This window comes from Gossypium hirsutum, chromosome A06 (genome assembly GCF_007990345.1).
Source record: "Gossypium hirsutum isolate 1008001.06 chromosome A06, Gossypium_hirsutum_v2.1, whole genome shotgun sequence".
NCBI lineage: Eukaryota > Viridiplantae > Streptophyta > Magnoliopsida > Malvales > Malvaceae > Gossypium > Gossypium hirsutum.
In genome coordinates this window covers 44,503,813-44,575,901 of record NC_053429.1, presented here as the reverse complement: position 1 = coordinate 44,575,901, position 72,089 = coordinate 44,503,813, and the positions used below count along the sequence as shown (strand labels likewise).

General features: G+C 34.1%; 1 protein-coding gene and 1 non-coding gene across 2 annotated transcripts; both read right to left on the bottom strand.

Moving 5' to 3' along the window:
- Positions 1 to 45,237: 45,237 nt before the first annotated feature.
- On the bottom strand, positions 45,238 to 46,081 carry LOC107963376 (VQ motif-containing protein 33). The gene has a single exon (XM_016899919.2). The coding sequence runs from the start codon at positions 45,948 to 45,950 to the stop codon at positions 45,372 to 45,374; it is 579 nt and encodes a 192-aa protein (XP_016755408.2). The 5' UTR covers positions 45,951 to 46,081; the 3' UTR covers positions 45,238 to 45,371.
- Positions 46,082 to 49,537: 3,456 nt separating this feature from the next.
- LOC121231197 (small nucleolar RNA R71) lies at positions 49,538 to 49,644 on the bottom strand. The gene has a single exon (XR_005929264.1). It is a non-coding gene; the product is annotated as a small nucleolar RNA R71 (small nucleolar RNA).
- Positions 49,645 to 72,089: the final 22,445 nt, after the last annotated feature.

Sequence of the window (72,089 nt, the reverse complement as noted above, 5' to 3'; positions counted from 1 at the left end):
CGGATTATACGAATGCTTGTTTCTTGAAATCCTGGGCAGAATCGTGCCCAAGAAAACCTGCGTGACAGAGGGAAAATAAAAATAACAGAATTAAAGATTTGATTTGGAAAAAATGAAAAAACGGAATCTAAAGTTGATTGAAATTGTGATTATGAAATTAATAAAAATAATAAAGAGAGTTAAAGGAAAAGAAATTCTTATTGGTAGATTCCAGCCTCCAATTGTCTCATTTCGCCTTGGGTTCAATCCTCAGCTTTTAAATAACCCTTCTCAACTCAAGTAAGCCAATTATAGTGGAAGAGGACGCCTACGACCACCAGCTCCAAAGATTAGACTTACAATTTTTAGGGAACCTGACTCTAGCTAATAATCTATGCTAGATCAACGCTTCTCAATGGCGAATCCCACACCATTTCGTCTCTTTGGCTCGCCAACCTCTAACGCAGTAAGATTACGAACTGACTATGCAATCCTTCCAAAACATACAAAGCGGCCGCCTTTGCATATGCTGAAAAGCTTACTTCTTAAGGGCCATGGACGGAAGCGTCAGCCCGTAGTGCGAAGAAACGATAAATACTTGGCGAGAAGGCTAAGTACGGATTCTAAGCCTCAAGAACCCTTTTTGGGGAATATTGACAACTTTCGGCTAGATAGGTTTTAGTGGCTCATGATAATGGTGGAAAAGAAAATAAATATAAAAATGAAAAAGGGAATTTTATTGAAAGAAAATATGAAGAAACAAAAGCCTAGACTTTCAGGGGGAAAGTGTTTACAGAAAAAGATAAACACCAATAGAGTCACTTCACCCACTATTTATAGTGCTAGGGAGATAGTCTAATTTAACTTAAATTCTAAAAAGATAAATACAATTAATTAAATATAAATAAAGATAATTAAAATAAAATCCTAAAATTAAATAATCCTAATAATTATCTTAATATTAATTATCCTAATAAAATGGAATCTTATAAAATAAAATCTCTTCGTTTTGCGTTTTTATTCCTTATGTCTTCCATGCTTGCACTTTTGGCATAATCTTTTTCCTGCATCGCATATCAGCTCATTGTGTCTCCAAATTCGCACTTTTGTCTCTTAATTTTGCTTTTGCCTCCAAATCAGTCCCTAATCGATAAAAAGACATAAATAGCTCAAATTAGTAGGATCAAGCCCAGAATAAACACATGATTAATACATAAAAATACGTTATTCTAGAGCATTATCAAGCTTGATAATATCTCGAGTCTAGTTCTAGCTTAAAAAATAGATGTCCAAATTTTGAGTTGAGCTCAAGCTTTCCAGTAATTGGGCACGGCTCATTTAGACCCCATTAGTCGTATAAAATTTTAAAGACAACAAAACTTAATAAATTTAATAGCTTTGAAAAAGTAGAATGATTAAAAATACAAGAGTATTAATAGAAATTAAGCAATATAATAATAGAAATGTGAAGTGTATTGTGAGGAGTTTGTATACGCAATGGCATTTGCATAAATTGAAGTCAAAACAAAAAGTAGAAAGGAGGGATGCAAATGCAAATCATTCTGATACGGAAATATGGAAAATTACGAAACCAAACAAACTTGCCTTTAGGTCTAATCAACTTCAACACCAACAACCTCAAATCCCAATTGGAAATTTGGAAACCGCGTCTCTCGCAACTCCATCATTATTGCCATCTATCTCACTCCACTTGATTTTGACTTCCAATCATTTATGTTTAGGAATCGGAATCTGTATTCTTTTAAATTAATATGTAAATTTATTTATTATTCAAGTAATAGGATATTTAAATCCGTAAAAAATTGAATTCAATTTCGCTAAAATCTTTTTTATTTATATATAAAATAAAAGTTATAAGGTGGATTCAAATATCTATGTCTAATACAAATCTAGATAATAATATCTGGAGTATTTATTTGTATCTCTTTTCAAATATGTAATAAATAATTATTTTAAATAATTTAAATCCGACTATTATCTAAATCCATAAAAATTAATTGAATATCTACATATTTTTAAATCCATAATTCAAATTACCATCCTTTAAAATTAACTTGGATTTGATTTTTTTTTTATCTTTTGTTTGAGTCTAATTAAAGTTTTTCTAATAAATCAATAATTATATCATTTCAGATTCTTAGCAGTTATAAGTTTGAGATAGAAGTTGATTATAGGAAATTATTTTCTACACTATTAATGGAGACGAGGTTAAGATTGACAAATTTTCTATAGAAGTATAATCAAATATTAAGAAAATTAAAAATTTTTAAAAAAAAATACTCTCAATATACTAAATACTAACTAATTATTTATTAGAATAGAAAAATGAACAAAATTTTAATTTGGATGAAAAGTGCAAGCTATTAGATATACGCATCAAAAGTGCAAGTTATGAACTAATTAATGAATTTTTAAACTTGGTTTTATCATCCGAATGAGAATTTTAAAAAGAAAAAGAATAAAAAATAGTTGCAATAAATGTTTAACAAAGTGTTTCTTAAACAATTTCTTTATTATTTTATATATAAGGATGATTTCAACCTAAATTATTCATGAGACAAATAAATACTCAATTAAGGTATAAAGTGTTGTTTTTAAGCTTGAATGCTAAAAATGTTCTTTTAAAATTATTAAAAAATCAATTAAATTTTAATTAAAAATTGTAATCAATTAATTTTTTAAATTATTTTATAGGGATATTTTAACACATAAGCTTATTTAAAAAAAATAAAAATAAGGGAACAAATTGTTTTAGATTTGATTATGAGATTCACTATCAATAAAAATTCAAGACCAATCAACTAAAAAGACGTGAATTTAATATATTTAATATGTTAAAAACTATTTACTTTCTTAACATTGTAACTTTCTTTCAATGATAGGAATATGATTCCTTTATATATTGGTGTGAAAGTAAGTTTTTTCATGTGATCAAAAAGTTTAAATTTATCTTTCATATAAATTACATTTTTTTCTTATTTGTTTATTTTCATTATTTTCTTGCAATACTTTTAACCACAAAATCATAAAACTTATTTAATTTAAAATTATTTTAAAAAATATTGAATTCAAATTTGAATTATATTCTAATTTAATACAAATGAAATATTTACATTTTATTTTAAATCTAATCATATATTACTGAGACAAAGATATTAGTTTATTTTTATTTAAAACAAATTAATATCATTAAAAATAAATAGATTAAATTACTTGTTTGTTAATAATAAATATTGCTAAAAAATGTTAGAAGTAATCAAATTTGTATTTTTTATGAGGTCATTTTTAAAATTTATGATCACCTTCCTAGTGTCACGGGGATACACCTTTCGTCTCACAATCCGTGCAGTCTTAGACAATCTCTTCGCTTCAAATCTACCTAAGTCAACATTCCCCTCGAAAAGTGAGAATTCTTGCAGAATTTCTCTAAGGCACCGAAGCAAATCTGATGCAAACTCTGAAAGTAAAAAAAGCTACGAATGAACTAAAGAAAGACACAGAAAGAGAGTGTACACTAGACATAGAAAGAGAGTGTACACCAAGTGTTTGAGTAATACTCTCAATATATTAACTTAGAAAGAATGAAGTGATTACAAATGAAGGGGGACCTCTATCTATAGTTGAGCTCCCTCAAATCCAACAGTACAAATCGATTTATATCAACGGTTAAGATTAATGTGTATCTACAAGATGAGAGTACTAAGAGATTTGAACTCTATACATCTTTATCCCTTAGGATTTACATTAATTACCCTGGTAACTATTGAAAATTTGTAGATTGCAAATTCACTATTCTTGAGCACTTACTGAAATTAGAAAGTGATGATTTATTCAATAGATACATTTAATTTTCATGGGACATGTTTCTTCTAAGAACTATGTCTAATACGAAGGGTTGTGGCTCTTCAATATATCCATTGAGTGCATATAAATAGAAGGACTATGGTGCTTAAAAGATGATCATTACAATCAATCCAGTTTTAGGAATTAGAGTAAGAGTTAGGGAATTCCTCAATTTTTCTAACCAAAGGAAATAAAAAAGCTTCGTTGTATCTTAGGAGGACCTTTGTCTTAACCTTCTAGCAACTTTGTGTGGAGGAAAATTATTCTCTTTAGAATGCATCATCTGTACCCCGAAATCTATTGTTTAATTCAGCATCGTCTCTGGATCTATCTTCCCCACTCAAATACCTAAACAATAAAAGAGAACAATTTTGAAGATGGTGACGGAGGCTACCACCGCATTCAAAGTGATCAACCAAGAGTTTGTGAAACCTGATCGATTTAATGGCTCAAACTTCAATCGTTGAAAGGATAAGATGTTGTTCCTTCTTACCATCTTGAATGTGGTATACGTTCTGGATCCAAACCTATAACTAGTGGAGGATCCCACGCCCAATACAAACCCTGAAGAAATTACGAAAGTGGCCGAACTCAAGAAAAAGCATGAGGAAGAGAATTTCACATTTTATGGACACATCCTCAACACCTTATCTAACTGATTATATGATCTTTACATGTTGATGCAATCCTTGGTGGAAATATGGAAAGCTCTTGAAGAGCAAGACAACACCAAGCGATAATGTACTGATAAATTTTTAATGATGAAGTATTTCGAATTCAAAATGCTCGATAGTATCCTGATCATGAACTACAAGTCCTTGTAAGCAGGTTTCGTGACTTGAAAGTTGTTATTCCAGAATTGTTACAAGTCGGGGTTATCATATTGAAGTTTCCTTTGTCTTGGAACAATTATTGGAAGAAACTTCTGCATATGACAGAGGACTTCAATGTGGAGTATGTAACACCCCGAACCCGAGACCGTCGCCGGAGTCGAACACGAGGTGTTAACAGACTTCAAACCACTTATTAAAATTTTTCCAGACAAGCTGTCAATCTGCGTACTAGTCGCTTTAAAAATCATATCTTTAGCTCTGGAACTCGAAATCCAGTTCCGTGAATTTTCCCTGAAACTAGACTCATATTCCCATCTACATATTTTTTTCTAGAATTTTTTGTGGGGCCAATTAGTACAGTTTATTAGTCAAAGTCTCCCATGTTACTGGGGTCGACTACACTGACCTTTGCGCATTACGACCTGGATATCTCCCTGTACAGAGCTTCAATACTGATGCCGTTTGTTTCTATAGAAACTAGACTCAAAGAGGAATCTATACATATATGGTATGACTCCTAATTATCTCTGGTTAATTTATAATGAATTTCTAAAGTCGGAGAAGGGAATCCAGAAACCGTTCTGGCCCTGTCCCACGAGAACCTGATTATCTCTTAACATACTGTCCATATGATCTTTTCGTTACTTCTATATGAAAATAGACTCATCGAACTTCGATTACATAATTTATTCATCAATTAATTCCACTCCTACTATTTTTAGTGATTTTTCAATCTCATGTCACTGCTGCTGCCAGCATCTGTTACGAAAGCAACTATGCCCACTTCGTGTTTACTCCTTGATCTAACTAATAATTCATCATGCATATCACAAATTATGATCATGACTAACCATGCCAAAGGCTAATCATTGTCAAACTTCCCCCTACTACACTATTGCCATATCATGAATTTTAACACCAAAATAATCAACCATGACGTATGGCATAAAAAGGTCGAATTATCAAGATTTGCGACCTAACGTATGAATCCAAACCCAACCGAACATTTATGCCATTTTCGCATGGCTAAAAGATTACATACCAAAGTTCAAACACAACATAATAGCCTATACATGCCGAAATGTTCTCCTAAGCCAACTAAGAAGAAAGTACCAAAACTTGCTATCCGGTGTGATGACTTCGATGACGGCCCGACCACGCAAAAAGAGACGAGTCCAAGAAACCTAGTATGGGTGACAAGGAAACACCGAGTGAGTTTATAACTCAGTAAGTCATAAGCAATACACTACCATCCATTAATAACATTACCACAAGAGGAAACAAAATGGAACGAGGCTAGTTACTCCATCCATACCGAACCATACCATAGTTCCTCCGACCTATCGGTTCAATCTCATACCAAATCATGCATTCACATTCCATATACTCATCAATAGGATATTCGAGGCATTTTCATAAATCATTTTATTTTCGTTACAATCATACAACTAAACGGCCTTTCACCCATTCCACGATAAATCTTATGTACGTGACTTCAAGTATATTTGTCACATAGGTTCAACTTACCAAGCTCAACTCCAAATATAAACATAGCACCTATTAGCCATGAACTCAAGATACTTACCCGATCCGCTATCCGTGATCGACTCAATAGTGTCGCACACTTAGTGTCCATAATGATTCAAGAATATTTATTAAGTCCGCACACTCAGTGCTATATAATCAACTCGCACACTTAGTGCTACATAATCATACTCGCACACTTAGTGCTACATAGTCAACTCGCACACTTAGTGCTACATAGTCAAACTCGCACACTTAGTGCTACATAGTCAAACTCGCACACTTAGTGCTACATAGTCAATTCGCACACTTAGTGCTGCACAATTTAAACCCGCACTCTTAGCGCCAATCTCATGGTCATACTTGTTTATACCCGCACATTTAGTGCCGAGATCAACAACTCAATACATCTCACCTCTTTTCTTTTCATTCAACACTTTCATCATCACATACGTACATGCATATATATATTTATTCATTCCATTCAGCATCATTACATAGACGTTATGACCATTTGAATTAATACCAACTATATGCTTAATGACTTACTTTATGTTGGGTAAAATAATTCCGAGTCGGCTACTCGATGACCTTCGATTTCCCCTTGTTGGACGCCTCTCCTTTAGGTTCTTGAGCTTAAATAATACAAATAAGAGCATTCAATATTTAACCCAATAACATGAATTTATTTATCACATTCGGCAATCACATATCATTAAATTTTCAAACCAAAATGTCATTATATGACCACATATACACATATCCATATACTTAAGCTCAATAATTATAATGTAATATCATGTACCCACTTTAAGTATATTGCCGAATATACTTAATCATACATACACCTAACCAAAACAATTTCCTAAAATCTTTATATCATTTATACACTAAGCCGAATACTCTCACCAAGTTCACCTATATTCTTCAACAATTCCTTCATTGATCAAACACATATTCGGCTAAAGAAATGGCAATTTTAGCAACCTTCGATTTAGTACTTAACTTTTACCACATATCAAATAACTCATTTCCTTACTCATGTGACCACGTATATTCGGTCATGCATACACACATAAAATCAATTTGGAGACTCTATCAATCCAACATACATTCGGCACCTTCATCCACCATTCTACCAAGCATGTAATATTCAAACACAACCAAACTCACATTCGGCCCTAGCTCATAACAAGGTAGCCGATTCTTTTTATAGTTCAAACACTCCTCTATCATCATTCACCTAACTTTAACATGAAACAACAAAACTCAACATTTCTCATCCAAATAACATGAACAACAACCATTTCTTGAACACTTTCTCATGACCGATTGCTCATGTTACCAACAAGATTCAAGATTTGAACATGGGCTATTTAGAACTCAAGTCAATTACTAAAACATGCATGCATCTCAAGGACAACATCAAACATACCTTAGTCTAGCAAACCACCATAGCCGATTTTCTCAAGCTTTTCCCCTTCCTTTCTTTCCTCTATTCGGCCAAAGATGTTCAAGAATGAACACTTTTTTTTTGTTTTCTTTCTTCAATTCACGGCAACAAGGGGGTATGGATGAGACCATATTATTTTTTTTTCATCACCATGCTCATTATTTTATTCTTCTTAACATACATCACTAGCATAACATGTTGGAGACATGTTTCCACCCATAGCATGGCCGGCCACTATGCTTTAGTTTGGCTAATTTGACATGCAAGGACAACACTTTCCCACTTTAATACTATTTGGTCCTTACTTATTTACCTATCATAATTTTCCAAGTCTTTCAATTAGATCCTTTCAAGCAAAATTCACATTCCTAATATAAAATTAAAACATCAAATTTTTGTACAAGTACTATCACACATATAAGATATGCAAATAAAATTTTAACTAAATTTTATGACTCGGTTTTGTGGTCCCGAAACCACATTCCGACTAGGGTCGAATTAGGGCTGTCACAGAGTAAATACTTAGGCATTGGCATATTGAAAAGGAAACTCGAAAGTGTGACACGGTGAATCTTCTTTAAAGTTCTAAAGTGAACCATGTGAGCGAGTCTAAGAACTCTCGAAACACATGCAAGACAAGAAGAAAAATCTCGCAATTGCTATAATTGCAATAAAAAATGACATTACATTAAGGATTGTAAACTTCTCAAAAAGAAGCAAGATGCCACAACTTCTAAAGCCAATATAGTGGAGGACATAGACTTAGTGGCCATGGTTATGGAAGAGATCGAGAGTTTGAAGATTGGTATGATTACCAAATTGAATATAGCCATGACCGATAAGTCCTATAATTGGTGGCTCGACTCGGAGCTACTATCCATGTGTGTAATGACTGACAAAAATTCAAGAGTTATGAACTAGTGGCAAACCGTGAAGTGCTTATGGGTAACTATTAATCGGTTAAGGTGCTCGATCAAGGAACAATAGAACTGAACATCACATCCGAGAAGAAATTGACTTTGATCAATTCCCGATGTGAGAAAGAATTTAGTGTCTGCGAGTCTTTTATGTAACAAGAGGTTCAAGGTTATCTTGGAATCCAATAAGTTAGTCTTGCTTAAGGGTGATATATATGTAGAAAAAGGATATTGTAATGAGGGCATGTCCAAGTTGAGCATTGATATGAAGAAAGCCAATTCTTCTGCTTATATTGTTGAATCTTATCCTTTATGGCATGCGCGTCAAGCTCATTTTAATTTTAAAACTTTACTACAGCAAAAGAATGGTTATATTATCTAAGTAATGGTGAGTTTGTGGATAAATTTGAAGTTTGTATTCAATAAAAAATTACCAAGAAACTATTTCCTAATAAGTGTGAAAGAAATTCACAAGTGTTAGATTTAATCCATTCGGATGTTTGTGAATTAAATAGAATTCTAACAAGATGTGAAAAACGATATTTTATCACTTTTATAGACGGCTTCTCTAGATTTACTTATATGTATCTCATGAGAAGTAAAGATGAGATTTTTGATATGTTGTCTAAACGTTTTAAAAATGAGGTTGAGAATTTGTATAGTAAGAAAATCAAAGTGCTTCATAGTGATAGAGGTGGTGAATATTTTTGAAATGAATTTAATATATTTTTTGAGGAACAAAGTGTGGTACATGAGTGTTCCACACCTTATACTCCGCAACAAAATGGATTGGCGGAAAGATAGAACCATACTTTCATGGATATGGTTAACTCGATATTGTTAAATACTAAACTTCCAAATAATCTATGGGGTGAAGTATTATTGACTGCGTGTTATATCCTTAACAGAATACCATCGAGAAAATTCAAAGTATCTCCATATAAGTTATGAAAGGGTCAGATGCCAAACTTATATTATTTCAAAATGTGGGGGTGTTTGGCTTACTATAGAGTTTCCAACCAAAGGAGAATGAAGTTGGGACCAAGAGCCGTTAAGGGTGTATTTGTTGGATATGCCCAACACTTTAAGGCTTACCCTATTCTTAACTTAGTGTCAAACACGATAATTGAAACAAAAGATGTTGTATTCATTGAAAATAAATTTTTCGATGATTCAACAGAATCGAAAAAAGAATATCAACCAATGATTTCAAGTGATCAAACTAAGAGAAGTCCTTAAGACAATAAGGATACGGTGTAACACCCTTAACTCGTATCCGTCATCGGAATAGGGTTACGAAGCATTACCTGATAATACACATCATTTATATACATTTATGCAATCATAATAAAAAAACATACCAATTCAATATACCAAAATCATCAAAAACTTACATAACTTATAATTGCATTTACTCACCAACTTATCCTCTAATTCAAGACACATAACACACCATATCATCAACTCAATCAATCCAAATATGCAAACTTCCAAGCAATAATACCACAACTTATAACTATCCAAAAGAGCAACCATATAACCATTCCAAACAAGCCAACACATAAAGCATTATATTCATCACATATAACATTTATCAAACACATAATTCAAGCCAACTTAAATAGCCATACACACCAACATTTACAAGCCAAATCTCATGGCTAAAATCATAACTCAAAACATACTAAGATGACACTAGCTTATACATGCCATATACCATATATACAAAGCTTCAAAAGTACCAACAAAATGATAGATAGTATAATGACGCTTCCCAATAATCCCCGAGCCCAGGTTAGCTTTGATTCTCTATAAAACATAAACAAATAACACATAGTAAGCTTCATAGCTTAGCAAGTTCATACTAAATTTACTCAACACTTCATAATATACAAATCATTAATTCGTACTAATTAATATCTAAATCATAGTGACCAACAAAATTTCCTCATACTCACTCAAGTGTTTATGAACAAGTTCAGAACTTCTTCTATTTGGATTTCATGCTTTATATGTACATACCTGTATAAATTCATATTGAACTCATACCTTTTTGTGATAATGTCGAATATTCAATATCTCGCACACTAAGTGCCAAAGCATAGCTGAAGCTATTATAATCTCGTACACTAAGTGCCTTTCATAGCCGAAACTATTTTAGTCTTGCACACTAAGTGCCATATATAGCTGAAGCTATTCCGATTCACACACTAAGTGCCATATATAGCCAAAGCTATTTCGATTCGCACACTAAGTGCCATATATAATCGATTCATTGACGTACACAACCATCGTCTCATATATATAATTTATGCAATATTAAAGCATTAAAAACATAATTGTAACAATGTTTATCACGTACGAACTTACCTCAGACGTAAAAACGACAAAACTAGTCAATTAACGAGTACTTTGTTCTTGCCTCGATCTAAGTTTGGGTTCCTCTTTTCTTGATTTATATTATAAAAATTCAACTCATTTAATCACATAATCTTTCAATTTCATCCAAAAACACATATTTAAGCCAATTTACACTTTGGCCCTAAAGTTTTGCATTTCTTACAATTTAGTCCTTATTTCATAAATACACCAAATTCACAAAAATTCAATAAGATTCATGCTTAGATGAATTCTCTATAGCTTCATAACAGCCCATATTTTCATTTATTTCACACTTTTAACCACAACATTTCACATTTTCTCAATTTAATCCCTAATTGACATTTTCATCAAAAATCACTTTACAAAACTTAGATATTTATCACTAAGCTTTCATAATTCATCATCAAACATCCAAAAACACATGAATTCATCAATGGTAGCTTTCAAAATCAACAACACTTTCAAAAATTGAGACATGGGCTAGCTAGAACACGAAGCAATGATCACAAAAATGTAGAAATCATCAAAAACTGAGCTCAAAACATACCTCAATTAAGCCACACAAGTGCCGACCCCTAGATGAGCTTCCATCTTTTATTTTATTTTGATTTTAGGTGGAAGATGATGATAATTTAGGCTTTAAAATTGTTTTTCTTTTATTTTTTCTAACTTAATACATATTTTACCATTTTACCCTTGGTTATTAAACCATTTAATCATCAAATATAAGGTTATTAATGTCCATTTCCACTATCAATGGTCTAATTACAACATAAGTACCTTTCATTTAATAAGCCATAGCAATTAAGCACTTTTAACTTATAGCATGCTACTTTTGCATTTTACGCGATTAAGTCCTTTTCTCAAATTAAACTATTAAACGAAAGAATTAGTCACGAAATTTTTACACATATATATTATCATGCTATAAACACCAAAAATAATATTAAAATAATTTTATGACCTCAGATTTGTGGTCCTGATACCACTGTTCTGATTTAGCTAAAACCGGGCTGTTACAACTCTCCCCCCTTAGGGATTTTCGTCCCCGAAAATCTTACAGTGAATAGGTTTAGATATTGCTTTCTCATAGCATCCTTGGGTTCCCACGTAGCTTCTTCAACCCCGTATCGATGCCACAATACTTTCACTAATGCAATTTTCTTATTTGTGAGCTCTTTGATCTCACGAGCTAGAATTCGGATCGGTTCTTCACTATACGACAAATCTGATTGAATTTAAAATTTTGTCAGAGAAATAATATGTGAAAGATCGGATCAGTATCGTCGGAGAATCGATACATGAAATACATTATGAATCTTTTCTAACTCAGACTATAACATCCTAAATTAGGGTCTAGTCAGAACAGTGGTTTTGAGACCACAAATTTGAAATAGAAATAATTATTTTATGATTCTTTTGATGTTTATGATATGATTGCATTCTTGTGTGAAAGTTTCATGAAGAAATTCTATTGATAAAGTGTCCAATTTGATATCTAGGACTAAATTACAAAAGTTGCAAAATGTGAGTTCTAGAAGCTTTAAGCTTGAAATTTCCATGGATTGTTAATTAGAGGTCCATAATTAGCAATTTGCCTAATTTCTATTTTTATAGACAAAAATGGGCATGGATAGGAAAAATTTGAAAGAAAGGCCTTAGGGGCATTTTTGTCATTTGGTTAATAAAAGAATAAAAAGGGAAAAATAAGTCCAAATTGTGTCCATCTTCCTCCCTTAGCCGAAATTCTCAAAGAGCCATAGCTAGGGTTTTTTTCATCCTTTCAAGCTCGATTGGAAGTACACCCTAGCCCCGTTTTTAATATTCTTTATGTTTTTGAGATCTTTGAAGCATGATCTAGCTATTTCTACCATTATTTTGAGCTAGGGTTTATGTTCAAAAACTTACCCATGTGTGACATGCATATATTTTGGTGTTTAATGGATAGAGCATGTTACGAGGATTTCAAAAATGTAAAGAACGTTAAAAACGGGGCTAGGAGTCACTTACTATCAAGCTTGCAAATGTCAAAACCCTAGCTTATGAAACCCTTGCAAATTTTGGCAGCCACAAGAAAAAAGATGAGTGAATTTTGCTTTGATTTTCCCTTTTTATTTCATTTATTACTAAATGACCAAAATACCCTTCCTTACTATACTTTCAAAATTTTCCATCCATGCCCATTTTTGTCCAAAAACTTAGAATTTGGGAAAATTTATATTTAAAACCTCCTAATTAATAATCTAAAGCAATTTCATACAAATTGTTTCTAGAACACAAGTTTTGCAATTTATTCGATTGGTCCCCAATTTTTAAATTGGACACCTTACACCTATATATTTTTTTATGAAACTTCCACAAATGCATGCTTTTATGTCCTAGACCTCAAAACAATCATAAAAAAAATATTTTTATGTTGGGTTTGTGGACCAAAAACCACTATTCTGACTAGGCCCTAATTTGGGATGTTACAATTCTCCCCCCTTAGGGACTTTCATCCTCAAAAGTCTTTCCGAAAAATAAGTTTGGATATAGGATTCTCATAGCCTCCTCGGGCTCCCATGTAGCTTCTTCAACTCCATGCCTATGCCACAACACTTTTACCAGTATTCTTATTCCTCAACTGTTTAACTTCTCGAGCCAAAATCCTAATCGATTCTTCACCATAAGTCATGTCCGATCTAATATCAACTTTCACCAGTGAAATCACATGGGAGGGGTCTGACCTATATCTTCACAGCATGGATACATGGAATACGTCATAAATCTTTTCCAGTTTGGATGGTAAGGCTAATCGGTAGGCTAATTGTCCAACTGTCATGGTAATCTCATATAGTCCAATAAACCGAGGACTCAATTTGCCTTTCCGGCCAAATATAAAAACCTTTTTCCATGGAGACATTTTCAAGAATACTTTATCTCCAACTTGAAATTCAATCTCTTTTCCTTTCAAATCGGCATATGACTTTTCCTATCCAATGCCACTTTCAAGGAATCACGTATCACCTTATCCTTTTCTTTAGTTTCCTTTATTAAGTCAACTCCATGAATCTGGTGTTCTTTGAGTTCTGTCCAAAACAATGGAGTTCGACACTTTTTGCCATAAATTGCCTCATAAGATGCCATTTTCAAACTCATCTAGAAACTATTGTTGTAGGTGAACTCCACCAATGGTAAGTATTTTTCCCAACTACTCTGAAACTCAAGAACACAACACTGTAACATGTCCTCAAGAATCTGAATCGTCCGCTCAAACTGACCATCAGTCTGCAGGTGGAAAGCCGTGCTAAAGGTCAAACTTGTACCCAAAGCTTCTTGTAGTTTCTTCCAAAATCTCGAAGTAAATCTTGGGTCCCTATCTGAGATGATCGACAATGGTACCCCGTGTAATCTCACAATCTCAGAAATATACATGTCAACCAATTTATCAAGTGAGTAGTTAGTTCGTACTGGAATAAAGTGACTTGACTTTGTCAGCCTATCAACCACAACCCAAATAGTGTCTTTATTTTTCGGTCTCAAAGGCAACCTTGTCACGAAATCCATAGTAATCCTGCCCCACTTCCATTCAGGGACCATCATAGGTTGTAACAAGCCCGAAGGTACTTGGTGTTCAGCCTTGACCTGTTGACATATCAAGCAGTTTGATACAAATTTAGAGATATCTCTTTTCATGCCATTCCACTAGTACATTGTCTTTAAGTCATTGTAAATCTTGGTACTACCCGGATTAATAAAAAACGACTATCATGTGCCTCTTGAAAAATTTTCTGAATAAGTTCACTATCTTTGCGTATACAGACCCTATCTTGAAACATCAAGCAACCATTGAAACCAATTCGAAAATTTGATTCAACACCCGTCTCACGTTGTGCTCTCCTGACTTGCAAGTCACTATCATTGATCTGAGCTGCGCAAATTTCTTGGAGAAATGTCGGTATGGCTCTTAACTCTGCCAAAATCGAACCATCATCAGACAACGCCAATCGTGTGCTTATAACCCTCAAAGTAAACAAGAACTTCCTACTCAAGGCATCGGCGGCCACGTTCACCTTTCCTGGGTGATAGTCAATTATCAGCTCATAATCTTTAATCAATTCTAACCTTCTCCGTTGTATCAAATTCAATTCTTTTTAAGTCATCAAGTACTTCAAAATTTTGTGATCGGTGAATACACGGCAAGTTTCACCATACAAATGGTGTCTCCAAATCTTCAAGGAAAAAACAATGGCAGCTAGCTCCAAGTCATGTGTTGGATAATTTTTCTCGTGCGACTTTAATTGTCTCGAAGCATAGGCTATCACTTTTCCTTCTTGCATAAGCACGCAACCCAGTCCATTCAAGGACGCATCACTATAGACCACGAATTCTTTTCCTGGCTTGGGTTTCACTAAAACTGGAGCTTCTGTCAGCAATGTCTTTAATTTCTCAAAACTTTGCTGACATTTTTCTGACCACTCAAATTTAACATCTTTTTGCAGCAACCTCGTTAAGGGAGTTGCAATCATAGAAATTCCCTTTACAAAGCGTCGGTAGTAAACTACTAAACCTAAGAAGCTTTTAACCTCAGTTACATTCTTTGGCGGCTTCCACTTGACAATAGCAGAAATCTTATTTGGATCAACTCGGATGCCATTACTCGACACAATGTGACCCAAGAATCCTACCTCTCGAAGCCAAAATTCACTTTTGCTAAAATTAGCATATAATTGCTTGTCTCGTAAAGTCTGCAAAATGGTACTTAAATGTTCGGTATGTTTGGACTCATTACGAGAATAAATCAAAATATCGTCGATGAATACCACAACAAACTTGTCCAAGTATGGTAAAAAAACATGATTTATTAAATCCATAAACACAGCTATGGCATTTGCTAGGCAAAAAGGCATGACAAGGAACTCGTAGTGACCATACCTTGTCTTGAAGGCAGTCTTAGGCACGTCCGACTCTTTAACTCACAACTGGTAGTAGCCGGATCTCAGATTTATCTTTGAAAACATGGTGGCTCCCCTCAATTGATCGAACATGTCATCAATCCTTGGCATAGGATACTTGTTCTTGACAGTTACCTTGTTGAGTTGTCGGTAGCCTATACATAACCTTATCGAACCATTTTTCTTTTTCACGAATAATACAGGAACACCCCAAGGTGAAAAGCTCGGTCTTGTGAAACCTTTGTCAGTCAATTCTTGCAACTGTGATTTTAACTCCTTCAACTTAGTTGGGACCATCCTGTATGGGGCAATAGAAATAGGCATCGTTCCTGGAACTAACTCAATACCAAACTCCACTTCTCTAACAGGAGGTAATTCGGGTAGCTCTTCTGGGAACACGTCTAGATATTCATAGACTATCGATACCGACTCAATCTTCAACTCAGATTCTTTAGTATTCAATACAAAAGCAAGGTAAGCTTCGTACCCTTTTCTCATATACCTTTGAGCGAACATTGAGGTAATCACAACCGGCGGTGCATTCAACTCATTTGAATCAACCCGAAGAATCTCACCATCTGAGCATTTCAATTAATATCCTTGCTACCACAATTTACAATCACCTCATGAACAGTCAACCAATCCATATCAAGTATTACATCGAACTCGTCGAATGGCAAAAGCATAAGGTTAGCCGGAAAACAATGACCTTGAATCATCAAAGGACAATTCTTATAAACTTTATCTACTAACATTAACTTGCCTAGAGGGTCCTATACATTAATCATAAATTCCGTAGGCTCCACATACATATTCATGCTAGACACCAATTTCATGCAAATATATGAATGGGTTAATCTCGGGCCAATCAAGGGAATAACATGGACATTATGAAGAGAAAATGTACCCGTAATGACATCAGGAGATAAGGCTTCCACTCTAGTGCGTTTAGCATAAGTTCTCGCTGGGGCTCAAGCCTCTGATTTTGTAGTAGAATCCTTTCCAACAATTCACTACTGCTAGTACTTTCGGGGATGTCGTGGAGGTCTACCTTGGGAGATTGGAGCACTCAATTTTAGGGCTGTCGAAACCTCTCTATCAGCACGTTTCGGGCAGTCTCTAAAAAAGTGGTTAAGAGAACCACACGTTTTGGGGGCAATTTTCCAAGCCTTTGGTCACCCTTTTACATCCATACACAGTCATATACTTCAAGGACACTTAACATGGGATATAATTACACTTAAACATCCTTGACATGATTTATACATGTAAACCTTATTAGACTTGTTCAAGTTACACTTTTTGTATTAGGGTTATCATTAGCACATTCCACATTTTGTACTTAGGCCATGATATAACCACAAACCATTTTATGCCATAACCATTCTCAAGTTATTGGACCTCATTTTACACATCCATTCATGCTAGACTATACAATCACATCGCAAGAAACATTTAAACTTAAACATGTATATTTAGTAGGGTTACCACCCATATCAATATGAGCCACATCTCATGGCCGTATAAAAAATGAATTAGCATATCTTCATAAGCCATTTCTTTGGCTGACCAAATGTCACATATAAAAAATGATCAAAAATCCTATACATGCCATTATATCAAAATGAATGTTTGTTTATACCAAAATGAGACTTGTTGATAGTGTGACCAAGGCTCCCACCATCTTCCAAGCTCCATGAGTCCACGAGCTCTATAAAATAGGAAAAAACTGAAATGGGGTAAGCATTGACATGCTCAATAAGTCCATATAACAAGAAAGTAAACTTACCGATTATTTTAACATACAACCACATTAAATAGGCAATCCATCAAGTATAGAATATTTTCCCTAACACATGTACTCAATCATCAAGTTAGACACATAGTAATATATGATAATAAACAATCAGTAGATGAGCTCGTCATAACAAAAATCTTAATTCCACTTCTCATACTAATCTCGTTGAATTTCTCGGAATCTCGATGAATATTCTTTAGTACACTTATAGCGTACTAAATCATTTATCGTCAATTCATATTAGTGACCTTTTCAATGAGCGCATTCCTGTGAACCTCATTCTTTTACGGCGGGATTACCAGTCTAGGCTAAATCCCTCGTAGTATAAACTCATAGAGTAATGTTGGGATTACTAGTCCAGGATAAATCCCCTGCAACGACAAATACTCTAATGAGCTTGGATATGAATTACTAGTCCAGGCTAAATTCAAATCCTAATTCGGACTACCCGTCCGGGCTAAATCCATTTAAAACACATATTCTTCGGGAGGCCAGATCACATAAGGAACACCCGTCCGGGTTAGGTCCTTTTTACCGTCAATTCATTTTCAAGAATTCCATCGGATACCCTTTTCATTCAACCGAGATATTTAAATCCTTTTTAAATCAATACAATCATGTTTCATGAATTATTATACATTGAGTATCAAAATTGATATCACATTCAAGAATATACATTTAAGTATTTTAAAATTATTACTTCGAGTTACATGAACTTACTTGGAAGATGTTTCGGATTTGATTTCGGTTATTCCGAAACCTTTTGTTTTCCACGGTCAACCTCTAGAATTGGTCTCTCTGGGTCTATATAAACAAAATAAATTATTATTCTATCTCATTATTCAAATTCAGCCCAAAATTTCACTCTTGGGCAAAATGACCACATTACCCCTAACCTTTAACATTTTTTACAATTTGGGCCTAATGCCCGTAAAACGAAATGCATGCATTTTCTTGGTTACCCCAGCCTATCCGAATCTATTCTAAGCTCATATCTGTCCATAATTTTCTTCTATTTCACACTTCTACCACCCATTTTGTACCTTTTACAAATAGGCCCCTTTTTAGTGTTTTCATGAAAAATCATCTAGTAAAAGATTTTTATCTAACATCTAACTTTCATAATCCTCCATATATCATCAAAGAACAATCATCTCATGCATGGGTCAAATTTATAATATCAACCCTAGCTTGAAATATGGGTAGAAATGGATAGAGCATGTTACGAGGATCTCAAAAATGTAAAGAACGTTAAAAACGGGGCTAGGAGTCACTTACTATCAGGCTTGAAAATGTCAAAACTCTAGCTTATGAAACCCATGAAAATATCGGCAGCCATAAGGAAGAAAATGAGTGAATTTTGCTTTGATTTTCCCTTTTCATTTCATTTATTACTAAATGACCAAAATGTCCTTCCTTACTAAACTTTCAAAATTTTCTATCCATGCCCATTTTTGTCCAAAAACTTAGAATTTGGGCAAATTGCTATTTAAAACCTCCTAATTAATAATCCAAAGCAATTTCATACAAATTGCTTCTAGAACACAAGTTTTGCAATTTATTCGATTTGGTCCCTAATTTTTAAATTGGACACCCTACACTTAGATTTTATTTATCAAACTTTCACACATGCATGCTTTCATGTCCCATACCTCAAAAAAATTATAAAATAAATATTTTTATGTCGATTTTGTGGTCTTGAAACCACTATTCCTACTAGGCCTTAATTTGGGATGTTACAAACATAACTTATAATTGCATTTACTCATCAACTTATCCTCTAATTCAAGACACATAACACACCATATCATCATCTCAATCAATCCACAATATGCCAACTTCCAAGCAATAATACCACAACTTATAACTATCCAAAAGAGCAACCATATAACCATTCCAAACAAGCTAACACATAAAGCATTATATTCATCACATATAACATTTATCAAACACATAATTCAAGCCAACTTAAATGGCCATGCACGCCAACATTTGCAAGCCAAATCTCATGGCTAAAATCATAACTCAAAACATACTAAGATGATGCTAGCCTATACATGTCATATACCATATATACAAAGCTTCAAAAGTACCAACAAAATTATCGATAGTATGATGACGCTTCCTAATAATTCTCGAGTCCAAGTTAGCTTTGATTCTCTATAAAACATAAACAAATAACACAGAGTAAGCTTCATAGCTTAGCAAGTTCGTACTAAATATACTCAACAGTTCATAATATACAAATCATCAATTCATACTAATTAATATCTAAATCATGATGACCAACAAACTTTCCTCATACTCACTCAAGTATCTATGAACAAGTTCATAACTTCTTCTATTTGGATTTCATGCTTTATATGTACATACATGTACAAATTCATATCGAACTCATACCTTTTTGTAATAATGTCTAATACTTGATATCTCGCACACTAAGTGCCAAAGCATAGTTAAAGGTATTATAATCTAGCACACTAAGTGCCTTTCATAGCTGAAGCTATCTCAGTCTTGCACATTAACTGCCATATATAGCCGAAGCTATTCCGATTTGCACACTAAGTGCCATATATAATCGATTCATCGTCGTACACAACCATCGTCTCATATATATAACTTATGCAATATTAAAGCATTAAAAAATAATTGTAACAATGTTTATCATGTACGAACTTACCTTGGATGTAAAAACGACGAAACTTGTCAATTAATAGAGTACTTTGTTCTTGCCTCGATCTAAGTATGGGTTCCTCTTTTTTTGATCTATATTATAACAAATTCAAATCATTTAATCATATAATTTTTCAATTTCATCCACAAACACATATTTAAGCCAATTTACACTTTGGCCCTAAACTTTCACATTTTTTACAATTTAGTCCTTATTTTATAAGTACACCAAATTCACAAAAATTCAATAAGACTCATGCTTAGCCGAATTCTCTATAGCTTCATAACAACCCATATTTTCATTTATTTCACACTTTTAACCAAAAAATTTCATATTTTCTCAATTTAATCCCTAATTGACATTTTTATCAAAAATCACTTTACAAAACTTAGACATTTATCACTAAGCTTTCATAATTCATCATCAAGCATCCAAAAACACATGAATTCATCAATGGTAACTTTCAAAATCATCAACACTTTCAAAAATTGAGACATGGGCTTGCTAGAACACGGAGCAACAATCACAAAAACGTAGAAATCATAAAAGAATCGAGCTCAAAACATACCTCAATTAATCCACACAAGTGTCAAACCCCAGATGAGCTTCCATCTTTTATTTTCTTTTGATTTTTGGTGGAATATGATGATAATTTAGGCTTTAAAATTGTTTTTCTTTTATTTATTAAAACTTAATGCATATTTTACGATTTTACCCTTGGTTATTAAACCATTTAATCATCAAATATAATGTTATTAATGTCCATCTCCACTATCAATGGTCTAATTACAACATAAGGACCTTTCATTTAATAAGCCATAGCAATTAAGCACTTTTAACTTATAGCATGCTACCTTTGCATTTTACGCGATTAAGTCATTTTCTCAAATTAAGCTATTAAATGATAAAATTAGCTCGCGAAATTTTTATACATATATATTCACATGCTATAAACACCAAAAATAATATTAAAATAATTTGATAACCTCATATTTTTGGTCCCAAAACCATTGATCCGATTTAGTTAAAATCGGGTTGTTACATACAGACCTAATGAAAAGTAAAGAGTGAGAAAAGTTAAGGAACTTGGTCTCAATTTTATTTCCTCACAATCTCTAGCATTCCTCATTGAGGGAAATAGAGAATCCATAATTAAGAATATCCCCTTAATGTTTAATGTGGATGGTGACCCACAATCCTATGGTGAATACATGACTCCTAGGGATGCGATATTTTGGAAAGAGGCGATCAATGATGAAATGAATGCTTTATTCTCCAACAATACTTGAATTCTTGTTGATATCCCTCAAGGATCAAATCCTATTAGGTGCAAATGGGTGTTTAAAAGAAAGAATACTCCATCAGGGGGTTCCCCAACCTTTAAGGCTAGGTTGGTGGCAAAATGATTTTGGCAAAAGAAAGACCTATATTATTTTGACACCTATGCATCAGTGGCTAGGATGACTTCCATTCGAATTCTTATGGCACTTTCATCTATCCATAAGTTATATGTACATTAGATGGATGTTAAGATAGCTTTTTTGAATGGTGATCTCAAAGAGGAAGTCTACATGGAGCAACCAGAAAACTTTATGCTTTCTGGGAATTAACATAAGGTGTGTAAGTTGATCTAGTCATTATATGGTTTAAAAAAAATGCCAAAACAGTGACATGAGACTCGATTTTCTTGTAATATGGTTTTTTTTTACATAATAGTATGAATAAAAGTATTTACACTAAATTTACCGATAGGTACAGTGTAATTATTTGTCTATATGTAAACAATTCACTAATTTTTGGGACGAGTATGGAAGGCGTTCGCGAGACCAAAAGGTATCTAGCCTCAAGTTTTAAGATGAAAGATCTCAATAAGTTATATACAATTCTAGGTATAAAGGTGAAAAAGAATGAAAGTGACTTTGCACTAAGCTAATCTCACTACATCGAGAAAGTATTGAAAAAGTTCAAACACTTGAATTTCGAGGATTCGAACACTCCATTCAGTTCAAACTTCAAGTTAAGTGAGAATAATGGTAAGGCTATAGCTCAACTTAAGTACGCCAGTGCAATTGGAAGTCTATTGTATGCAATGCATTGCATTAGACTCGATATTGCATTTTCTATATGCAAATTGGCAAGATTTACAAGTTTTCCTAGTACTGATCATTGGAACGGAATTTGTAGGATTTTTGCCTATCTTAAGAAAACAAAAAATTTGGAATTTTTATATAGTCATTATCCTGCGATACTAGAAGATTACTTGAATGCAAGTTGGATTACAAGTCTAAGTGACAATAAGTCCAAATCAGGATGGATTTTTATGATTGGAGGTAGAGTTATTAGTTGAGCCTCCAAGAAACAAACTTGCATCTCACATTCAAATATAGAGGCTGAATTTATAGCCTTGGCTGCTATCGACAAGAAAGCGGAATGGCTAAGAGATTTATTGTTTGATATAAAGTTTTAGCCACAACGTATGTTCACCATTCTTGTATATTATGATAGTGAGTCCACCATGTCTCAAGCGTACAATAAAGTGTATAATGAAAAGTCTAGACATATAAGTTTGAGACATAAGAATGTGAGACAATTGATTAGGGACGGTGTGATAACTTTTACCTATGTTAAGTCAATTGAAAATTTAGCGGATCCATTGACAAAAGGTTTGTCAAGGGATTTGGTTAAGAGTACCACCATTAAAATGGGATTAAAACCATTCTAATCGCGTCATTGATAATTTAAACCCTACCTTGTTCTAGCCAAAAGTTAGTTTCAAGGTTCAAAGGGTAATAACAAGTTATCGAATAATAACATGTACTAAGAATCAGGATTTAGTGTTTCTATTTTAGGAGGATGAGTTTTACTCTTAATGGATGGACATTAATATTCATGAAATCCACCTATATGGACATGAAGTGGTGTTGCTTCAACGAGAGTTTCCTTATAGTTTTCTCTCATACATGTTCATAATACGGGATGAACACATGGCCATAACGGTGCTAAAGCAAAGAAAATCTTTCTCTAATACTTTATGGTTATGTGTGAATTTTTTTGGTATTGACTTTAAGAGTAGTCGTTCAAGCGACTAGCCACCATTCATATTGTTGATACTTTGGGAGTTTGCACTAAAGTAAGGTTCAATCTGCATACACCCTTCTTTATGCATAATCATTGTGTACTTATTTTCTAGAATTAGCAATCTAGTAGGGGATTGTTGGAAATTTGCAGATTCAAAATTCATTATTCATGAGCACTTATTCAAATTAGAAAGTGATGATTTATTTAATAGATGCATTTGATTTCCATAAGACATGTTTCTTCTAAGAAGTATGTCCAATACGAAGAGTTATGGTTCTTCAATAATGTCCTTTTAGTGCATATAAATAGAGGGACTATAGTACTTAAAAGATGATCATTATAATCAATCTAATTTTAGAAATTAGAGTAAGAGTTATGGAATTCCTCGATTTTGCTAATAAAAGAAAATAAAAAAGCTTCATTGTATTACAAGAGGATCTTTGTCTTAACTCTCTATCAGCTTTGTTTAAGAGGAAAATTGTTCTACTTGGAAAGCGTCATTTGCGCTTCCAAGTCTACTATTTAATTCGATATCATCTCCAAATCTATCTTCTCCACTCAAATACCCTAACAATAACTCTAGTTTTTACTGGAGTATTTCACTAGGCCACTAATGTAACACCTCCCAAGAGTAGGAATTTTAGCTAAGTCTAAGGCTTTACATTCGATCACCGAAGTGATCCTATAAAACCACTATTTTAGATGCATTTGATTTTGAATAGAAAAAACCCTTTCGGTTTGAGGAAAACATTCTTTCATTAAGTCGACTTTTCTTAGAGATTTAATTATGACATTATTATCGTGGCGTTTTGAAAACGGTTAAAGTTCTAAAAAAAAAGATTTATCAAAATTTTAGGTATTTTGTAAAGCAATGGAAAACATATATGAATATTAGTTTTCTAAACCATATAACATGTATTTATCAGAGTTTTAATTAAGTATCATGCTTAACATAAATAAACTAAGCAAACCCAAAACCTAATGATGTGAAATCAAAAATTAGTTAATAATTACAATCCAAAAAGAATAAAACGATTATAGAAAAATTTAATGGAAACTTTTAAAATAAAAGAAAAATAATCTACTAATCTGAGGTTCCTCTGATACCATTTCGAGTCCTAGTTCTCTATGTTACTTGTGAAGTAAGGAAAAAGAGGGAGTGAGCTTATAACAGCTCAACGTGAGCCTAATTTTTAAACCATTATATACAAACTTATAAACAATAAAGCTTTCAATTGATGGAATAATAAAAAAATAAGCATAATGTAAGGAAATTTGGTAAACCAATGTATAAACAGGTTATGTTCATGATGCAATGCAATTTTAATTTGAATTTCCCAGTTGTCCATCCTATCCGCCCTCGAGCATTGCTCAACACTCCAAAATACATATCAATAACTAACCATCTCAGATTTCCCGATGAAGATGGTCGTTCACTTGTCATCTATGATGATGACTTTTACTTCAATAACTTACAATCTTGGTTGCCTGGTTTTGATGGCTTTTTAAACTAACATCCCAGTTTATCTGATTTTGATGACATTGCCGCCTACTTCATGCAGTACTATCATTCAATGTGGACTTAAATTGCCACTGTCTCCTATGGAACTTTTTCATCCTCCATACCCAATTTCATGTAATTATGCACATATACTTAGCATGTTATGCTATTTATCATTAATTGATGCTCTATTCAATATTTCATACTATTCTTCATTGGCATGTATTCATGCACTTATTCCCATCAATTTCACATATATAATTAATTTATGTGATTTAAAACAATATTGCATATACAGTATCTTCATTCGAATTTAATAGGCATAGTTCGACTAATACATACATCCAGGTTCACAAGAAGAGTTCGCACAAGTAAGGTTTGCACATACTGAGTTTGTACATACAAAAAGGGGTTCGCATACATGGCTTGCGTACAGGGGTTTAGACATACAAGGGGGTTTTTATAAACACATATACAGGGTTCGTAAAGTACACATAAAGGGTTCACATATTAAACATGTAAAGTTCACATAGTGGAACAGTTAGGGTTCGCATACTGCAATATGAGGGTTCGCGTAATAACATGTATATAGTTTACATATACACAAATATATAGGGTTCACATGAATAACACATAGGGTTCGTATAAATAATCATGAAGGGTTTGCATGAATAACACATAGAGTTCGTATAATTTTCATGTAGGGTTCACAAGGATATATATTAGAAGTTCTCATAATAAATCATATATGATTTTACATATGGGTTCGCAATAGGGGGTTCACATAAGGGGCACGCCTATAGGGGTTCGCATGAGAGGCCTCGCACATGCAAAGGGGTTCGTATATTATAGGTTGTTCACATACTATAGGAGGTTTTGTATACTATAGGGTTTTCATGCATATGGGTTTGCACACATGTAAGGGGATCACATAAAAGGGTTCCTACACAAGGGCTCGCACATTGAGGGTTCGCATATATAGGAGGTTCACATATACTGATACTTATTTCCTAGTACTTCAATTAATTATACACAACGATTTAAGTGTAGATCCCACACTTGATTTTGAAAACACAAAAACCTTAATCGGATGAGGAGATTGACGATCTACTCGGGATGAGAGGGACTAGTTTGAAAACTTTAAATTCTTTTGCTTGAAGATTGATTTGGTAATGGTGGAGAAAAAGAAGAACTTGGGATTTTTTCTTGAAAAGTTTGCTAGATAAAAATTCTAGGGTTTGAAAAGATTTCTTATTTATAAAACTATTTCCCTTAATTGAAATAAGTTTTAGGAATTTATCTAAAATTAAAACTATTTTAAAATAAGGACTAAATTGAAAAAATGGTTTTTGGCTGGGTATTTTGAGATCTTGGTACTTTGATGGGGGTAAAAATAGGAAAATAAAATATTTTGACTAAATGCATACAAGGGGTTTCAAACTTAGGACCTAAGGGTAAGCTAAGGCTCTACCACAAACTAGAAGACTCATTCTTGTTACTTTCTTAACACAAATAATTTTTAAGGCCTTCTAATTCTCTTACCTTATGCTTTAAAAAATAAAATTCTAAATTTTACTCCTATTTCTTCTAGCCGTATATTTAGGATATGACAACCAAGGCTTCAAGTAGATAGGTTTCTACTTATATTCCACGAATCAGGCCAATTTAAGTGGGTTGAATGAGCCCCATTTCATATATTAAACTCCATGGGACATTCCATGTGCATTGGTCACGAGCTTTGATCCACGGCTCGTGAAATTCTCCCCCATCCATTCTCACGATGCCCTCATCACATCTTTATAATGAAACTAGTTTAACTCGTCTTAGAACGATCTCGATGCCTCAACTAATTTCTAGCTAGTCTCTCTGTTGGATAGTTCTACTCCTTGGAATATTTGCCTCAGCTTATGTCTCTACCATTGCCTAACTCAAAATGTATTCCTCTCTTGTACATCTCGTTCGTAAGAGGCCACCGCTCTTATTTGCCCCCATTGTGACTTGCCTCAATTGAGATCCTTATGATTCACATAAATAGGCTTAGGCATGCCCACGTTGAACATCGAGTTCACTTTGAGTGTTGCTGCTACCTCTAGTTTGTAAACCCATCAGCTTACTCACTTCCGAACTCTGAAAGGGCAATAGTAAGTCATATTGTAAAACATTACCAAAGTGTTTGAGATGTACCTCTTCATAGCATTTATTTTCTCCAATTGTTCAGTTTGCATCACTACTTTTCCTTCGAAGTCTGATGCACAACCCACCTTTCTCTTAGGTGGTAACCTTTTTGATGACTCAACATGCTTTATATCGATTTTTTGCGCTTCTAGCATTTCCAAGGGGGTCTTCATCAATATTCCTCCTATACAAAATATCATTAGCTAGTTAGATTGCCAACAATACCTTTGTTTCACCCCTCATTTCTCGATTCACTGGCACAATGTATTATTGTTGTCTAGTACTCGGGATGCATATATAGTTGGAAAAAAGAACCAAAAGAGCATTAATCTTGTCAATGAAATTTAAGCCAAGAATAAAATCGTAATTATCAAAGTGGATTACCTCAAAGTCTTCCTTTCCTTTCCATTGATCGATCTATAGCTCAACTCCTTGTGCTACTCGCATAGTCGAGACCTCTTTGGAATTAACAGTCTTAATCTTCTTAGTTGACTCACTTATTGAGAGATTGAGTTTACCCATGATAAAAGGAACCAAAAGAGCATTAATCTTGTCAAAAAAAATTCAAGCCAAGAAAAAAATCGTAATCATCCAAGTGGATTACCTCGAATTCTTCCTTACCTTTCCATTGACTGATTTGTAGCTTAACTACTTATGCTACTCCCATTGTTAGGACGTCTTTGGAATTAACAGTCTTGATATTCTTAGTTGACTTACTCACTGAAAGACTGAGTTTACCCATGAATAAAAAAATCTATTGCCCTAGTATCAATAAGGCCACTCTTACTCTGACCTACAATGTTGATGTCCACATACGTCAACCAATCTTGCTTGCAATCCCTTTTCACCTTTGCCATATTGAGTATCATTGACCTAAGCTTTAAATCCTTACTCTCAACAGGCTCCGCTTCATTCTCTTTACTCATTGCAAACGTCTTGGATTGTTCTGGGCAATTTCGCATCCTATATAGACCACAACACAAGAAACACTTTAATGGCTTCTTCTCATTCTCTCTTACCCTCTTAGCTTTTATAGAACACACAATCAAGCGAAGTTTCATCGATGCTTTGTCTGGCTCATCGTCCCACATGATGGCAAATAATACAAACTTTTTTTTACAGTCCCTCACCGTATGTTGACCATCACAAAGGAAACACTTTATTGGCCCCTTCGGTTTGTTGTTGGGCTTCCACTTCTCGTTACATGGTTTCATATTACCACCATTCTTACCTTAGTCATTGTTGCCTTCTTCATCTTTCTTTTCCTCATGGCCTTCCCCACCATTTCAATTGTGTTTAAGTTTGGGCTTGGAATACTTAAGAATACCTAACTTTTTGCCCTTAAACTCAAAAAATGCCTCAACCTTTACCATGGCTATGGTAAGTTTGGTGATGCCTTGTCAACGCAACTCTTGTTTTGCTAACATCTTTAGGCCATCTTCAAACCATTAGAATGTTTGTTTCTCATTCAAGCTAAAGATTTGATGCATTAATTAATTGAAATCATGAACGTACTCCTGAACAGTGCCTTGTTTTGTAGGTCGACGCAACTTTGCCCAAGCCTCCTTCTAGACATATAATGTGGGTAAAACTGCTTCTTAAACTCCTTTTGGAACTCTTCCCAAGTTTTGATTTTGGTCCCACCTTGTCTCTCATATATGGACACACGACACAACCATAAAAAAATGATATCAGTAAAATAAGTTGCAGTAATATTTACCTTAGTGGCATTATCATCGATACCCATCGCACAGAAATACTGTTCAATCCCTTAGAGGAAATTGTCCATGTCTCTTGCGAACCTCCTTCCCTTGAACTCATTTGGTTTGAAAACATCTATGCTACTCTACTTTGGAGTCAAAACCAGCATCCCACTACTTAGAACAACTTTACAGATAGTGAGCTCCCCCATGAGCTCCGCAACCTGTTACTTCAAATCTGTTATCATGGCTTCGAGAGCTTCATTCTTCTCAGTCTGATCACTCTTTGCGGTATTAAAGACCTTTTTCATCACATTCCAATTGCCATTAAGAGCCTTATTCGCATAGTCCTTGAGCCATTCTTTCATCTTGTTCAACTCATTGATGCACCCTTTGACTAACTTAAGGGTCTCCTTCACATCCCCTATAGAACCTTCAAGTTTGGAAACTTTACCTTCAAGAGTGATGATATATCCCTCGAGCTGCTATCTTTTTTGCCCCTCCCACGGTTCTCTATAGGCTAATTATCCTCAGCAACTTCTTTCCACATTTTGATCTGTGCCTTCAACCACTAGCTCTAGTACCAACAGTCACAAGACTACACATTTCGTCTCATATCTATATGACCTTAGGCGATCTCTTCACTTCAAATTTGCCTAAGTTAGTCTTTCCCTCGTAAAGTGAGAATTCTTGTAAAATTTCTCTAAGGCACCAAAACAAAGTGGAAGCAAACTCTGAAAGGAAAGAAGCTACAAATGAACTAAAGAAAGCCATAAAAAGAGAGTGCACATCAAGTGTTTAAGTAAATTCTCTCAATATATTAACTTAGAAAGAATGAAATGATTACAAATGGAGGGGGAGACCTGTATTTATAGTTGAGCTCCCCAAATGTGGTTGTATAGATCGATTTACATTAATGGCTAAGATTAGTACCTATCTATAAGATGAGAGTCTTAAGGGGTTTGAACTCTATACATATTCATTATTTAGGATTTACATTAATTGCCCTAGTAACTCAAGTTTTACTAGAGTGTTTCACTAAGCCACCAAGGCTTCAAGGAGATGGGATTTTGCTTATATTTTATGAATCGGGTAGTTCAAGTGGGTCAAATGAGCTTTATTTCATTTGTTGATCTCTATGGGACGTCCTGTGCGTATTGATCATGGGCTTTGATTTACGGCCCGTGACACTAGTACAGTGCTTAGTGAACAAAATGCATCCATGTAACTTTTTCGATATTTTAATTAGTACTTTCCAAATATACCAAATGCTAGAATTAATTGATCTTCGTACTCACATTCTTAACAATTACATTCCAAAAAATCACATTTTATTGAAAGCTTACAATAAGAATGTACCAAATGCCACCTAATAACTAGTAGAAGTGTAACAAAGTGATTTAAAATAAGGGTAAACTACAAGGATAGTCAACCAACTATAAAAAAGAAATTCATTTTAGGCACTTAAGATAAAAAGTTTGCATTTTAACCACTCACGTTAGATAGTTTGGTCATTTTGGTCACTCTCGTTAAAATCACAAACGACAAGCTAACATGATAGTTAAAAAATAGGTATAATAAAAAATTTAGTAGTCAACTTTTATATATTATATCAATTTAGTCATAATTTTAAAAATTAACCCTCAAAATTCACAAATATTCTCAATTTTATCCTAACTCTAAAAACTAAAAGGAAATATATAAAAAATACATAAATATTTCCAAAATAATAATAATAATAATAAATTTAAATTTTATATTAATATTACTATTAATATTAAATAAATATAGTTATATTAAGATTTAATAAAAAAATCCCCTCTCTTCTTCCCCCACCACCGTCCTTTCGCTCCCCCTTCACTATAACACCTCTTACTCGAGTCTGAGGCCGGGACTGAGTACGAGGCATTGCTAAACTTAAACACATGCATTCCAACATTTACAAATCTTAGAAACTTGATCAAACTTAAAAATTTTCAAACCATGTCTAGTATTCCTTATTACGAGCCTACGAGGCCTAAAACAAACTTTAAGGACGATTCAAAACCAAACCGGGTCCTTTAAAGAACTCTAGAAAATGACTCTTGAACAAGGGGTACACTCTCGTATGGAAGGGGCGACACACCCGTGTGGCCTTCTTGACATGGCCGCGTTGAAGGCTCATGCTGTTCACACGGCCTAAACACATCGAGACACGTCTGTGTCCTTAAACCGTGTAGAATTAAATCCTAATTCAAACCTACAGGGGTTTTCACACGGCCTGGCACATACCCGTGTCCATGGCCTGTGTCCCTCACACGACCATGACACGTCCATTTCCAAAAACCTTGACATTTTGTTTCTGATGTCAGCAACCATTTAGGGGCACACGGCCTAGGCACACGCGCACGGCCAAGGCACATGCTCGTGTGGTAGGCCGTGTGGTGAATTTAAATTCCACATTTAAGGTACAGACTTCATACTGGCTGGGCACACGCCCATGCCCAAAGGCTGTGTCCTCCACACGGTTGAGACACATAGTTGTGTCTTTGCCCGTGTGTTTACTACCATGCATACTAACTTGAAATTTTAAGGTGCAGGGGACACACGGCCAGACAAATGCTTGTGGGGCTGCCCGTGTGTCGCACACGGCCTAGACACATGCCCATGTGTCTACCTGTGTGGACAAAACAAGGCTATATACCAAGCCTTTTTTCCACCCTTACTTGCACCAGCCTACACAACAACAGATATCTCCAATCCACACAACAATATAAGACTAAATCAACCACAACATGTCATTCAAATGCAAACCTTATAACACTCTAACAACCGAACATGCACTCGATCATTCACACATTTGTTCATCCAGGGAAGCATCATCATTTGCAAATATCAATAATGAATATTAACCATTAACCATGGCCTTATACAAAAAGAAGGTTTTTGTCCCATGCCAACACAATTGGCTAACTTAACAATATGACACATAACAAAAAGACTCAATCCCTATACATGCCATACTTAAGTTAATAAAACTAACTATAAAAAAAGCTTAGAGTGATAGTGTGAGTGATGCCTCCGACGTTCTTTGATTCACGGGTTGATTTGGCGGCACTACAAGAAAATGGAAAGGAAAAGGGTAAGCACAAAGCTTAGTAAGTTGCATGTAAATATCGAAATAACAACCATGTTACCACTTGTTATCATACTCCCAATATATCATAACTCGCACAAACAGAAAATACTCATAACAATTCTTACTCATGTTCATTCCTCGCTATTCATACAACAAGAACAAAGTTGACATATCATCAATTTCATGTAAGTACCTGTACCACTCACAACATGGTCATAAGTGCTATCATTTTGACATAAACCGTAAATTTCCCATTGAACCATTTGGAATACTATAGGATAATCATCAAGTCTCAAACATAGGGTACGATACCGACGCCATGTTCCAAACATGGTCTTACATTGGCTCACACATTTAAGTCGTTGCCATGTCCCCGACAGGTCTTACACTGACTTACATACATCGAGGTGATTCCATGTCCTAGACAAGTCTTACACTGGCTCTCACTTATTTGTGTCGATGCCATATCCTAGACAGGTCTTACACTAACACACCTCAAGCCGATGCCATGCCCTAGACAAGTCTTACACTAGCTTGCATATCATGAGGCTGATGCCATGCCCCAGACAGGTCTTACACTAGTTTGCATATCATGAGGCCGATGCCATGTCCCAGACAGGTCTTACACTAACACACACATCACCCAAATGTCATGGCATTGATATCGAAATTATTCCTGAGGTTCAACCGAGAGTCTCTACTACATCAATTCTCATCATGCACATTCACAGCAATAGCCCACAATTTATGCCATATTAATTATACAATACATAAATACAAATAAATTAAATTATTTACGTACAACTTACCTCGGTACACAAAATGTAGGCGACTAATTGTATTTAATCAGCTTGCTTGACTTTTCCCCAGTCTATGTCCGGATTGCGTATTTCTTGATCTAAAATAATAAAATTTCACTCATTTCATCATCAGATTAATAAAAATATTCTACAATTCACAATCCGAAAAATGACCGTTTTTCCCTTATACTTTACAAAAATTACGATTTTTCCCTTAGGCTCGTAAATCAATTTTTATCGAGTTTCCTCATTAACCAAGCCTAAATGAACTCTTTTTATACCTATAGCAACTCAAAATTTCAAACATTTCATACAATTACCACCAATTTTACAAGCTTTACAAAACAACCCATTTAGGTGTTTTCATGAAACCCCTTTCACAAAAGTTGTTTATTTAACAACCACGATTCATTTTCTTCCATAAAATCTTAGCTAACCACATAAATTTTTTCATGGAAAAACCCTGGACTCTCAACCATTTTGCAAAATAGTCCCCTCATTAGATAGCTTATGCTACAAGGCTCCCAAAAGTACAAAAATTATCAAGAAAAGTCATAAGATCACTTACTTATGAGAGAACTTAATGGCTGAAATTTTCAAGCTTTCAAAACCCCTTTCTTGCTGAAAATTTTGGTGGAGAAGAGAATAAGAGAAAAAGATGATAGCTAGCCTTTAGGTTTATTATTTGTTTATCAATTAAGTCACCTACCCTTTGACCATCCCATGAATTAAGGCTCCATGTCCAGCCACTAACATTTTATTAGTCTATTTACTCAATAAGGACCTCTACTTTAATGCTCCATAGCTATTTGACACCTTTAGTTAGTAGAACAAAACTTTCGCACTTTATGCAATTTTGTCATTTTTCGTAATTGAGCTCCCAATCGTTAAAATTAATTCATCAAAATTTTCATGCATTCATATAATCATGCTATAACAGAAAAAAAAAAGATTTCTCCGACTCCAGATTTGTGGTCCTGAAACCAGTATTCTGACTAGGCCCAAAATTGAGCTGTTACAATTCTCCCCCTTAGGGATTTTCGTCCCCAAAAATTTTATCGGCAAAAATATTTGGGTATTGGTCTCTCATAGTCTCCTCGGGCTCCTATGTGGCTTCTTCGACTCCATGTCTATGCCATAAAACTTTCACGAGTGCTACACTCTTATTCTTTAATTGCTTAACCTCCCGAGCCAAAATCTTAACCGACTTTTTACCATAAGTCATATCTGAACGAATCTCAACCTCTTCTAAAGAAAGAACGTGCGAAGGATCTGAACGATAACAGCGCAACATTGACACATAGAAAACATTATGGATCTTTTCTAACTCGGATGGCAAGGCAAGTCGATATGCTACCGGTCCAATTTTCTCCGTTGTCTCATAAGGTCCAATAAACCGTGGAATTAATTTTTTTCTTACCGAATCGGAGAACTTTCTTCCACGGGGACACTTTTAGAAATACCTTATCATCGAATTGAAATTCAATTTCTTTTCGTTTTAAATCAGCATAGGATTTTTGTCTATCCGAAGCTACTTTCAAGCAATCTCTAATCACCTTTACTTTTTTTTCAGTTTCTCTGACTAAGTCGACCCCATGAACTTGAAGCTCTTTAAGTTCGGTCCAATATAAGGGCATTCGACACTTACGTCCATACAAAGCCTCATAAGGCGCCGTTTTCAAACTTGATTGATAACTATTGTTGTAGGCAAACTCTACCAGCGGTAAATACATTTCCCAACTACCTTGGAATTCAAGAACACAACACCGCAACATGTCCTCAAGAATCTGAATTACTCTCTCTAACTGGTCGTCTATTTGCAGATGGAAAGCCGTGCTAAAATTTAATTTCGTCCCTAATGCCTCTTGTAACTTCTTTCAGAACTGCGAGGTAAATCTCAAATCTCTATTTGAGATAATCGACAAGGGCACTCTGTGAAGTCTCACAATTTTAGAAACATACAACTCGGCTAGTTTATCAAGGAGTAGTTGGTACGTACTGGGATAAAATGTGCCAAGTTTGTGAGCCTATCAACAACAACCCAAACGACATCCTTTTTCTTTGGCATCAAAGGTAACCCCGACACAAAATCCATGGTTACCCAGTCCTATTTCCACTCGGGATCCATTACAGGTTGAAGCAAACCCGAAGGTACTTGGTGTTCAGCCTTCACTTGCTGACAAACTTGATACTTAGAGACGAACTCTGAAATGTCTCCTTTCATTCTCGACCACCAATACATTTTTTTAGGTCATTATACATTTTAACACTACCCAGATGGATAGATAAGCAACCACCATGTGCCTCATGCAAAATCCTTAGAATAAGCTCATCTTTTTTAGGTACACATACCCTATCTCAAAAAATCAAATAGCCATTGGTATCAATCCGAAAGTCCAATTCATTGTTCGTCTTACCTTGAGTCATTTTAGCTTATAAATCCTTATCACCCTTCTGAGCTTCACAAATATCTTTAGGAACGTTGGTCTGCTCTTAATTCCTCAAAAACTGAACCATCATCAGCCACAGAAAACTAAGCATTCATGGCCCTCAAGGTGAATAATGACTTTCTACTCAGAGTGTCAGCGATTACATTCGCCTTTCCTGGGTGGTAGTCGATTATCAACTTATAGTCTTTTTATCAAATCTATCCATTACCATTGCCGTAAGTTTAACTTCTTTTGAGTTATCAAATAATTGAGACTTTTATGGTAGGTGAACATTCGACATTTTTTCACCATACAAATGGTGTTTCCATTTTTTCAATGCGAACACGATGGTGACCAACTCTAAATCGTGCATCGGGTAGTTTTTCTTGTGTGGCTTCAACTGTCTCGAGGCATAGGCTACAACCTTACCTTCTTGCATGAGCACGCACCCCAATTTATTCAAGGAGGTGTTGCTATATATCACAAATTCCTTTCTCAGTTCCGGTTGCACTAAAACTGGGGCTTCTGTCAATAAAGCCTTTAATGTCTCAAAAATTTGTTGGGACTTATCTTTCCATTCGAACTTGACCTCTCTTTGTAACAACCTCGTCATTGGAGTAGCTATCATATAGAATCCTTTAACGAATCGTCGGTAGTACTCCGCTAAGCCTAGGAAGCTTCTAATCTCCGATACATTCCTTGGCAGTTTCCACTCAACAATAGCCGAGATCTTACTCGGATCAACTCTAATCCCATCATCTGATACGATGTGTCCTACGAATCTGACCTGTCAGAGCCAAAACTCACTTTTATTGAACTTGGCATACAACTGTTTAACTCTTAAGGTCTGCAAAACAGTTCTCAAATGCTCTGCGTGCTCTCCTTCATCACAAGAATAAATTAATATATCATAGATAAAGACCACGACGAACTTATCTAAATACGGTCGGGAAATACAATTCATTAAGTCCATAAACACGGTGAGAGCATTTGTTAAGCCTAAGGACATGACGACGAACTCAAAATGCCCATATCTCGTCTGAAATGTTGTTTTCGGCACATCTTGCTCCTTAACTCTTAGCTGGTAATAACCGAATCTCAAGTCTATCTTAGAAAACATCATGGCTTCCTTTAATTGATCAAAGAAATCATCGATCCTTGGCAAGGGATACTTGTTCTTCATCGTCACCTTGTTGAGCTGTCTGAAGTCTATACATAACCTCATCGACCCATATTTCTTTTTCACAAAAAGTACTGGAGCACCCTACAGAGAATAGCTCGATCTCGCAAAACCTTTATCCGTCAACTCTTGTAGCTACACTTTCAACTCCATTGGAGCTATCCTATACGGAGCAATTGAGATAGGTGCCGCATCAGGGACTAACTCGATATCAAACTCAACTTCTCTAGTTGGGGGAAATTCGGGCAATTCTTCTAGAAACACATATGATTACTCACATACCATTGGTACTGACTCGATCTTCACTTCAGATGCCTGAGTATTCAACACAAAAGTGAGATAAGCTTCACACCCTTTTCTCAAATATCTTTCCGCAGTCAAAGACGATATTACTACAGGCAAGCTATATGCTTCACCTGATCAACCCGAAGAACATCTCCGCTTTCACATTTCAACTCGATAACTTTTTATCCACAATCCACTACGACTCCATGAGAAGTCAACCAGTCCATACCGAGGATTACATCGAATTCATCAAACGGCAATAACATAAGGTTAGCCAGAAAACAATGACCTCTAATTGTCAAGGGATAGTTTCTGCATACTTGGTCTACTAACATATGTTTGCCTAACGGGTTAGACACTTTTACCACAATTTTAGTGGACTCGATTAGCATGTTCATACTGGGTATCAATTTCATACAAACATAGGAATGGGTAGACCCCAGATCAATCAAAGCAACAACGGGTGTATCATAGATAGAAAAGGTACCTGTAATTACATCAGGAGACGTAGCCTCTTCACAGGCACAAATATGGTAAGTCCTTGCAAGCGCTTTGCCCTCGGACCTCACAACACTATTTCTTGGTGCACCTCTACTGCTAGCCCCACTTCTTGGGTTCTTATGTGGTCTACCCCTCGAAGGAGCGTTACCCGATCTCATACCTTGATCCTTATCTTTCTCGACCATTTTGGGACAACTACAAATAAAATGGTCCAGCGACCCACATTTGAAACAGTGTCTTTCATTACCTCGGTACTCACCAAAATGACGTCTACCGCGTTATGCACATTCTGGTCTGTTTGGTCGAGCACTATCAACACTTGCGATAAAAGTGGTTTGAGTTTTAGACACTGCATGCTGCTTGTTCTTGTTTCTGCTCGAGAATCCTACTGATGCATTTGATCGAGCAGGAAACTCTCTCGATCTCTTGGATGAGGTCTGGTGTGGTTTCCCCATCTATCTTTTTTTTGAGTCAGAGACTCAATGTCATCTCTTCTCTTCTCTTTGGCCAATTCTTCGGCCTTGCAAGCTCTCTCAACAAGTACCACAAACTCCCTCAACTCTAAGATGCTAACTAATAGACAGATGTCTTCGTTCAGACCATTTTCAAACCTATTGCACATGGTGGCCTCTGTGGATATGCACTCCCGCGCATATTTGCTGAGCCTTACAAACTCGCGTTCGTACTCCATCACTATCATACGGCCTTGCATCAGTTCAAGGAATTTTTTACTCTTTTGATTAATAAACCTTTGGCTAATATACTTTTTACGAAACTCTTCCAGGAAGAATTCCTAAGTTACTCTCTCTCTCTCGGTACCACTGACCTAAGAGTATTCCACCATTGGCAGGCTGAGTCTCGAAAGAGTGACACAACACAATTCATGCACTCCTCTGGCGTGCACGATAGCTCATCAAATTCTCTGATGGTATTTTCTAACCAGAACTCTGCTCTCTCGTGTTTATCATAAACACTAGCCCGAAATACCTCAGCCCTATGCTTTCGGATTCTGTCCACTGGAGGTTTCTCTCTACTAACCATTTCTACTCTATGAGGAGCTATAGGGGCAGGCACGAACGAACTTCAAGAACCAAGCATCCATCATACAGAGGTAGGCTTCTCTAGCCCCTTCGCCCTGACTCATTGTTACAAGCTCACTTTCAACTGGCGCAGTCCCTTTAGCAGGAGCCAGTGCATTACTTTCCATATCATCCACCATAGCTCTGTCAGGATCCATTTATTATATAAACACATTATTTATATTCGTCAAGAGTCATCACACTATCGATATACAACTATAGCATGTATAGCTAAACTCGTACTCATGCTAGGTTAGTCCTAGAATCAACTAAATCATAGCTCTGATACCACTAAATGTAACACCCCTTACTCGAGTCTGAGGCCGGGACTGAGTACGAGGCATTACTAAACTTAAACACATACATTCCAACATTTACAAATCTTAAAAACTTGATCAAACTTAAAACTTTTCAAACCTTGTCTAGTATTCCTTATTACGGGCCTATGAGGCCCAAAACAAGGTTTAAGGACGATTTGGAACCAAACTGGGTCCTTTAAAAAACTCTAGAAAATGACTCTTGAAACAGGAGTACACGCCCGTGTGGAAGGGGTGACACGCTTGTGTGGCCTTCTTGATATGGCCGAGTTGAAGGCCCATGCAATTCACACGGCCTAAATATATCGGGACACGTCCATGTCCCTAACTCGTATGGAATTAATTCCTAATTTGAACCTACAAGGGTTTTCACACGGCCTGGCATATGCCCGTGTCCATGGCCAATGTCCCTCACACGGCCATGACACGCCCGTGTCGAAAAACCTTGACATTCTATTTCTGACATCAGTAACCATTTAGGGGCACACGGCCAAGGTACATGCCCGTGTGCTAGGCCATGTGGTGAATTTAAATTCCATATTTAAGGTGCAGACTTCGCACAGGCTGGGCACACGCCCATGCCCAAAGGCTGTGTCCTTCGCACGACTGAGACACACGACCGTGTCTCTACCCGTGTGTTTACTACCACGCATACTAACTTGAAATTTTAAGGTGCAGGGGACACACGGCCAGACAACATGCCTATGGGGCTGACCGTGTGTCGTACACGGCCTAGACACATGCCCATTTGTCTACCTGTGTAGACAAAACAAGGCTATATACCAAGCCTTTTTTCCACCCTTACTTGCACCAGCCTACACAACAACAAATATCTCCAATCCACACAACAATATAAGACTAAATCAACCACAACATGTCATTCAAATGCAAACCTTATAACACTCTAACAACCGAACATGCACTCGATCATTCACACATTTTTTCATCTAGGGAAGCATCATCATTTGCAAATATCAATAATGAATATTAACCATTAACCATGGCCTTATACAAAAAGAAGGTTTTTGTCCCATGCCAACACAATTGGCTAACTTAACAATATGACACATAACAAAAAGACTCAATCCCTATACATGCCATACTTAAGTTAATAAAACTAACTATAAAAAAAGCTTAGAGTGATAGTGTGAGTGATGCCTCCGACGTTCTTTGATTCACGGGCTGATTTGGCGGCACTACAAGAAAATGGAAAGGAAAAGGGTAAGCATAAAGCTTAGTAAGTTGCATGTAAATATCACAATAACAACCATGTTACCACATGTGATCGTACTCCCAATATATCATAACTCGCACAAAGAGTAAATGCTCATAACAATTCTTACTCATGTTCATTCCTCGCTATTCATACAATAAGAATGGAGTTCATATATCATTAATTTCATTTAAGTACCTGTACCACTCACAACATGGTCATAAGTGCTATCATTTTGACATAAATCGTAAATTTCCTGTTGAACCATTTGGAATACTACAAGATAATCACCCAGTCTCAAACATAGGGTACAATTCCGACGCCATGTTCCAAACATGGTCTTACATTGGCTCTCACATCTAAGTTAATGCCATGTCCCAGACAGGTCTTACACTAGCTCTCACTTATTTGTGTCGATGCCATGTCCTAGACAGGTCTTACACTAACATACCTCAAGCCGATGCCATGTCCCAGACAGGTTTTACACTAGCTTGCATATCTTGAGGCCAATACCATGTCCCAGATAGGTCTTACACTGGCTCTCACTTATCTATATCGATGCCGTGTCCCAGACAGGTCTTACACTAACACACACATCAGCCAAATGTTATGGCATGGTTATCCAAATTATTCCTAAGGTTCAACCGGGAGTCTCTACTACATCAATTCTCATCATGCACATTCACATCAATAGCCCACAATTTATGTCATATTAATTATACAATACATAAATACAAATAAATTTCATTATTTACGTATAACTTACCTTGGTACATAAAATGTAGGCGACTAATTGTATTTAATCCGCTTTCTTGGCTTTTCCCCGGTCTAGGTCCGGATTGCGTATTTCTTGATCTAAAATAATAAATTTTCACTCATTTAATCATCAGATTAATAAATATATTCTACAATTCACAATTCGACAAAATGACCATTTTGCCCTTATACTTTATAAAAATTATGATTTTACCTTTAAGCTCGTAAATCAATTTTTATCGAGTTTCCTCTTTAACCAAGCCTAGCTGAACTCTTTTTATACCTATATCAACTCACAATTTCAAACATTTCATACAATTATCACCTATTTTACAAGCTTTACAAAACAGCCCATTTAGGTGTTTTCATGAAACCCCTTTCACAAAAGTTGTTTATTTAACAACCAAGATTCCTTTTCTTCCATAAAATTTTAGCTAAACACATAAATTATTTCATGGAAAAACCCTATACTCTCAACCAATTTGCAAAATAGTCCCCTCATTCGATAGCTTATACCATAAGGGTCCCAAAAGTACACAAATTATTAAGAAAAGTCATCAAGATCACTTACTTATGAGAGAACTTAAGGGCTGAAATTTTCAAGCTTTCAAAACCCCTTTCTTGCTGAAAATTTCAGTGGAGAAGAGAAGAAGAGAAAAAGATGATAGCTAGCCTTTAGGTTTATTATTTATTTATCAATTAAGTCACCTACCCTTTAACCATCCCTTGAATTAAGGCTCCATGTCCAACCACTAACATTTTATTAGTCTATTTACTCAATAAGGACCTCTACTTTAATGCTCCATAGCTATTTGACACCTTTAGTTAGTAGAACAAAACTTTCGCACTTTATGCGATTTAGTCCTTTTTTGTAATTGAGCTTCCAATCGCTAAAATTAATTCACCAAAATTTTCATGCATTCATAAAATCATGCTATAACACCAAAATAATAAAAAAAATATTTCTCTGACCTTGAATTTGTGGTCTCGAGACCACTATTCCAACAAGGCCCAAAATCAGACTGTTACATTCACCCTCTCCTCCACTGTCCCCTCCCTCCCCTCAAACCCTATCCCTCTCCCTTTCCCCATCGTCACCCAACCTGATTAAGAACCTTTTGAAAGATGGTCAGTAACTCAACTTCAAGCTCATTATTTTGTAAATGAATCAAAATTTGCAGTAAATGGAACAGATGGATCTCGATTGGAGAGACCCACCAGAGTATTGAATCAAAAATTATGAGATTCAAGGGAGGAGATTGGTATCAATTTAGATTCCTTCTAAGAAACCATGCTTGCCTACCAAGTGTTTGATGAAAAAGATTCAACTATTGATTGAAGAAAATGCCTAATTGGGATTGGGATGATAATTGGGTAACTGTTAGAAGTAATGAAATGTGGGCTAGTAGTAATATTAAGGATGAACCTCACATGAATGACAAATGGTACTTAGGCTTTGAGATTAGTGGGCAAAAAACTAGTAATAGTTTTGAGAGTAGGTGTAAAACGAGGGAGGTCGAGGGATGAAGGAGGGAAGGGGACAGTGGGGGAGAGGGAGGGGATGGTAGAGGAGGTCCGGTGTGGGATGGGGAGTGGGAAAGATGAGGTGGGGGTTTATTTTATTTAATAGTTATATAATTTTATTGATTTAATATTAATATTAATAAAAATTTTATTATTATATATTTTTTAAAATATTTATTTATTTTTATATATTTTTAAATTTTATATATCATTATTTATTGTGAACAATAATATTTTCTATCTTTATATATTTTTAAACTTATTATTAAATAAAATTTTAAAAAATATGTATGTTTTTTTATATATTTCTTTGAACTTTTTAAAATTAGGATTAAATTGAGAACATTTGTAAATTATGAGGGTTAATTTTTTAAAATTATGACTAAATCGATATGATATTTAAAAATTGAGGGCTAAATTTATTATTATACATATATTTTTAACTGCCACATCATCTTGACGTTTGTATTTTTTGAAAATATTTATGTATTTTTATATATTTCTTTGAATTTTTTTAGAATTAGGATCAAATTGAGAATATTTGTAAATTATGAGGGTTAATTTTTTAAAATTATGACTAAATTGATATAATATGTAAATATTGGCGGGCTAAATTTGTTATTATACCTATTTTTTAATTACCACATCAACTTGTCGTTTGTAATTTTAATGGGAGTGATCAAAATAACTAGACTATGTAACATGAATGCTTAAATTGTAATTTTTTTATTTTGAATGCTTAAAATATTTTTTTTATAATTGGATTACTATTTATGTTATTTACCTTTAAAATAATGAGGTTTTGTTAAAAAATTAATTGACTTTTACTCAATTTTTAAAGTTTCACCTTTCAAAAAATAATTTTCAATTATAAGTAGATTCATCAATCAAATTAAAATCCATTAATACGATGCACAAATATAATTGATATATAAATAAATACAATTAAAATCAAACTATTAAAATGCATAAATAAATAGACTGAAAAAGAAATGATCCATACATTGTAAGTTTTAAAATAATAATAAAATCTGAATTGAAAACTTGTATATTCACTCCATCTACACGTTTAAAATCCTAACACCTTACTTTTACCAATGTCTACCTTGGCTAATTTATTATGTGTTTTATGTGTTTAGTACATTAAATCAAAATATTGTTATATGTAATATATGTCTGAATATAACACTCTTGTGAGCAAATATATATTATAAAATAATATATGCTCATCACTATTATAGCATTTTGGTTGACATGATTACTTTTCATTCATTCCTTATTTAGTGTAACAGTCTTATTCATTGTTTGTTTTGATTGAATGAGCCAAACGTCGAGGTAGTATTATGGTCTCATTCTGACCTCTTATGAAATAGTCACTAATTTTTTTCCAAAATTACCCTTAAACCCAAAACATTGTATTAACCATAATTTCAATCAATGGATTATAACCATGGCAAAAAAATCAAGAAGAAATTGAAATTGAAACCCAATAGTTATACCCTAAAATGGTTCAGCCAACCTCAAAGGAGAGATTGAGGGTCTAGGGGATTAACAAAGGGGTTGGTTTGATGTGAGAAAAGTGAAGTTGGAGTCTAGGGCTCATAACGAGACGGTCTAAAGAAGGGTCATTGAAGAGTTCAGCCAAAAGAGATAAAGAAGCTGGGTTTAGGGTTTGAGGATTATGGTTCTAGGTGGAGAAGGGTTTAAAGATCGCAAATGGCAATTTGGAGAAATGTGTGGGTGTAAATTGAGGTTTCGAAGAAAGCAAAGCGTGGGGTTGAAAAGGAGAAGGTGAAAAGACACAATGGTGAAGCAGCCAACGAAGTTGCAAAGATGTTAATGTTGACATTTTTTTGAAGAGAAGGAAAATGGGTTTAGAGAAGAGAGTGCAAAGAAGTAACTGACGAGAAAAAGAAATTATTTAATATTTTTTAAAAAATAAAAATTTAATTTAATTGATTAAAGGGCATATTTGTCATTTGAGTATTTTTTTTCTATTACATATCTATCCCTCATGAGTACCATTACCGTATTCATTCCATTCCATCCAACCAAACCACTATTATGCCTATTCAATTCTGTTACAGTTCTATTCCATTCTCACCGAATGACTATTCCATTACAGCACTATTCCATTCCAGTGAACTAAACGTGTCGTTAGAGTATTAAGGGTGGTGTTTGGTAATCTGCATGGGTTTCATTTTGAATCCAATTTATTTTAAAATTTTAATGTATGAATTTGATTTTTTTTTGCTTTATTAAGGAAAATGTTTATTTTTTAAAATAATTAAGAATTTAGGTTTTTTTTTTAATTTTAAAAAGTAGCTCAATTTTGATACACATGACAAAAATGCACCTTGGTGGAAGCACTTTTATTTTTAAATAAATAGATTTCCAAAAATTTTATCCCGAAATTCTTGAGTTTTCATGTTTTTGTCACCAGTCTCAAAATCAGTTTATTTCCCTAATTTTCAAATAAAATAGCCTAAAATTTTAATTTTTTAAGCCAATATATATATACACCTAATTTTACTGATTTTTTTAAGTAAAATAAAATCTCATAAATCCTTGACTTTAATGTTATCTCGAAATATTGCATAATATTTATATTATATTATATTAATTTTTATGATATTAAATAAATAAAATATATTATAAAAATTAATATTATTTAATTAAAAATTATATAAATAATTATAAAATATTTTAACAAGAAAATGGCCAATTCAATTTTCAAAAACTCAATCTACTCCGGTAAAATTAAGTGGGATTAGAATACAATAAATTTGGATTTATTAATAAGAGGTTCACTCATTATTTATTAATAAGAGGTTCACTCATTCCAAAAAGAAAGTGTTGAAATATGATAATTCAAAGTGAATAAATTTTTCAATAGGTTGATATTATTATTGGATAAAATTGAAATTTTGTCTTCAATTAAAATGAGAATTCAAGTATTTAAGGAGACAAATTTAGTAAAGTGAAAGCCTTTAGTCTTGTCGGGTTAACATATGGTCACCTATAAGAGAACATGAGATAGAGATAGAATCCTAACTTAACTGGAAAGACAATATCAACCCATTAAAAAATTTGTCAAAACTTTAGGTAAATTATATTTTGAAAACTTATCTCAAAGGATACTGCCTTATATTTCTATCCATAATAATCCCAATTGGGCAACATAAACAAAAATTATATTAGTAAAAAAGAAAACAAGGAAAAATAAAGATAAGCATTTTCAAGAAACCATGCTTCCATAATTAAACAAAAGATACAACAATAACACTTTTTCACCCACGAATGATCAAAAGCCCAAAAAAAGAAAACGAACAAAAAAAAGGGATTTAACACAGAGCCCTAATCTCGTTTCTCATCCTGACTAGGTGAACTAAGTGGAAAAAGAGTTAACAGCTCCGGTGATCGGTTTCCTCTATGTGTATTTAATGTTGATGGGTGCAAGTAAAAACCCTTCTCTGCAATCGCCTTTTCCTCTTCTGAAACTGCCGGAGACGACGGTGATACGGTGCCGGAACTCGAGTAAAAGAGTGGTTCAGACCCTAGTGGAGTCACCGGACTGGGAACTGACGAGTCGAGCCCACGAGCTTGGCAGACGCAGACGCAGTGACTTCCACCAGGCGAGTTACGTAGCGTGGTGAGGCCGAGCTTGATCTCGAGTTTTCTTATGGCATGTTGTTGTCTACGCTCTTGGAGCTTGAACGGTGGACGGCGTGGTGCTGTTGGGTGGTGATCACTGCAAGGTTTTGAGGAAACCCTTCCGGGAAGACTTGTGACTGGGAGTTTCTCTGTATCGCTGGTGAATCCTGTGAGTTTCTGGACCAAGTCTTTGAAGGTGTTTGCATTAGCCTCAACGAACGTTGTTGGCGGCAGCGACGCTGAAGTTGACGATGAAGCTATGGAGATTTGGTGCTTTTCCATTTGAAGCAACAGAAATTTTTTTAAATAATAATTAACTTTAGAGAAATAAAAATAAATTATGACTGAACTTAATTTGTTGGAGTGTTTTATAGAGAAGAGAAAGAGAATGTTTGATGAGATGTTCTGTATAAGTGTGTATTTTGGGTTGTGATGTTAGCGACGTAAGGTTTACTTCAAACAATATATATATTTTTAATCTTTCATATTTATTTTAAGCTTTTACGAACATTTAAAAGTTTATAATTATTTTTTTAATAATAATATTTTTAAAATTTAAATTTAAAATTAAAAAAATGTAATTTACATTATCAGTACATTAATATTTATTAGTTATAAAAATAATATTTTATGTATTATTTGTGTATAAATAAAATAAAATAATATTGTATATCAAGTTTTAGGTCCATAGATTAAATTTAAACTTTAATATTTATATTAAAATTTGAATCTCAAATATGAGATTTATATTTAAATATTTTTACAAAATTTTTATTATTTTTATTTCACAAATGATACGAGAATGTATTATGTTATTAATCTTTAAGGATACATCAAAGAGTCTATTTAATCTCAAAACTTTTATTTTTACATCTAAATTCATCCGAATCCATGAACTCTAAATATTTTTGTAATATTGTGAGTGTCTACTGAAGTAAAACACATCATCCCAATAATATTTTGGTGTTGTATGGTAACACAAGGGGCATGGGCTTCCCCTTTTCTTCCCATGCACTTTTATCGATTTCTGAAAAATGTATATATGCCCAAATCTCCAAGTTTTACTATTTATTAAAAGATGTTGACGGCTATTTCAGATTATATATCATTAATAATTACATTTGATATTAAATGATGATAATTACTGATTTGTAGAATATTAATGACAATTATGGTCATCTCTTTCATATTTTGTGGTATATTGGGTTAATTCCACTTTATGTCATTATTATGATACTCAATATTATTGATCCATTACAAGATTACTCGATTGGATCCTGACCTATATTTTATGCGGTTTGTATTTTTGAATTCGCATGTAAGGTGCTCATACCCTTTTATGAGACTGTACGATGTGGGTTTGCATTACAATGTAGGCGAACTCACATCTAGAAACCATGTGTTAACCCTAGAGTAGGGTGCTTGTCGACATGCTATAAATTCTAAATTATTATAGATTTTTTATAGTTGTTTAAATCATATTTTTGCTTAGAATTTATATTAATCCCGAGTATTTGGATATTTAATTTTTGTCATATTGAGGCAATAGGCATAATTTTAGTGAAGTATGCAATTTTATGAATTTATATATTAATTTTGTATAATTTAAATATCTTATACTACATGCTAATATCTGTACTTAAATTGTAGTAGATGAACCATTGAATTAACAAATATGGGAGCCAATTATATCACATGGACACAAGTTAATTTTCACTCCATGTGAAGGGCAAACTCATTAAATTTGATTCATAAATCCAATTCAACCCAATTTGAAAGAGAGTTTGTTGAAAAGACTGAAGTCTACTCTCAATTAGGTTGTCAAAATCATCTAATAATGGTGGGGCGAATGGCCCAAATTCGACAAGCCATCAAGAGCAGCCCAAATTAGCTTTTGGGATAATTAATTTGGAGGCCTTCGCACTTGTGAAAGGATCAAAAATTAGCCCCCAACTAATACCCAAGAAACTGTCCAACCCCTTGCATGATTCATGCATGAATCGAGTAAACCATCATCTCGATTTCCACATTTTATGGTCGACCAAGCAAAGGAGAAAAGCAAGGGATCCTTCAAGCTGTTTTTAGCAAACTCTTATGACATCCCTCTACTATAGATACCACCCATAACTTCTCATTCAATCATCCATCATCATTCACTCATCCCTCAATTCACAACATTTCTCATCTTTCTCCCTTCCACGCATAAGCCTTCCCATTCCTCCATCTCCTTTAGCTAGCATTTTCCCTTGAGGAAAACCACTCTTGGCTGGCCACCTTGAGAAGCATTTTACAATCAAAAGAATTGGAGGAAGCCACCACGATTGGTCTTCAGAGAAATACCAAAATCATCAAGAGTTTTTTCTTCCTTAATCTTATTTTATTCAAAATGTTTGCAAATTGTTTTGATGTTTTTCCATTGACAACGATGACTTAATTTTGTTTTAGCTAGAATGATTACATTAATTTGATAAACTTCATTTGATTCATTCTTATGATGTTTTGTGCCTTAGTTGTTCATGCTTCCAATTAAAATCATTATGTATTTCATGCATTAAAATATATTTGAATGTATTAGAATTAATTAGTCAGTCCTAATAAGATGATAACTAATGGACACAATAATTGGAAGATGCATGCTTAATTTATTTCCTAATCAGAATAAATTAGAGGTTCGTAACAGACTAAGAGAACTTATTGCCTAGCATAACTTTAGGTTTATGTGATTAAATTATTTCAAACCTAATTTGTCCTTGTTACTTCACATAAATTCTAAGGAATCCTTAGTTAAATTATGACATTGGTTTATGTATATTTTTCTAAGTATAAGATTCAGTTGAACTTATATGAGATTCCCAGTTAATAAATGGTCGAGTTGCCATAGAATATTTTCCGAACATTGTTAAGCATAATGAAAAATGAATTGGGTCAAATGTTGTAATTATTCTAGCTTATTCATGTTATTGTTGTTAACTCGTGAAAATCATTACTAAACCAACACCTTGCATTTTATTTCATTTGCATTTAGGTTAACTTACATGTGGTTAATTAATTTAATTTGACACCTATCACTCAAAATTATTGTGTTTTTCTTAACCAACTTGTGAATAATAATTTTAAAATTATCGAATTAAACACAGTCCCTGTGGAGACAATAATACTTGCACAAACCTACTCACTTATAAGTTTTTGGCATCATTGCCGGAGACTGTTAATTTAATCATTATTTGTGAAATTATTTCTTGAAATTTGGTTTATTTATTTTTATTTATTCAATTCTTTATTCTTTATTTATTTTGATTTATTTTTTAGGTGTTTATGAGCATAAATCGTATCATTAATCTACTTCTTATACACCTTGAATTGAGCGGACATTTCAGTAAAGAAGACGAGAAAGATTAGCCCAAAGACAAGCTGCAAAAATGGACCTTGAAAATCAAAATGATGTTTAAGGGAATGGAGTCGCTAATGTTCATAATTCAATCCTTATTGCTAATGATAGGGATCAAGCTATAAGGCAGGACACTGTGCCCTTTTTTAATGAGTTAAATCTAGGAATTAGGAGATCGAAGATCGAGGCATCGCAGTTTGAATTGAAGCCTGTGATATTCCAGATGCTTCAAACAATGAGCTAATTTTGTGGAATGCCAACAAAAGATCCACACCTTCACCTTTGACTATTCATGGAGGTGAGCGATTCCTTTAAGATGGCTGGTGTAATTGAAGATGCATTGAGATTAAAGTTATTTCTATACTCGTCGTGAGATCGAGCACAAGCATGGCTTAATTTGTTGCCTCCACATTCAATTTCTACTTGGAAAGAATTAGCAGAATGCTTTCTAGTAAAGTATTTCCCACCTAACAAAAATGCTAAGTTATGGAATGAGATCACCACTTTTCAACAAATGGATGATGAATCCTTCTACGAGGTTTAGAAAAGATTCAAGGAGCTACTACGTAAATGCCTGCACCACGGGATTCTACATTGCATCCAATTAGAGACATTTTATAATGGTCTCAATACACATACAAGGTTGGTGGTAGATGCTTCCGTAAATGGTGCTCTTTTATCGAAGCCTTATAATGAGGCTTACGAGATCGTCGAGAGAATAGCCAGTAACAACTACCAGTGGTCGACTAATTGAGCAGCTTCAGGAGGATGAATAGCCAAAGTGCATGAAGTAGATTCCCTCACTTCACTCTCAGCTCAAGTATCTTTTATCTCTTAAATGTTAAAATAGTTTACTACTAATTGTTTAAATCATGTTGCAGCTCAGCCATTAAGCAACTTTGATGTTATTTCCTGTGTATATTGTGGGGACGGTCATTCTTTCAAGAGTTGTCCATCAAATCCTGAGTCTGTTTACTACGTAAGAAATTAACACCAGTATAAAAGTGGACAATGACCACATTCCAACTTCTATAATCCTTCATGGCAAAAGCATCCAAACTTTTCTTGGAGTAACCAAAGAAGTAGAACAAACAACACTTACATGTAACATAGACCATATCAACCTCATGGGTTCAATCAACAAATTCAAAAACCACCATAAGTTGAACTGTCCAACAATTTGGGGAATTTGTTGAAGGTGTACATGATGAAGAATGATGCCTTAATTTAGAGTCAAGTAGTAATACTGAAAATTTTGGAGAACCAAGTGGGTCAATTAGCTACGGAGCTTCGTAATAGACTACAAGGAGCCTTGCTGAGTGACATAGAAAATCTAAAGAATTTGGGTAAGTTGCCGAATGACATAAAAAATCCAAGGAATTTGGGTAAGGAACAATGCAAGGTAGTTATTTTACGAAATGGCAAGACTTTGGAACCTAAAGTAGTTGAGGTTGAAGAAGAACCTGTTAGGGAAAAGGAAAATCAATCAACAGTTGAGATATCTGCACCAAAAAACCAGATGCTGAAAAGTCTGAAAAGGTAAAATCTAAAATAATGAATTCTGATAAGCTAACACCTTCATTAGATGCAAATACAATACCCCAAAAAATTTTTCCAGTCCAAGCCAAAGTTCCATTACCACCTTATCCTCAAAGACTCTAGCAACATAAGCAGAAAGAAGAAGTGCAATTCAAAAAGTTTTTGGATGTTCTAAAGCATCTTCACATCACTATGCCATTGGTAGAAGCTTTAAAACAAATGCCCAATTACATCAAGTTCATGAAGGACATTCTACCCAAGAAAAAGAGGCTTAATGAGTTTGAGATTGTAGCATTAACGAAGGAATGCAGTGTGTTCCTACAGAACAAGCTACCTTTAACCAAAGAACCACCTAAAACTTGAACTTAAGATACTTCCTTCCCGTTTGAAATACGTTTATTTGGGTAATAGTTCTACTTTGCCTGTGATTATTTCAGTAGAACTAATAGAACACCAAGAGGAGCAGTTGATTGAAGTCTTAAAGAAATTTAAAAATACTACCAGTTGGACTATAACTGATATTTGAGGAATAAGCTCATCCTTTTGTATGCATAAGATTATCTTAGAGGAAGGCAAGTGAGCTAGAATATATGGGCAAATGTGACTTAATCTAATCATCAAAGAGGTAGTTCAAAATGAAGTCATCAAATAGTTAGATACGGGAATTATCTACCCCATCTCAGATAGTTCATGGGTAAGTCCAGTACAATGTGTACCAAAGAAAGGTGGAATCACAATTGTTGAGAATGAGCGAAACCAATTAATCCCAATGAGGACAGTCACAAGTTGGAGAATCTATATAAATTATAGAAAATTGAACAATGTCACATGAAAGGATCATTTTTCATTACCTTTTATGGATTAGATGTTGGACCAATTGGCAGGTAATGAATATTACTATTTCTTAGATGGATATTTAGGATATAAGCAAATAGTTGTAGCCTCGGAAGATCAGCACAAAACAATCTTTATTTGCTGGTACGAGATATGAGGAGACAAATCTTGTCCTTAACTGGGAGAAATGCCATTTTATGGTTAATGAGGAGGGAATTGTTTTAGGACACAAAATATCAAAAATGGGATTGAAGTCGATAAACTAAAGCTGGACGTGATTGAGAAGTTGCCACCACTAGTCAGTGTGAAAGGAGTTAGAAGTTTTTTAGGCCATGCCATTTTTACTGAAGGTTTCTCAAATATTTTTTAAATATTTCCAAGCCTTTGTGTATGCTATTAGAGAAATACACAACTTTTGAGTTTAACAAAGCATGCTTGGAAGAATTTGAGGAATTGAAAAACCGGTTAATCTCAACCCCTATAATCGTTACACCTGATTGGAACTCACCTTTTGAATTGATGTGTGACGCAAACGATTTTGCTGTGGAAGTTGTGATGGGTCAAAGAAGAAATAAAGTGTTTCATCTTATTTACTATGCAAGTAAAACTTTGACTGAAGCCCAACTTATTTACACTATAACTGAAAAAGAACTCTTTGCTATAGTTTTTGCTTTTGACAACTTATGTTCTTATCTCATATGTACAAAAGTCATAGTGTTTATTGATCATGCGACCATCAAATATTTGCTCTCAAAGAAAGATGCTAAACCAAGGTTAATTCGATGAATACTTTTACTCTAAGAATTTGAGCTTGAAATTCAAGACAAAAAGGGAGTTGAAAACAAGTAGCTGACCATCTGTCGAGGTTAGAACGAAACGAGGTAACCTTATCACTTGTTCTAATTAATGAAAATTTTCCAGATAATTATATCTTCGAGGTAAATCAAATCCATGAAACTCCTTGGTTTGCCAATTTTGCAAATTATTTAGCAGGTGGAATAATGCCTCTTGGAATGACATACCAACAAAGAAAGAAATTCCTTCATGATAGTTTGTATTATTTCTAGGAAGAGCCATTTTTGTTTAAACAATGTGAAGATAATATAATCAGGAAGTAAGTAACTAGAAATGAGATTGATGAGATCCTATACCACTACCATTCATCTCCTAGTGGGGGATATTTTGGTGGTTCTCACACTGCAGCAAAGACCTTACAAGCTAGATTTTTCTAGCCTATAGTGTTTAAGGATACACACGTATACGTGAAAAATTGTGATAGATGCCAAAGGACTGGAAACATATCAAGAAGGAATGAGATGTCATGGACAAATATATTAAAGGTATAATTATTTGACGTATGTGGTATTGATTTTTTAGGCTCACTTCCTTCTTATGGTAATAGGAACATTCTAGTGGCTGTCGACTATGTATCCAAGTGAGTGGATGCCTAGGCATACCCAATGAATGATGCTAAGGTAGCCATACAATTCCTACATAAGCATGTATTTACATGATTTGGGACTTTTAGAGCTATAATTAGCGATGAAGGATCTCACTTTGTAAATAAGTGACTTAAGTGGTTACTTGACAAGTACAATGTGAAACACAAAGCAGCAACTGCCTATCATCCATAGCCAAATGGGCAAGTTGAACGGATAAACCATAAGATCAAAGGAATCGTTGACAGTGTGGTTCAACCTAATAGAAGAAATTGGTTCCGAAGGCTTGATGATGCTCTATAGGCCTATTGAAAAGCTTTCAAGACACCTTTAGTCTTTGGAAAAGCATGTCATTTGCCACTTAAGTTGGAAAATAAAGCTCACTAGTCCTTGAAACAATTAAATCTGGATTTAAAGCAAGCTGGTGAGAGAATAATGTTACAGCTTGATGAGTTGGAAGAATTAAGGTTGTTTTCGTAGGAGAATGTCAAGATGTACAAAGAGAAAACTAAGAGATGGCATGACAAATGTATACAACCTAGAAAACCCAGGGAAGGTCAAAGAGTCTTGTTATTCAATTCGAGGCTCAAGTTATTCCCTGAGAAGCTCAAATCCTGATGGACTGGACCTTACACCATTCAAAAAAACTATCCGTATAGGGTGGTGGAACTACTCAATAAAAAGGGAGGTACATTTAAAGTTAATGGTCAACGTCTTAAGCACTATTAATATAGTGAAGTTTAGCGAATTGAAAATTTGTTCAATTTAATAGACCCTTGATTTTTTTGTAATTAATTTGAATAAATGGCATGACTAGAAATCCTTTTTCTTAAATTAGTACAATAAATTAATCTATCTAAGGAGATTGAAACTTAAGCTGGACCATTAGTGACCCTTCCAACCTTTCCTGGGAACTTAATTTTATGTAAATTTTCGAGAAGGAATTTTCTAAGTAGCCTAAAAGGAATTTTTCCTTCTATTTTAATTTTAAGTTTTTTATTTTTTTAATAAGAGGGTCAAGTTGGCCTAAGTACAAATCAGTTTATTTTGTGGTGTAGTTTAATTTTTCAAGTACAGGAAATAATTGTAGTTTGGGCTTGAAGCCCAAAATAGTAAAGAGGAGGAAAATACCCATTTTTTTTGTCCATAGGTCCCCTTGAAACCCTACAATTGTCGCCACATATTTTTCCCTCCATGCCTTACTACCCAAGTATCTACTTTAGCTAAAATTTTGCTAAAATTTGCCCTAGTTTACTACTATATAAACCCCTTAACATCAACATATTTTCTACAACTCTTAAACAATTCTTTTCTTTCTTTTTGTCGTCGACCTCAAGTCCCAAAACTCCTATCCAAATTTCTTCCTTGTTGCATAACTCTATTATCGCCGCCACAAACCCTTTGTCATAGCAACCTTTTTTGCCGCTACACCATCACCACAAATACTTATCGCCGTTGCAATCTTCTTGTCACTGCAACCTTCACCTCAAAAAGTGAAAAAAATTATTTTGTTTAGGAAAAGTTATCATGTATCAAAAGAGAACTAGATCTTCAAAAACTTTTTCCAAAAATCCAATTGTGATTCAAGATAAGGAAGTGAGGGAAAGATTTGATACCACATTCAAAAATTAACCCACGATGCAAGAAAAAGTTTTCAATTTAGAGAGTAATGACAAAATGATTGTGCATTTGTAAATTCGAAAAATAATTAATGTCTTAAATTGAAATCAATTTTGTGATGCACAATCACTGCCTAAAGAGGAATTAGTGGGAGAGTTATATGCCAATTTAACCGTGCCAGATGCTACTGAGTTTCTTATTCGTAAAAAGAAGGTACCCCTTACTTCTAAATTCATTAATGATTTGTTTAATATGCTTGATGTTGAAGAAGATGAGTACTCTTCCATGATGACAAATATCAATTGGGATTTTCTTCAATAAGTAGTTAATGTTGTTACAAATTTGGGGTCCTAATGGATTATAAGAAAGTACGGTAGTCATTCTTTCCAAAGGGAATACATAAAACCAGTGGCTAATGTATGATTCTACTTTGTTCGATATAGCTTCATGTCTATCTCACATAGTTCTACCTTCTCAATGGAATGAATGATTTTGTTGTATGCAATAATGACAGAAAGGTCTATCAATGTTGGGAAAATTATTCTCAAAGAAATCCAAGATTGTGCGAGGAAAAAGACAGTAAGTGTTTATTTTTCATCATTGATTACATCACTTTGCTTAAGGGCCCAAGTTAAATTAAAAGCAAACCTGAAGGGTTGTTATGTTCAAGGTTGGATAACAAGACATGGTCTTGAAAGGTTAGTGGAGAATCTTGAGCTGTTGAACCAAATCGAGCCGAATGAACCGAACGAACAAGAATCCGATGAGTCATCAACCAAATCTGAACCGAGCTAACTCAGTAAAAGAAATAGAAGAAGCAGAATCTGAAGGTGAACCAAACAACCCTGAACCAAGGGTGGAACCAAATGTTGCTGAACTAGTGAAGCCAAGTGTTAATCCTGAGTCGACCATTCCAATGCCTATTTCTTCAAACACTATGAAGAAATCAAAATTTTCAACTATGATGGATATGTGGAAATTTATGCCTACTCAACAACAAGCTTATTGGAAATATGTGAAACTTAGAAATGATTCTATAAGGAATACTTTTAAAAGTATCTTTAACAATTTCATTCCTGAGTTCCAGATCATATCTTCGAGTCATGGAAAGAAGAGGACATGAATTCAAACGAGAATGAAAAGACAAAGGAGTAAGACAATGAGGATGATTCAAATGAATAAAATGGGGGAATTTTTTCTTTAGTACTATTTCTAAGACTATTATTGAGGAATATTTTATTTTAGATAAAGTTTAATAATTTGCAAATTAGGAATAAAATAAGCCAATGCTTTTCCTTTAAATTTTTTGTTCTCTAGTGAAAAGCATAGTACTGTGGCAATGTGAATGTACATATCTAAGGATTGGATTTTTGAAAAAATATTTGATACTTAAGTAGTCTTCATGATTCACCTCTCGTTTTTGAATCTTACTTGGTGTACAGTTTTCATTCACTACTTTGTTATTTTGCAGTGAGGACATTAATTCTTTTTTAAGGGGGGTGAGGTCAATCTTGTATAATTTTTAAAAAAAATTTCAATTATCACATAAGTAGTTGAAATAAAGTGATGCTTAGAAACAATTTTTGTTGATAAATTAGCCCATATGCAAGTATAATTTATTTTATTTTATTTTATTCAAGTTTTTTATTAGTTTTATATAGTCTTTGCCATGAAAACTTACTTTGTTTAGAAATAGACATGAGACAAAATCCTAAGAGGCATAAGAATCTAAAAATGATTTAGGCACATTTTCTTTAGATCGTTTGAGCCTTTCAAGCCTACCTTATGAATTTAGCCCATGAAACCTTAGTTTGAGTCATTAAGCCTATTTTATTGCTATTCAACTACATCATAAGCCATATTATCATCTTTTTAATTCTACTCTATCTTGACCGATCTTAACTATAATTGTTTTAGTGATACAAATTTGGGGGAAAATTCAGAATGATGTACATATGATTCATGATTCAAAAAAAAATCTCTATTCAAATGTCAATATATATTGTTGAGAAAAAAGAGTAAAATAAATATACCTCTACTTAAGTATTGAGATGTATTCTTGAGCTACTGATTTTGATAATTATGCTGACTACATTAGTGGAGAAAAAAAATACTAAGTGCAACGTATGAAGACCAATAATTAAACCTTAGGATGGTTTTTTTTCTAATTAGGTAAGGAAATTTAGTTGAATGGGGAATTCTATTTATGACTTTGGAATGCATGCAAATTATGACTTATGATAGCATTTTCTTGTACTTGATATAAAATTCTGAAATAATATTTGTTTGTGAGCAATTTATTAGCGAAAAGAGATTGCGAGCATAAATTTATTGCTGCATGTTTATGTGAAAAGTTGAATCTTGTAAATATTATACAATATTGCCCGAATTTTTTATTTGCATGAAACATTATTCGAGACGAGCAATGGATTAAGTTTGGAGGTGTGTAAACTCTAAATTATGTAGATTTTTTATAGTTGTTTATATCACCTTTTTACTTAGAATTTATATTAATCCTGAGTATTTGGATATTTAATTGGGTGATTTTTTTTCATATTGAGGAAATGAGCATAATTTTAGTAAAGTATGCAAATTTATGAATTTATGCATTAATTTTGCATAATTTAACTATCTTATGCTATATGCTAATATATGTGCTTAAAGTGTTGCAGACGAACCATTGAATTAACAATTATAGGAGCTAATTAATATCACATGGAAAAAAGTTAATTTTCACTCCATGTGGACGACAAGCTCATTAAATTGGACTCACAAATCTAATTCAACCCAATTTGAAAGATAGTTGCTTAAAAGACTGAAGTCTGCTCTCAATTGGGTTGTCAAAATCGTCCAATAAGGGGGGAGAATGGCCCAAATTCATCAAGCCATCAAGAGCAGCCTAAATCAGCTTTTTGGATAATTAATTTGGAGGCTTTTGCACTTATGAAAGAATAAAAAATCAGCTCCCAATTAATACACAAGAAACCGTCCAACCCCTTGCAAGATTCGTGCATTTAATCAAGCATGATTCAAGCAAACCATCAACCTCCCTCTTCATGTTTCATGTCAAGCCAAGAAAAGGAAAAAACCAAGGGATCCTTCAAATTATTTTTAGCAAACTCCTATGCCATCCCTCTATTGTAAATACAACCCCTCACTTCTCATTCAATCATCCCTCAATTCACAATATCATCTTTCTAGCCTTCACATTTCCCCATCTCCTTTAGCTAGCATTTTCCCTTGAGGAAAATGACTCTTGGCTACCACCTTGAGAAGCATTTTGCAATAAAAAGAATTGAAGGAAGCCGCCACGATCGATCTTCGGAGAACCGTCAAAATTAGTGGTGAGCATTCTATCGAAACGAATGAAAAATTTTCAAGTTAGGTGAGTTGACGAATCCCATTTTATCATTCTAACTAGATTTGAAATTTTCCAAAATCGAGTCTAGTGAGATAGAATTCGAATCGAGTCAATGTTTTTTTAGAGTTAAATTAAAAAAAAATAATTTTGGGCCATTGTAATCACTGTCATCCATTTAAATCAAATTTTACCACCATAATCAAATTTATTATTGACTTTCAACCCCTCATAATTTATTTATTAATATTTTATATATAAGTTAGGTTTTTTGCTTGCTTAGTTGCTTCAATTATCTTCTAATTCTTGTTACTATATATTTTGAAATTAAAAAATATATTAAATGTAAAAATGTTATTTTTTTAACAAAATTTATCTTAAAGATAAAATGTGAAATTGATACCGACATAAAATTTTAACACAACTATTTTATGGCATCTTCAATAATTCAATTTTAACAAAAATTTATAAAGATTCAATATGATTAAAAAATTAAATAATATAAATAGTACAAAATGTAAAATTTAATTTAATAATATAAATAGTAAATATAAATAAAATTATTATTTAGATTTAGGAATTTTTTTGGATAATTTTAATTTTTGATTTGGGGGTAAAATGTGAGAAATAAAAGTTTAGGGGAGAAATAAAAATGTTTTGGGGTCAAGGGAGTAAATTTGTGGGGGGAATATTAAAAAAAATTGGGTGAAATGGGTTTGGGGTAGAATTATTGGGTAGGATGTGAGGGGAGTAAAAGTTTTCGGGGGAAAGTGGGAGGGAGTAAAAGTTTTGGGGGAAAATAAAGAGGTTTAGGAGTTTGGGGTAAAAATGTAAAATATTATAGTTTGGTGTTTGGTTTATTCGAATTATTCGAGCTATTCAAAATCAAAATCCAAACTTGATTAGAACTTGAAAATCGAAAAAAAAGTTGAGTTGATTAGAATATTTCGATTAATTTGAATAACTCGATTTGCTTAACTTGAAATTTGAATTTTTTTTTTGATTTTTTTGAGTTGAATCGAATTTTGCTTACCCATAGTCGAAATCATCAAGAGTTTCTTCTTCCTTAATCTTATTTTATTCAAAATGTTTGCAAATTGTTTTGATGTTTTTCCATTGACAATGATGACTTAATTTTGTTTTAGCTATAATGATTACATTAATTTGATAAATTTCATTTGATTGATGCTTATGATGTTTTGTGCCTTAGTTGTTCATGCTTCCAATTAAAATCATTATGTATTTCATGCACTAAAATATATTTGAATGCATTAGAATTAGTTAGTCAATCCTACTCATATGATAACTAATGGACACGATAACTGGAAGTTGTGTGCTTAATTTATTTCCTAATTAGAATAAATTAGAGGTTCGTAATAGACTAAGAGAACTTATTACCTTGCATAACTTTAGGTTTATATGATTCAATTGTTTTAAAGCTAATATGTCCTTGTTACTTCACATAAATTCTAAGGAATCCACAGTTAAATTATGACATTGGTTTATGCATATTTTTCTAAGCATAAAATTCGGTTGAACTTATATGAGATTCCCAGTTAATGAACTGTCAAATTGTCATGAAATATTTTCCGAACATTGTTAAGCATGATGAAAAATGAATTGGGTCAAATGTTGTAATTATTCTAGCTTATTCATGTTATTATTGTTAACTCGTGAAAATCGTTGCTAAACCATCACCTAGCATTTCATTTCATTTGGATTTAGGTTAACTTGCATGTAGTTAATTAATTTAATCTGACACCTATCACTCAAAATTATTGTGTTTTTCTTAACCAACTTGTGAATAATAATTTTACAATTATCGATTTAAATACAACCCTTGTGGAGATAATAACTCTTATACTTACTTATTACTTGATAGCGACTGTGTATATTTGTATAAACCTACGCATTACACATGCATGGGAACAAACCTACAATATCACATCCATGAATAGTAACCATATAACATAAATACACAGTTTAACCCATCTGAATGACACACACTCTCTAAAATACTCAACAATTTGGTGTAGTGAGCGTGGACAGACTTCCGATCTTCAGATTGCTAAAAACCAAAATGACTCACCCTAACGAGAATTTCCCCACTCATTTTCTGTCAGGTCAGGCAGGAGGTTCTAGCACTGGCAATCAACCTAGTGAGGTAGACTTTTTTGCTGGTTGGTTTGCTGACCAACCAAAGAATTTAGGTAACTTAGTTCATGCAGGTGCTTCCAACTCTTTAGATCTCAATACTCCCTTTGGTCAAGGACTGTTATTTCCCTTTGATCAAGGAGCATCGCCATAATAATTGTTTGGTTTGCAGGAGTAGTTGAAGTTAATGATGTAAAAAATGGCTTAACAAAGTGCTAGGTTCAAATAGCAGCATGTGTTTTAGCAGGAACTGTTAAAATAGAACAAAGAATTGAGGAGGAAGATGCAGTTTGACAACTTTGATCTTCAAGAGCTTGTCACGCCTACCCAAGAGGAGGCTGTAGGGGCACATGCAAAGCAATGGAAAAGTGAAATGGATGCTTTGCATAAAGATGTGCAAGCATTGCATCCTAATGTGCAAGACATGGATTAGTTGTTTTGTTCTAACAACCTATTGTCTCATGAAATAGAAATTGCGAGCCTACCAATTGAGTTTAAAGTTCTAAAAGAAATGTTCACAGGAAGAAGGGATCCTTGAGTACATCTCATGCAATATAATGATTATATGAATGTGTTAGAGGCTTCCAGTACAGCAAAATGTAAAGCTTTCTCGACAACCCTTAGAGGAAGTGCGAAAGATTGATATTTTTTTACCACAAGGTTCCATTCAAAGCTTTTTGCAGTTGGTAGATGTTCTTGGAAGATTTCGAGCTCATAGAACAATAATGAGCATTCCTACGGGTTTGTTGTCAATGAAACAGAGGGATGGAGAATTTTTGCAAGATTATGTTAAACACAGAATATGGAGGACTAGTGGGTCATTGATGCCTTAATCTTGAGAGTCTAAAATAAGCACGTGCAATATTCATTTACTAAAAATAGGCCACAAAGTTTGGTAGATTTGTATGAAAATGCTCATAAGTTTGTCAAAGCAGAGGAAATTAATAGTGTAGCTCATAATACTTTCCAAAAGGGTGACAGAAAATTTAGAGGTCGGTAGGGAGTTTGTAGTCATCAGGGTCCTCCTTGTCAGGTTCTACACGTACAAGGTGGGGGACAATAGAGGAATTATTCACAAAATGTGTAACACCCCTAACCTGTATCCATCGTCGAAACAGGGTTTCAGAGTATTACCGAAACATTCAAAACATTTTTCAAATAATTCCTATAAATTACTATTCATCTATCGAGATCATTCAAAACGTCCCTTAATTGGACCCTCGAGGCCCAATACGAGCATTAGAATCAAGTCGGGACTTAGTTGGAAACTCATAAAATTTTTCGCTATATTTCAAAAATTTTCTTTCAAAAATTTTCCAAGGTACAGGGCTCACACCCTGTGTAACTCTCTAACTTTTAAGGCAGGAAGAAATCTAAGTCACACGGCCAAGTCACATGCCCGTGTGCTAGGCTGTGTAGTGAATTTTTATTTTCGAAATTTAGGTGTAGCTTTCACACAGTCGTGTAACATGCCCGTGTTCAAGGCCGTATCAACCACACAGCTGAGACACACGCCTGTGTCTCTGTCCGTGTGCCCAATTCTGAGCATTTTGTTTCTCATTTTTAAGAAGTAGGGGGCACACGACTGGACCACATGCCCATGGAAAAGGCTGTGTGTCATACACTACCAAGACACACGCTCGTGTGTTTACCCGTGTGGGCAAAATAAAACCACTTCAAAGCCTCATTTGTGACCCAAAACTTACCATTTTCCTGCACCAAAACTCACAAACATACATCCACCAATCTAATATCATATTCACATAAATTTAGCCATCAACCATGTGGTATTATCTCATACATCAAAGGATATAAACTTACTCTTATCATAAACTTATATGCTAACATAATTCCAACAAACTAACATATAATAAGTACTTATGTGATTACCAAAATATTGCTTCAAATAATAGCCAAACTTAGACCACCACTAGCCACTCCAATGGCTAGATTACAAAACAACAATTACAAGCCATCATTGGCCAAATAAGCTTATACACTCCATTATACCCAAATGATATTTCTATTAGTACAAAAATGAGATAGTGGATAGTGTGATGATTGCTCCGGCCAACTTCCAACCTTCGCGAGCTTTGATCACTATAAAATAGGGAAAATTAAACGGAGTAAGCATCTATGCTTAGTAAGTTCGTATAACGGAAAATAAACTTACCAGTCATATTTATTAATGCAAGTATAGATAAATTTACATTCCGTTGATTTTGGATAAGTTACCTAATCACATACACTTATTCAACAAGTTAGTCACATAACCTCATATGAATATCAAGTAAACATAGATGAGCTCATCACATATCAAGCTTCCATTAATTTCACCTTACAACCTTCAAGAGTCTTTTGCATCGAACTATTGAAATCTCGATGGATGTTCAGGTAATATACACATGTGCAAAAATACCCATTAGGGTACATAATAAAAAGACACACTCTTGAGTCGTACATTTTATAGTAAGATTACCAGTTCAGGCTAAATCCTATCCGTAGCATATGCTCTAGAGAGCTTAATATGGATTACCCGTCCGGGCTAAATCCAATTTACAACCTAAGCTCAAAAGGGCTTTCATTCGAATTACCCGCCAGAGTTAAATTCTATCTGCAACATATGCACTGTTATTCTTAACCCATCGAAATTCAACATTCATCCAGAATATGATAATTTGTCCATATTACACAACTTAAGACTATTTCATTATGTAGGTATCATCTCACACATATCAACACAATAATACAATTCAATTCAAGCATATTAACATACATTTTTTAAGTTACACGAACTTACCTTGAAAATGGTTCGTATTTGAATTTTAGCTAATCCGAAACCTTTTGCTTTCCTCGATCTAGTTCCGTGGTTGGTCTTTTTGGATCTATATGGGTAAATTTAACTATTAATCTATCACATTTCATATACATTTGCATCCTATTACATCCTAGGCAAAATTACCATTTTGCCCCTATCTTTTCAAAAATTTTAATTTCAACCCTTGGCTCGAAAAATGAAATTCATGAAATTTAACCCTCTTTCCAAGCCTAGCCAAAATTTATATACTACATTTACAGCACATACATTTCAAAAATTTCAAAATTTTCCATGGGTTTTACCACTTTTTCATTTTAGTCCCTAAATCAAGTTTTCATCAAAAATTGCTTTGTAAAAGTTGTTTATCTATGAATAACATTTTATTTTCTATCCTAAATTTCAAATTTTCAACATATTCATCCATGACCCAAATTTCATACCTTGATAAATTTTCAAATAAATCCCCTAAATAGAAAGATTAGGCTATCCCGATTCTAAAAATATAGAAATTACTAAAAACGGGACTTGATTTCATACCTTATTAAGCTTGAAAAGTTTTCTTCCTCTCTCCTAGGGTTTCCATAGAAAAATTGGGGAAGATGACATGAAAATAGATGATTTTTTTTTAATTAATTATCATCTTTTAATTTTATTGATGTCCAATTTAGTCCCTACCCATTTCTAATTTTTCTATGGATAAGTCATTAAAATATTTACTAAATACTATTCAATGGTCTAATTACCATATAGGGACCTTAATTTTTGAATTCCATAGCTATTTGATACCTATAGCTACTAAAACCCAACTTTTGCATTTTATGTGATTTAGTCATTTCCCTAATTAATACACAATTGGTAAAATTTTCGTACGAAAATTTTCATGTGACCTTCCTATCATGATACCAACCATAAAATAAAATAAAATAATTTTTTTTTATTTTTGGTTCAGATTTGTGGTATTGAAACCACTGTTTTGATGAGTTGTTACAAAATGAATCACTGAGGGCATTTCAAAGACCTCAGCCTAAGCACCGCAAGAAGGTACGTTTCTCATGGAAATTTTGAAACTTATACTCCCTTAAATTTTACATGTGCCTACATTCTTAGTCAAGTTAAAATTTTGGGCATTTTGCCAGGCCCTCCACCTAAGCGATGTAATCAATCAAGGGCAAACTCGAGAGACAAGTATAATTTTCACAATGACGGAAGACCTAAGATCGAGGGTTGTTTTCTTTGAAAGATGCTATTGAAGAGGAAATTAGAAATGACGAGCTAAAGGATTTTTTGGTTCATAATGCTACATCTTTAGTCAGAGTTTGTGGGTCACTAACAAGGGTAAACAAAAGGTTAGAGGCAAAATACATGTGATAATTGGTACAGATGAAGATCGGGAAATCTTTAACACGAAAGGGAAGGCTCATCTTAGAAGTGTAATGTCAGTCAGTTCACCGAAGAGGTTGCGCTAACAAGAAAAGTGGAAAGTGGAGCTTAATGATGAGGATAAGAATTCAGTATGAGATGAAGAAGGAAATGATCCAATTGTCATGTTAGCAACTATAGCAAGACTTGAGGTGAAGAGAATTTTGGTTGATAGTGGTAGTGCTATAGAGGTGTTGACTTGGGATGCACACTAAAAGATGAGACTAAAGGAGCAAGCTTTGAAGAGGGAAAGCCCTTTGTATGGCTTCGTGAACCATCTAGTGGAGGTGAAGAGATGCATTACCCTTCCTATAACCTTAAGGGATGAGAAACACACAACCACAAAATATGTCCAATTCTTTGTGGTAGACCATCCAATGGCTTATACTGTCATTTTTGGGCGACCTATTATAAGAATGGCTAAAATGATGATTGTAACTTTTTGTATGAATATTAAGTTTCCCACTAGGACAATAATAGTTGTATGAAGTCTGACTAGCTAACAGCTAGATAGTGTCATATGTTATAAGTCAAGCTAACACGTGAATGGGTATCGCAGGGTCAGAGTTTGGAATAGACAGAAGTAGGTAGTCAAGTTTTAGGTTTGGATAGTTTGGATGTCAGAAGTGAAAATAGCATTCACAAGCCACAAAAACTTTGCAATCATTCTATGATAACATGACTAAGTTGGTAAGGATTTCATCAGCGTTGGCAGAAGAGGAAAAGAGGACTTGGTTAAGTTTTTGAGAAAGAATTCAAATATTTTTGCATGGTCAGCTATAGACATGCTTGGTGTGGATCCTCAAGTGATTGTTCATCGGTTTAATGTATCTCCTAAGATCAAGCCAGTCAAATAGAAAAAAGAAGGCTTTGTAACACCCTTTACCCGTATTCATTACCGGAATAAGGTACGAGGCATTACTGGACTTATTCATAAGCAAACATTCAAAACCGAGACAGTAATTTCCACTGAAATTTAATACTTTCCAAAAACATACATATTGTCACAATTACGAGCCTTCGAGGCTCAAAACATGCATTGGAAATGGTTTAGGATTAAACTAAGAATTTCAAAAACTTTTTAGAAAACTTAGAAAAATTTTATGTAAAAGGGGTCACACGCTTGTGTCACATGGGACATGCCTGTGTAGCGTGGCTGTGTAGCCTACATGGCCGTGTCTTTGGGGCGTGTACCTCTCTGACTTGCATCCATAAAGAAACTTAAGTCACACGGCCTAAGCACACGCCCGTGTTGCTAAGTTGTGTGGTAATTAAAATTTCTTATTTTAGGTGCAGACTTCACACGACCGTATCACACGGCCATGTTAGAGCCCGTGTGTGTCACACGGCTAAGCCACATGCTCGTGTGCTAACCTGTGTGTTGAATCTTGGACATTCTATTTCTCATTTTAAAGATGCAGGGGACACACGGCCTTAACACATGCCCATATGGCAGGCTGTGTGTCACATACGACCTAGACACACGCCCGTATGTCTGCCCATGTGGACGAAAATAGCCATTTAAGGCCACTTTTCTTGCCAACATACTATCCTCCTGCACAAAAACACATTTATATACTAATAAAGTCCAACAAATCAATCATTTCAAGCCAAAACATGTATATTTCATTATCTAATGCAACCATTACATTCAAATTACTTTGCATATTTAATCATTCTAACTATTTCATTATCATTTCAAGCCCTATACATGCCATATAAATCAAAAAAGTTGTTTAAAAAAATCTACTAGAGTAAATCTGGATAGTGTGATCCTCGATGTAGATCCGATCCTCCGAATGTAGATACGTCAATCTACATGAACAATAAACATATACAAGTAAGCTTATAGAAACTTAGTAAGCTCATAGGCATAGAAACTAAATCTTACCGAACATTTTATAACAATCATATCATATATGATTTCACTAATTCCTCCTATCATCACTAAATCAGAGATAAATTCACTTGATTGAATTCAATGCCACTTATTAACAAATTTTAATCTCTCAGGCTCATTTATCATTTACCTTTCTTAATCAAATTAGGGAACGATTTTGGAATTGAGTACTTCATTTTCACAATGCCATAGTAAAACTATGGTCTTGCATATAGTCACATATCACACACCGAAGCCATAGCCTAGCCATGGTCTTATACGGATCACATATTACTCTGATGCCATATCTCAGATATGGTCTTACATAGAAGCATATATATCACTGATGCCATATCCCAGATATGATCTTATACAGAAGCACATAATCTCATCACACTGATTCCGTAGCCAGCTATGGTCTTATACGGGAATCACATATCACATGTTGCCATGATCCAACCATGGTCTTTCCGTCAATTCGCCTTAGCCACTGAACGAAAGTACTCAATCCGATGTTCCACTAAATTAGAACTTTTATTCAAATATTCATACTTTCAAAATAATCTAGTTTAATGACATTTGTATACCATAACATACCATATCATTCATGATATTTTTATAACAATTAATTAAATTTAGCCATATGAACTTACCTGGGCCAATTTGCAAAAGCCGTGCAAGTTTAGGGACTAATCGACTATTTTCTCTTTTCCACGATTCACTTCGGGTTCTTGATCTATAATTATAAAATCATGTATTCATTAGCATTTATCACAATTTTACTCTATTTTATAATTTATGCCCTTTAATTTTTAGAATTACATTTCTACCCTAAATTTTACAATTTTTACAAATTAGTCCCTGCTCGATTAATCCATCAATTGAGCTAATTCTTCTTAATGAACACTTTAGCTAAACATTATGAACTATTTCACAGCCTTTAACATTCAAAATATCAACACAAAACCCTAATTCTAAATTCTTCCACAATTTAGTCATAAATATCAATTTCTATTTAATAATCTCCATAAAATCATCACATAATGAAATTAAAGCTTAAATTCTATGCTAAATCATCATAAAATTCCAGCACTTATTCATGGCAATTTCCTAAACCATTCATAAAATCAAAAAAACTAATGAATTAGATAATAAGACCTAGTTGTAAAAGTCTCAAAATCATAAAATTTACAAGAAATATTCAAGAATTGAGCTTACATGTAGTAAAATATGAGAAACTAGCTTAAGAATGAAGAAAATGAAATAAAACTCTAGATATTCTAATTTAATCCAATTTTTAACTATTCAATTTCAACTAAATTACCATTTTGCCATTAGTTCACACAATTCCTCAGCCATTGCTTACCTAATCGTCTAGCCCATTTTATTTTGAGCCAAATTGCTCTTTAAGTCCCTCTTATTTATTATTTAAGCCATTTAATCACTTTCCAAAATTTTACATCTGATTCAATTCAGTCCTTTTTATTCAATTAACTACCGAAATGTTAAAATTTCCTAACAAAACTTTAATACTATCTTATTAAAAATTTCCTAACAAAACTTTAATACTATCTTATTAACACTCCATAAATATTTATAAAAATATTTATGGCTTGGATTATGAATTTGAGGTCTCGATACCTCGTTCTTGACTCATTTGACCTAATAATTTCTTTTAATTCCCAAAAAATTATCAATTCAAAAATATTTCTAAAATCACACTTAACTTTTACTTATTAATTTCTAAATTACTAAACTCACATGTCAGATTTAGTAATTTTGAATCATTGTTTTAACACCATTGAAATTTGGGCCATTATAGGTTTGCTCCACAGGTCATGGAAGCCATTAGGTAGGAGGTAGGAAAGTTGCTTTCAGTAGGATTCATCAGGGAAGTGGCATACCCGGACAGTGTATGAAATGTTGTGATGGTAAAGAAGGCTGATGGAAAATGGAGAATGAGCATTGATTTCACCAACCTTAACAAAGCTTGCTAGAAGGATAGTTTTTCTTTTCTTTCAATCAATAGGCTGGTGGATGCATCCTCGAGCCATAAATTCATGAATTTTATAGATTCATTCTCAGGTTTTAACCAAATTCCCATGGCTCCAGAAGATTAGGATAAAACAACCTTTGTCACAGAAGAAGGCTTGTTTTGCTATTGAGTTATGTCTTTCGAGTTGAAGAATGTAGGTGCAACCAATATGAGATTAGTTAACAAGATTTTAGAGAGCAAGGTCGCAGTGTTGAGGTCTATGTTGACGACATGTTGGTAAAAAGGTCTACTTTGAGGGGGCATAATCAAGATTTGTCTGAGGCTTTTACTTTTCTGCACGCCCATAACATGAAGTTGAATCTGAAGAAGTGTGCTTTCAGGCAAATTTTTAGGCTTTTTGGTTTTAGAAAGGGGTATAGAAGTGAACCCTAAGAAGATTTAGGCCATTCTAGATATGCCTCCCCAGATGACCATTAAAGGCATTCAACACATAACTAGAAGAGTGGTCGCACTCAACAGGTTTGTCTCTAGGATAACAGATAATTGCTTACCCTTCTTTAAAGCCTTAAGAACTTATTTTAGTTGGATAGAGGAGTTTCTAGCTACTTTTGAGAAGCTCAAGTTATATCTCATGTCTTCACCACTTCTAATGTCACCTTAAGTGGAAGAGACTCTTTATCTGTATCTGTATCTGGCGACCTCTGAAGAAGCTATAACATCAATTTTGATTAGGGAAAAATGGGTTTTCCAATTTTCATTGTATTATATTAGCAAGGTGTTACAGAATGTTGAATAAAGGTACACAAAGGAAAAAAAAAAGCTCATCTTTACTTTAATACTGGAAGCTCGTAAATTGTAAACCTACTTTCAAGCTCATCTTGTGACTGTCATGAAAAATCAATCAATCAAGGACATTTTGTCTAAAGTAGTTACTTCAGGAAGAATGACTAGTGGGGAATTCAATTGGTAGAGTTTGGAATAGAGTACACCCTGAGAACAATGATCAAAGCTGAAATCTTAACCGAGTTCATGGTGGAATGTTCTTTTGATAGATCACCAGACCCTACATGTAACTTTTAGTTTTAAACACTATTACTTACACAAATGATACAATGGCATGTCATATAAATTATTGCAATTTTTCTTAGTAGATATTCATTTTGTCTTGTGACGTTTTATTGCAAATATACATTTGGTTCTAAAATTTTTTCTGTTGATTATACAATATGTAGTAGGTAGCTTATCACAGGGACAAACCAGTTTAGTTGTGAAACCAAAGTGTTGGACTATCTATGTCTATGGCTTAACAGCAAAAACAAGATCAGGAGAAGACGTTCTCCTTATAGACATTGATGAGAATGAATGAGAATATGGATTATCATTTAGCTTCCAATCTTCTAACAACGCTGTGGAGTATGAGATATTAACTTCAATACTATAGTTGGCTCTGTAACTGGAGGCAAGGGAATTGATAATACACACTAATTGTCAGCTGGTAGTGAAGTAAATGAATGGGGAGTATGAAGTAAAAAAGCCAAGACTAAAGAATTATCATGCCATAGTTGTCCAGTTGCTTTCACAGTTTGATAAAGCACAAGTTAGACAACTATCTAGGACAGAGAACACCAAAGTTGACGTTGTATCAAGCTTAGAGTCCTCTATTACTATTGAGAAAACAGAAAAAATTTTGTTAGAGCATAAAGCCACCCCAAGCCATGACACTCATAAAAGTGCTCAATCTAAACTAAGACGAAATGTGGATGACACCCATTGTACAAACACTACAAGGGGAAACTCACCACCTAAGCAAAAAGGAGCTCGTCAAAATTCAGCATAAGGTTGTGAGGTATGATGCTATAATTTACATTTAATATATCCTTGTATCTACAGGTTACTCAGTTCTCATTCAATTAAAATAGTTTAATCTATCACCTTTAGATATATACTGCTAAAGAATGTGCTTTATAAAAAAGGCTACTCCAAACCTCTTTTAAGATGTCTCGCTCCACAAAAGCTGAATATGTTATGAAAGAAATACATGAGGGAATATGTGGCGATCATCTAGGTTAGAGGTTGTTAGCACAAAAGCATTTCAGGAAGGGGTATTATTAACCAATTGTACAGAAAGATGCACACTATATGGTTCGCACTTGCGATTCCTATCAGAAATATGTCCAAGTGCAACGAACACTAGCCAAGCCTCTGTAAATAATGTCTAGCCCTTGGCCATTTGCAACTTGGGGAATTGATATTTTGGGTCCACTTCCAATAGCCATAGCTCAAAAAAAATTCATAGTTGTATTTGTAGACTTTCACTAAGTGGATAAAAGCTGAAGCTCTGACTACAATCACAAAAAGACAAATGGATTCTTTTCTTTGGAAATCCATAATTTGTAGGTTTGGTATCCCATGCCTAATTATAATAAACAACGAAACCTAATTTCAAGGAAAATTAAAGAACTTCTACAATGACCTACAGATTGCTCTTGCTCAAAGCTCTATAAAAACTCTCAAAACAAATAATCAAGTAAATGCAATGAATAAAAAGATTCTAATGGGTTTGAAGAAAAAAAAGTTGGCGAGGCTAAAGGTGCCTGGTTAGAAGAGCTACGAGGAATCATATAGGCCCTACAAACCTCACATCATATTGTAACTAGAGAGACAAAATTCTCACTCATATATGAAGCAGAGGTAGTAATCCCTGCTAAGATAGGCATTCAAACTCACAGAACAATTCATTTTGATGAGAATGCCAACCAGGAGGCCATTCGACTCAACTTGGATCTTATTGATGAAGTTAGGGAAACAACATAAATCAAAAGTGCCGCGCGAGCTCAAAAAGTCACTCGATACTACAATTTTAGAGTGAAGAACAAGCTATTTGAAGTGGGCGATTTAGTTTTGAGAAACACTGAATCCAATTTCCCAAAGTCACAACTGGGAAATATGGCCCCCAATTGGGAGGAACCCTGCAAAGTTGTTGAAAAAATAGGTTATGTAGCTTACAAAATAGCAAAAAATGGATGATCATGTTCTACCTTGCACATGGAATACGCGTCATCTCAAAAAATATTATGTATGAATGATCTGTCCCTTTTTTCAATAAAGATACACTATTTGCAAATATTGTTTACTTTATTTATCATGAACAGTCTTATCTGAGTTAGCTTATTTAATATCACTACTCCAAACAGCTTGCTGATTTAATATTGTAGCTGATATTGTAAAGGTTCTCTGATTTAAGATCGTAACCTAAGTTCATTCGATTTAATATCATGAACAATCTTATTTGAGTTAGCTAATTTAATATCGTTACTCCAAATAGCCCGTTGATTTAATATCACAGCTGATATTGTTAATGTTGGCTAATTTAAGATTGCAACATAAGTTCATTCGATAGAATATCATGAGCAATCTCATTTGTTTTAGCTAATTTTCCAATCAGTAGTTAAATTATATTCGTTTACTCATTTGTGATGACAACTTGATTATGCAATTTACTTAAATAAATTCACAATCAAACACCATTGGAAACTAAAATATATATTTTTAGCACTTCCTTACTAACAATTATTGCAAATTTCGAGTTCTTTTTAGCATATTTTTGTAATTTTATTACAAAATATATAATTTGAAAAACTAGAGACAAATTTATATTTTAAATTATTTTTATGCTAAACTTACAAAATTTTGTCAATTTTTAGCAGTTTTATGCAACGAAAGAAAAACTAATCGTGACAAGATCAAATTGTTGAAGTATCTTAAAAAGCATTTGTCAAAAAAGGATATCTGATTATTTAACATCCATGGGCACCCAAAAATATTAATTTTGGACCTCTACAATTTAATTAATCCAGTGCTTAATTGGGATGATTAATTTGGACAGCTTGATGCTGAGAAAGAGGCGTCGAATATTCAATTTGAAGAGGACTGATCCACAAAGAGGGAGAGCAGCCCAAACCGTCCCAAATTACTAC

Excerpts from the sequence above, each read along its gene's own strand:
- LOC107963376 (XM_016899919.2), bottom strand. The coding sequence starts at position 45,950 with ATGGAAAAGCACCAAATCTCCATAGCTTCATCGTCAACTTCAGCGTCG.